Here is a 72,089-nt window from a genome sequence, read left to right on the forward strand (position 1 = left end):
TCCTGTTTCTCCAAGTGCGAGTGAATTTTATCTGTTCATGTCTAACTGCGTCTTTGATATCTTCAGATGGAAGGTGATAGTGACGCCCCGAGCTGTTTCATGCCAGCCATATATCACTGTTCTGGCACCAGTCCTCCTTTGACATCTGACCTGAGTACTATCAGTTGCAGTACATTCAATTGCCTACAAAAACCAGATTTTTGCTGTAGGGAATTCTATTTCCTGTAGCTCCTGGTAGACCCAACGGGCCAGAGAACTTGCTAGGCAGGGCTCTCCCTTTGATACTGCCTGAAATGCTTGTTCCTACTGAAAAAGAGGCCCTCTTCGCTTGTGTGTAGCTTGCACTTTTTAGGGCAGCTCAGCCTTACACATGGGACCGGATGGATAGCACACAGGGAATGCATGAACAGTTATTCAGTGTCTCACTTTATCATTCCACATTTTTTGTTAGATGTTCTGGGTCATATGTATTTCCAAAGTATCCTTTATATATAAAGATCTTTCTTTTTGTGGGCTTTTCCATAGTGTTGATCATGAAGTTATCTGAGATTCTCATACCACTGCATTGATTTTCAGTTTGCTTCTGAGGTGAGGTGAGGAAATGGTCCAAACCAGTGGTAGAGGGGATTAAGACTGCAACAGGTATGTTGAGAGTCTCCAATAATTTCAGCTGTTTTTGTGAAAGATTAGCACTCTAGACAAAACTGGTTCAGACTCTTACCCCAAGGGGAGATTTCTAGAACTGATGATAATCTGTGGGGACTTGGGAGTACCTGAACTGCCCAGAGCTACCTGAAAGCATAACCCATCTACAAGAGTAAACCTGAATTGCTGAGAGCAGCATGTGCTGGAGCCATGTAAGTGGCTCTCCTTGAACCCACTTTGCACCTTCCAGTCTTCCCAGCAATAAGGCAGAATGAAGAAGAAAGAGATGTAAAAACTTGTGAATGGTAAATAGGCAGTTCATCTCTGTGTTTTTTTTTTTAAATCTACCTCTATAGTGTCAATGTTCAATGGGTATTTTATTCAGTCCCACTGATGATAATGCAAGTTTCCCTTCAGTCTTCAGCTGGAACTTTATCAAATCTTCTGGCCAAATCCAGGTCATTTTGTGCAACAAAATAGTCTGAATCCTCTAGTTAAGAGCCTTAATGCTGTGTCTTTCCTTTTTTTTTTTAATGTATGCTCTTTTTAGTGTGATTCCTGAGGAGCTTTGCAGAAAACCCTTCTTCCTAAACATTCATGATACAGAGTGCCATGCGATCAGTCAGCAGGTCTGAACTGTTAGAGCCAAGCACAAGCCTGACTCATGTAAGACAATATGCTCTCAGGCTGAAGCAGCTACAGTCTTTCTGAAAACTTGGGAGAGACTCCCAAAAAGGATGGAATCGTAAGAAAAATCAGTACAGGAGATCCCGTCCTCACAACGCTGATGCTACCTGAAAAGTTCATTTTACCAATGGGCTTCCCAGTTAAAGGCAAACAGAGGAGGACTTATGTTTCCTCGCTGAGGTTTAATAGCGTACGAGAGTGGGACATTTCTTTCAATATGATCCTGATGATAACATTTGGCAAGCCTTGCAAAATAACCTTTTCTAGTTGATATTGCCTGGACCATTGGAATTTTTGGTCTATGTTTTAAAATTATCTATTCACTATCTTTTTTTTTTTTCTGTTTGAAAATAGCAGAATCATTATTTTTCATTCACACTGAGGAATATAAAGGCATAAGGAAAAAATACTTTTACTCCAGACTTCATTATTTAATTCAAAGAGTTTTGTCCACCTGAGAACAACATTTCCACTGAGGCTCCGTAACTTAGCTCTGACTTTGCTTTTAAACCATATTTCATGTAATGTTGGGAGGGAGTGTACTTCTCTCCTCCTCCTTAGCTAAAGGCTGTGAAAACTATAAATAAAGAAGAAAGACCAAGCTTTTCTTGCTGACAGAGTACTTTGGAAGTTTAGGTTTTGAGGTTTATATTTTTAATATTACCATCCCCTGAAAGTAAAGAGATAATAAGGGGTTTTTTTTAGGGTTTTTTTTTTTCTTTTTTTTTTTTTTACAGGGGAAGAAATGACAAGGCAGGATGAGAGAGAGATCCGGATTTCAGCCTGACAACAGCAGTCTCTTGAAAGCAGCGCTGTGGTGGGCAGTTTCAGTATGGTGATTTGTTTGATCTATTAAAAAATCCTCTATACCACTGTGGAGCTACCACCCACTTATATTTATTATGCAGTTTTATTTTTGCTTGGTAATATTTTTCTTGTGTTTATTTTAAAAGGTCTACATTTTGTGGTGACAGTCTCCCATTTTCCAAATTAACTACTAGCAGATGTTGCTGTGCGGTGTGAAGCACACACAGCAGCCTAAACTGCCAAAGTCTGGATACTGACTGAGGAAAAAAAAAAAATTGTGTTATTCAAGCAAGTTTCAGGAGCGTCTATAAAGTGCTTATGTAGAATCTTATTCAAAAAACAAATTACTGTTTTTTTAATATATTTTAGATGGCTTTAGTGCTTGGTATTACTGTTGAAAACTAACAAGTCCATACTATGATTTAAGAGATGAAGTATCTTTTGAGCAGTGTTATTTAGGAAAGGATTGGTTGCTGATATATTATCTAGAGGCAAACGCAGGTAAGTCATACTTGGAGCTACAACGGTCTAGTACTGTCCCATGTAAAATCCCTGCTACTGTTGCTCGTGTCTGCTAAGCCTTAGCTTTTGGAGCTAAAAGCTTCAGTGTGAGCAGAGCATTTTGAGTGGGCTGCTTTTAAAACTGTTACTGAAAACAAGGTTGAGAAATCAGGGTTTGCACTTTTCCCTTTGGAATTAGGTATTGCAAAATGACTGGGGCATTGTCCTGTTGCCAGGGATGCCTTTTTTTTTTTTTTTTTTTTTTTTTCTGCATCTGTGAAATTTCACCCAGTTTTGGACAAACCATGCATTTGTGAGAAGCTGAGGTTACACGTGTTGCAGAGCGACTTGCTAGGCAGGTGACTAACGTACCCGGACCATTACCCAGATAGGTGGTTAAGTTACAAGCACTCATAGCTCTCCATGCCTATCATGAGTAGGATGTAAAGGGGAAAGAAAGGATGTTAAAGTGCAGCAAATAATTAATTGCCTAACTTGTTGCTGGAGTGCTCAGGAGGAAGAATGGCTGGTGTAGCTGTGGCTCCATCAAAAGGTTTTTAAGATGTGTTTGTATGAGTGTTTGCTAGCAATGATGCTGGTATACTTCGTTCTGCATTAGAAAACGTTTGAAGTTTCATTTTAAATCTACCATTCTCTGTCCGAGCCTTGCTCTGTAGCTTCCCTCAAAGAAGTTGGAGTTACCCGGGTTTGTCCCATTGGATATATTACCATAGGAGAGCCGTCCACTAGATGTCACTGGTACTTCACTGAAATAATATTTAAAAAGTCTTTTCTGGTGGTCGTTAAAGACACAATGTACAGGTGAGCATCAACATTGTGCTTCCCCTCATCCCAGGGCTTGTGTGTAGTGGCCAATATCTTGCACGGTTTTAAGACCGAAAATAAGAGTATGTCATATGTTAAGGTTTTGAAGAGCCTGTGGATGTGTACAGTAGTGCTTTTGGGATTAGAACCGTGCAAGCACATTAGGACAAATACCTCTCTTATGAAAGTATTTCAGTAGTACTCTATTTACTAGGACTGCTAAGGATTTCAGTTTTTTTATCTTCCAAATGCAACATCTAATTCTGCATTTTATTCTAAGACAAAACTCCATGCAGAAGCTGCTCTTCAAGAGTGTTTTTGATGCATAAGTTGGACAAATTATATATGCTTTCTTTCACTTGACCTACTAGAGGTCCCTCCAGTTAAATCACCTGTAGTTGTCCCACAGTTGACCCTTTGTTGACTTATTTAATCATCTGACTAGTTTTCAGAATACGTTATGAGCGTTCAGACTTAAATCAGTCCTTGAAAAGGTCCTGTTGTTAGGCAGTAAGGCTCATACCTGGTAATCTGCCTGTCATATAATATGAACACAGATGACAATCACTTACCTCTTTTATGTCATGATATGAGGCCAAAATTGCCTAAAACGAGGAAGAAAGCCATTATTTAATCAATAGAATTGCGTCAATTGAGTAAAATTTGTCTCCAGTGTAAACAAATGGAATGTCTTTGCGCTTTGTGAAAACAAGACTAAATTACTTGCAGATCTTGCAGACAGAAAAACATAGGAAGTGGACTTGTAAACTGACACATTCAGGGTTTTTGGAGTATGCATTTAAAATAATAATCCAGATTACACTGGATTACTTAATATATTTTTTGCATCATGCATATGCAATTTTAGTTTTGAAACAATAAAAAGGGTGTTAGTCTTTTTTTCATTCATGTTTGATTATTTGAGAAATTCCTTAGAACAAGGTGGGATTGTTACCAATAAATGTACCAGTTAAATAAGAAAATGTCAAAAAACAGTTTTAACTTTTGAAGGTGAGTTGAAGAGCAGTCATCAGCATGTCCCAGGATAGAGAAGTTTTTGGTACATACACATATAAGAGACGTGGTCTGAAAAAAGTTATTTAATTTTAAAAAATCCTCCCTCTAGTCCCACATAAAGATTTCTAGATTCATGCATTTACCAGATTAGCCAGTTTTTGGTACTAGGAACTCTCAGTATTTAGTGGCTACCTCCTGAAGAACAATCTATCTGTGGAAAAAAAGAATCTGTGCGGGCTGTTGGGATATCAGCCTGCAGTTATTTTACATATCCTCAAGTTTTCCACAGATCAAATGGAAGAAAATGTGAGTATGTTAAAAATGTATGTTTCTAATCTACAAATACCATTATTTGCTAAGGTAAACTATGTTTGTACTTTAGTAACTGGCCTAAAGTGACCAGCTGGAGTAAGAACAGTCGTGTGCTTGAACTGATACCTCTAAAATGCAAGATATGCCTATCTAACTCCTCCTTACTGATTCAGAAATTAGGATTGCTCCACACAGAGTTTGTAGGAAGAAACTAGTCTGGGAACCAGGTATTTATTTTTTTTTTTTCCCAAAGGTTTCATTTTGGCCTTTCGGAGATAATGTTGGATGGTTGAAAGAAACACTGTGGGAAAGGCAATAAACCATGGGTTTAATATGTAGATCTTGATTCAAGAGGCTTCCAGGGCAGCCCCTTTACTCAATGAATGCCCAAAGAACTGCGCTGAAAGACATTTAATAATCTCAGCACTTCACAGGACTGGTCTTTAACTGTGAGACATGGTAGCTGACAAGTAAAATGTAGAGGGGTGGGCAAAATTTCCACACCAAAGATCACAGAAAATGTATAGTAAATATGCAATGCATTAGTCCTCTCCTTCCTCTTCCCTGAGCTGTGGTTATGCAGGGATTTTGAAGGGGTGAGGTCCACAGCAGAGGAGGAACTATCAGTTGCAAGAGTCCACACCTCCCCTGCTTTTATGCTAGCTGTGTGTAGAAGCTCCCGTCACTGTGAGGGTACGGGCATGACTGTCATCCGTGCAAAAGTGTGACTGACTGCCTACTGTCTTCATAATTTGTCAAGTTACCCCAAATGGAATAGAGCATTTGAAGGATGATGAACTACATCTTTTCTCTAGTCATGTTAGGGAACAGTGGTTGTGGTGGTGTTTTATTCTCAGATCTGTTTTCAGGAATATAAAAGAAGAAAGAAATGGCACCTCGGTGGAGCTGGAGATTTGGAGTCTCAGTTCTTGGTACTGTCCTTGACCCTGCCAGAACAGGAGCTGCAAATTATGAACCAAAGTTAAAGAAGTAATGGGGGTTCCTTGCTGCCCCAAAATGGTGGGCCTAGATTTCTGACAACACGCGAGGAGAGCAAGCTCGTCACCGTGTAATGCCTAGACATCTCCTCTTCCTGTGTGTTAGTAACTTTCATGCTCTCTCCCTGTGCCATGGAGTTTAATCCTCCTGAGAGGGATATGAACTTGAAATTCCTTTGTTTATATGAACGGAGGATATCTACAGCTCTCTCCCGCATCTCTCTTCACTGCTGGTCCTAAAGTCTCCATCTGGCTAAACACAAGTCAGTGAGTTTGTTGCCACTTGAGTTCCTGTGAAGCCATTTATTCACAGGAGCCAGGTTTCTGTATTTCCACAGTGGCAACTTGAACTGGATCAGCTTTCAGACTCCACTGGTGGCCTCTTGTAATGGGGTGGTGGTATAAACTAAGGGGTCCTTTCTGCAGGCAGATTTTATGGTTAGTCCAGCTGAAATGACAGTTTAAGGGTGTGAGTGGGGAGGCTTTGGGTAGGAGGGTCTGTAAATCCTGGGGGACAATTCTTATTCTGGATATTGAGAAATCAGCAGGAAGATGACTGCCAGCTCTGGTTTCATTAGGGTGATGTTCCCTGAAACACCCTTGGCAGATTGCTTCATTTACAAGTTAGAGGAATGATAAAGTTTACTTCCTTTCTTTAGAGGGGTTGCTTTGGATATCTCAATATGTTTATTCAGAAATGCCTGACATAGTATTGGATAAAGAAAACACTATCATAGAGTTTCATAAAACAAGTATATCTAATATCCAATAATCGGAATGACATCTCTGTTTTTTGTCTGAGAATCTGATTCCTACCACTTCTAATTTTGCACTCTAGGATCTTGTTTCTCTTCTATTGTCATTTAAGACAATTTGTGATCTTTTAATTGAATTAAAAAAAATGTTCTTTATTGTTATGCTCTGCATAGTAAAGCATACTTAAGCAGCAAGGTACAGAAATCTGTACCTTGAGAGAGTATCATGTTGTATTGAGACTTCTGAGAGATTAGCTTTTGAAGAACCTCTTTGTTTTTATTCTGAATATGATCCAGTCCTGGGGATTTAATTTTCTTCTCCAGATCATTATGTTTGCATGTTTTCTTATCAAAGGAGAAATAAGTTTAGGGCATGAGCCTGTAAATCTGTTTTCACGTAATTTATTAAGAGTCACATGGTACTGGTGCCATTGAAGGGAAAGATGTTGTTTATCTTTTAATTTTACAGTGACATCTATTCCTTTCAACACGGTTTTCATCTTAAGAGCTGCATTATTCTGGTTTCCCACACTATGATTGTCCAGGGATTGGCAGATCTGTGAGTAAAACTCACATAAATTTCATTCTCTTTCTGCTTAGTCACTCTCCTTTCTGCATGTCCTTACAGTGCCCACGATCCAATGAAGGCAAGTTACCTTTAATAATGCAAGATTGGCCCTTTGCTGCATAGCCTTTATCAGAGACAAGTTTAGCAGGATCTTGTAAGCTGCTTTGGTTTTCTCTGAAGTCAGCCAGCTTTCTATGTTCAGAGGCTGGATAATTGTCTTTTTGTTCAAAAGACTGTTTTCATTCTTTTTCTGCAAAGAAATCTGAAAAGTTTAATGTTTCTGTGCTGTGATCCTTTGATGATTGCTGAAACTTGTGAATGATAATATTTCTATAATTTATGAATATTCTGTGGAACACTTCGTGGGATTTGCAGAAGAAAGTTTCTGTTTTCCTCCTCCTTCCTTCCTTCCTTCCATTCCTCCCTCTGAATATCTGAGGGAGTGATCTCAACTGTGTTCAGAAACACAAGCCAACCTGGAACAAATGATAGCAGCCAGGCACAGTGTGGCCGTGGGGAATCGCCCCAAGTGTGCCACATATGAAGCAGACTCACAATGATGCCAGTGTGCTACAGCATGAAGAGCTCCTCAAGGACTGGAGCAATAGGGAGGTGCAGATTGACAATAGGGTGCCACCGCAATGGAGGGAGAAAAGTTTGGCTTTTAAAAAATAAATTCTCTCCTCTGAGAGACTAATCCCCTACAGGAAAACGGAAAAATGAACCTGACTTCTTACTTGAAGTAAGAGCTGCATCATGCACTGTGTAAGTAAAAGGTAGCACCTTTAAAATGTTTCGTAACAGGAAAGCTGACACCTCTGCTATCTTTGTGGGGATGAACAAGGAGCCCAATTCTGCATGCACAAGCTGGAGCCACTTTTGGCTTTGAAGAGGTGGGAAGCTGGATCAAAGACAGTTTTGAAAATTGATTGGAAAGCTGCCTCTAGTTATTATCTAGTTATGAGTATTAAGGGATGAGAAGTGGAGTAATCCCTAAAGATCATCAGCTTCCTTGTCTATCTCCTGTTGATGTTAATGGGGAATGGGCTTACAAGGCAAAAATCCAGTAGGGCCTCTGAGGGTGAGTATGGTTGTGACTTTGGATCCTAATGGGAAACTTTCAGGCAGAAAGGCAAAAAGCTTCCTATTGCCAACTGTTGAAATACTGTGTTTAAAGGGGTCTTCCTCCAGGTTTCTAAAGGCAGCTGATCAAATCATGGCTTTGTGCAGAGAGTACAACGTTCCTTCTCACACATCCAAATTAAGTTGCTTTCTGTAGCAGCAGTAGCATGGCTGAGTGCTAGCCTACGCTTCCCAACAAGCCTGTTTGCTGTGTTGCTCCTCTTCTCTGAGGCAGCAGCTCTCAGCAGGCAGCAGCACTCTAGTCAGGTTGTTTCTGGTTAAGCTTAATATAAAGACTGGAATTGCGTTATAAGTATGGGGAGGGAAGTACTAAGGCTTATTTATTTATTTATTTATTTATTTGTTGCTTGTAACTAACTTGAAGACTTTGCCCTGTCAGTTCAGGAGCTCGGACTCCTGTTTGATGTTATATGTTCAGCTCTGACATGAGCACGCAAATATCTTGCTTGGAGCAGAGGAGCGGTGCTCCAAAGACAACCTTTGGGCTGGGTTTGAGACGTTGATTTTGATACATCTGAAGGAGTACAGTTCCTGCTAGAATTAACAGGAGCTGCAGGTGCCAATGTTGGAGAACAGCAAAACTTGACACTCTTGATTTCAAGTTGGCAGTTGAAAATGCTTCTTCTGATGTCCATGTATTTCTCTTGAGGATGAGGGATGCTATCATGCCTGACTGGCAGACTGCTGCTTGCTGGTGTTTTTAAGACTCCTCAGGAGACTTAAAAACTGTACATTACTGTTGTTATTATATGTTAATCATAATGTATTTATTTTATTATAACTTGGACAATACTTTATTGATAGCAGCTCAACCCATCTTCTAACATCTATGAGTTATTGTTCAGAACTGCCAGTCATTTCTCCAAGAACTTGATGCTATATGTTTTGCAGTGCTCAGTGAAGCAGTCTGAACTCTTCTGGTCTCAGGAGCAGTGGAAGCAAACGTAATATTGCAACCCAGACATGTCATTGTATTTTGGGTGAAAGGGTCTGGTATATCTCTGTGTTTCCATTCATGTTGCCATAACCCCATTTATTTCAACAGCTAATCTGGAATAATATAGGTGATAGAGAAGTTGATGAAATACCCATACACCACTATAAACAGTTAAAAATAATACAGCCACCTGAATCAGCCTCTCAGATGGCAAAAGTTCCTCTGCTACATTAAAGTTAGGTGGCCAGTACACTGGGATTCATCTTCATTACTTTCATTTTTTATAGTGTTTAAAATGATCATCAAGGGAGAGTCTAAAATTAAGGTAGAAAAGACATAATCTTGAACTTGTGAAAAGCCAGAGGAAATTCATTGCAATGTGCTTTGCAACCCCACACTCATTCCTTACCCATTCTGTGACTTTAAAATTCACCACCAAGGGAACAAAATGTTGCTTGCTTTCACTTCTTCTCCCTCCCCTCCAAAACTTTAGCTCTCTGATAGTCCTGTTGTTTCTGTGTGAATAAACCTGGCTGCATGTCCATTCACAAACACTTTTGTGATGCGCCTCATTCAGCAAACAGGTGCTGTTTAATTTCTTCTGATCTCTTTTCCTGATGACCCTCTTCATTGTCTGTGTTGTAGCAGATACAATTCAAGATTCTTCAGCTTACATCCTGGTTTCTTTTTGAAATAGAATATGGATGATGATTTACTACTTGTATAATGTAAGGCCTAAACGCCTTTTCCTTGGCTCTTACTCAGTTGTTCTTGGAGCTGTATAAAACCAGAGCAAAACCAATGTGTGTGCATATTGTATATTTTCTTTAACAGGTTATTCCAGAAATGCAAAAATTCTTCTTAACCATGAGATAAATTCTCTTCTGTTCAACACCACTAGCTCTGTATACCAGGATTGAAAAATATGACCAATTTCATGTAAGAGTATATGATTTTTATTCTGTCCTTGATAACTTCAGTGCTGAGAATGAATTAAATGAGAGCTTGCCTGTTGCAAGAGGTTGCATTTCAGTGGATAACTTGATAATTAATTTTTCCTGAAAAGGACGCTATGTCTTAATTATTTTCCTTGCAGGAAATTCTGGTCCCTCAAATCTTCGTCTGTTGCTTGAGTAAGTTCAGGTTTCACAGGAGAACAAAAGATCAGACATTGGGATGTCACAAGATTTTGCAGGGTTTTAATGCACCATGAGCCAATTTAGCAAATATAATTTGTATTTATTTTTCACAACTAACTTTCTTGGGCAGAATTAATTTTTAGTTGAACCTATTTCTAGCAGTGCTTGCTTGTATAACACTTCCCAGTTATTTAGAAGCTTTTTCTATTGATAATCTTTATGCTGATAAATAAAAACAAATACTATAAGACGGCAGAAGTCCTAGAGAGCCATCTTGCTTTTATAGCTGTTCCTTCCCTGGGTATCTGCCACTGCCTCCAGGGAGGACGATGCAATGAAACCGTAGACACTCCTTTGAGGGATTCTCACTGAGCTGCTGACAAGTTCTTCATGGGCTGTGGACAATATACCACTATGCACTTGTGTCACACCACAGGGCCTCCCATTGACGCTTATCCTTTTTGTTTGGCCTTTGACCTCTGCTGCTTGCCACTTAGTAAAGCGGCAGTTCAGAAAAGAAAGCAAAAGTCAAGCCAAAGTAGCTTTCATCTACCTCATATAGCCTAGCTTGTACTCCTCTCTGCTGTTTTTCAAATTAATAGTAATTAATATAGATCCTATATATTTTTCTGATTTTGAAATAAAACTCATTCGTGAGTATAAATAGATGAAATATCATTGTTTCCCTGCTACATATGTGTGAATTTTCGCTCTGACGTAATCATTTTCCCCTTCTTTTTTTTTTTTTTTTTTTTTTTTTTAATCAGAGGTAATCCAGAATCAACCCTAGAGAGTTAAAAAATGTACAAATGCAAATTTATAGGTTTGGTCCCTCTGCAGTTTCTGACATTCACACGTGTTAGTGATCTGTACTTGGGCTAACTGAACTGAAGGCAAAATGTCATGTGTAAGTACAGTTTGAACAATCCATGCAGCAATGATTTTTAATGTAAGCATCTCATTCATTTGGGTAATTAAAACACTCCATTACAATTGTTCAGTATTAAAATGCTGACCTTTGAAATATGAAATGGAAATAATTCTATTATTCTGGATCTGTGACCAGAGGGCTACAACACCTCAAGTCTTTGCACAGTGATAGCAAAGGATAACTTCAATGACCTTTGAGTCCATTAATTGAATTACTAGATGACAAGAATGCTGAAAAGACTCTGTCCTTAACCAGGATTCTGTTGTGTCAAGGTGGTGTACAAAATCAGAATGAAAAATCACCTTTCTTGTCGTGGGGTTTGGAAAATTACCCAACAAGCCTCCTCCCACCGATTTTGGAACTGGTCAACAGATGAAAGGGCAGAGTTAGAGGAAAGGAAGATGGTGATTTAATTAGAGATCTAAAGGGTCATTTTTTTCCCACCAGTACTGCAGTATTGTAATTCAGCTCCTTTCCACTGACAGCTATTGATGTGTAGTGTTCACAGACAGCCAAGATATTGGTGCATAGATCCACTCTTCTAGACTTATAATGGCAGGGATTGAACCTTTTGCTTTTAAAAACTGTTTTGCCTACTTTGTTGACAGTTAAACTGATCTAGATAAAAGATTCCGTGAAAATGATATTAGATCAAATGTTTATAAAGGACAGATGGAAAGGCAAAGCAAATGCCAAAACTGGACAGTGGTCATTTACAAAGCACGCAAAACTTTAAAAATATACTCAAGAGATTTAGGAGCATATATTTTATTGAAAATCCGTGGGATTTGTATTCTAAACCCCACACAGTGTTTTGAGTGTTTTCTGTATTACTTGTACTTCAGTTTAACAGAAGGAAAATGTATTTTAAATGTTTAGTTTTGAAGATTAATATGCAGAACTTTGACTGGGAAATGACTAATTTAGCTTTAAAGATGTTTGCTTCCTAAATCTTTGGTTTTGATCAGAGCTTTCACAGTTTTAATAGTGCTGCTGAAGTTCAAATATTACTTGAGAAGTTATATTTTCTTTCATTTGTTCAAATGAGAAAATAAGATTTTGACTCAACTAGCTGGAAGAGCCCATGATTTAAAAAGCTGTCTTGTATGCAAGAGTGGAGAAATATCTGATCTGTGAGGTTTTAATCTTTTTTTAATACTTGCTTTTGGCAGGAACAATACAAAAATGACAATCAAACCAAAAAGTTTCTTAGTGTTGCTTAAACATCAAAGCACTAGTGGTGAAAGGAAGCTGCTGGATATTCTAACAATTTAAATTAATGCTGTAATCAAATTACCTTCATTTGCTCCTTTATTTCATTAAGATAGAAATAGCAGACCATGCTGAGCATATAATCATTTTGCCTGTCTCTCAATGAACTAAGAAGGTGGCCCTTGCTTAAAACAGATAAAAGATCATCAGACCATTAAGGCGCCCAGTTGTAGCTTCATTCACACTGGCACTCAATGGATGCCAAGAGTCTGTAGGATTGGGGCCAATATTTATAACTTCAGCCTACTGCATAGCTCTGTTTCAGTTCTTGATTCTTAACAGGTGCTCTCCCCCTGCCCAGTGCTCTGCAGACTGTGAAAGCAATCTGAAGATATTATGGTTAGACAAATACATCATGAAGATTAACTTGATAAATGATCAATTGTGGCCTCATGCTTAAAACTTAAGTCAATTGTCTGGATGAAATGTGTAAATCCCCGTATAACAGACATTCATCTCTTTCCAGACTTTTCAGTGCTTTGCACAAGTTGAAAGCAAGAGAGTGGATAATTTTTCTGGAGGTGATTCTTTAGTTTTTTCTTTCTCTGGAAATAATTTGCTGGGGCATGGTGTCCAGCTGTGTGCATACAATGTATGTCAACAATAAAAGACACAGGTACTTTGGTGGGTGTTTCCAGTGGTGAAACTCTGAATAACCTAGGATCTGATAGACATCCCAGGCAGAAAATAGGATCTTCCTTTCTGAGCATTCCTGCCAGGTTCTTACAGGTCACATCCCTGTGCTTGGGGCTTGACCCTGGCAAGAATGATGGAAGTATTCATTCTTCCTGATAGCCTGCAGGAATTATGCTACATATGCTTTAGTGGGAATATTCTCTTTTCACTTATTTCTTTCCCTTCCCCCCCTTTCTCCTGACCCTAGCTTCTCCCCATCTTTTGCCTTTTCTGGATGGATTGTACATTTTCAGAGTTTAATGCTTGCTTATTTTCCCATTATTCCTTAAGTGGCACGGCTGAAGTATTACAGGCTGGTCATCAAAGCACTTTTAATAAGGGAATTGTCAGGAATTCACATGTGTATGAACTTATGTCATTGCATAGCAATTTTTTGTGGGTTATCAGAGCAAAATATGACTTGCTTTGACAGTGGTCCCATCATAAGCTCTTATCTTCAGGAATTCAACCTCCTACTTTTACAACCTATTCATAGTCCCTTTGGAAATTTTAAACACAGCATGTTAGGATGTTGGTTAACAGCAAATAAACCTGTGTGCTGACCTGCCCATGTGCTAATAATAAGTCATGAGTCTGCTTTTTAAGAAACTCTGTCACAAATGGTGGTTGAAAAAATAAATGAAGAACTGAATTCCTACAGATAAGACCATCCAGATGGGACTGCCAGGGGGTAGGTTAATGAGTTGGCCCTGTGGCCTTGACAGTCCTGCTTCAAAAAAGGGGGCACGTGTTGTTCAAATGAGCCCATGGCCTCTATTTTCCAAAGGTGAAATTTACCATGGAGTGAAGGGCCAGTGAAAGGTCTCTGCCTCAGGCTCATGTGGCGTTTGACTGATAGATAAGCCTTGTGCTAGCGAACCTCATTTTTAGGGAGCAAACTAGCTCTTTTGATGAGTTCCTTAAGAGCAATCAAGCCTAGGTAGGTGCAAACATTTTGTACAGGCTTTTGATACATTTCTAGTCCCTAAGGACTTGCAGAGGCATACGTTTATGGGTTAGATAGGGGATGCACGATTATCTTGCTAATACCTTGTAACGAGTATGTATAAAGACTGTGTATGTAGGAAATATGCCATCATTTTTTTTGCAAGAATTGGATGGCTTTAATTTCTAGCTTTGTTTTTTTGTTATATCACTATAGTAATTAATTCCACTTTTCCATAATACTAATCAGTTCAGCATTTTCTGAAAGGACTTTCTGTACTGCCGAAATTACTTCCATTTGCATGGAATGTTGGATTTGCTTAAAATAAGAAATGACATTTTTGGCCAGTAGACACACCAGATAATAACTACCTTTTTTTTTTTTTTGGTGGGGGATGGGGTGGTATGAGGTGGCTAAAAGTAACACCAATAGAAAAACCAGCAATATGCAGCTATTCTGTTGCAACAGCATTTCAGTTTCTGGGGGTATGTGGTGACTCTGTTGTTTTATGCCTTGGACGAAAATATAGCATGGATAGCAATGACTAAATCCTTGGTCTTGGGAGTTGCTTCCCCTTTTGGCTGATGGACAAGTTACAGAGTTAGTTCCATGATTCCTAGTGTCTCAGGAGTGCATTAGAGTTTCACAGCAGGAGATTTGTAAAAGGGAAAGGAATGGTGTACAGGGAATTAAAAGGTCTGTAAAACTAGAGGCTTGCTCTCCTGTGAGGAGTGATCTTGTCTAAATCAATAAATGTCCATGGTCTGTGTTTTTCAGCTGTGATTATTAGGACTGTGTGTTCAGTCAGTGCATTCTGAGCAGGGCCAATATTGGCTTAGTAACACCAAAAAAAAAGTATTTGCAGCTATTTGTCCAAATTCTGAATAACTGTTCCATTCGTTCTCTCTCCTTTGCTGTTCCCAAACCATAATGCAAACAGGTTTTGGCTCCAGGTTGATTGAAGTATTTCTAAGCATGCTTACCTCCAGGCACATGACTACTTCAGTTAACGTTTGTAAGACTTTCTACAGGCTTAAAGGTAAACACGTGCTTAAATGGTTTGTTAACTCCAAGTCTCATTTTTCCTGACTATTTAGGAGAACATTATTTTTAATGTCTGTGCCATATAAGACGTTCTTGAATAAAGATCATTATTATTTGACATTATTTTTCCATTATTATATATTCATCATTACCTATGCTCCTGCTGAACTGTTCGTGTTGGATCAAAAACTGGAGTAAAGAAGCATCAGTAAAAAAGTTGCTCTTTGATATAAGAAGTAGTGAAAGCCAATGACTAGCAAAAATTTTAAAAGACCAAGATTTCTTTTGAAAAGATGCTGCAACATGACTGGTGCCTGCAAGGTCCTACAGGCGTTACAGGTTTCTGCTGCACAGTAGCTAAGTAGTCTTAACTCTCTTGCACTCAGCAGAGACTGACTTTGCCTACTCCAGTCTCTTAAAAAGATTATATTACTTAGCTTCTGTTTAGCGGGATAGGTAACATTTAATACTGTAAATTATGCAACTACCACAGCAAAACCAGAGTGATATTGGCAGTGAAGGCAAAACCTATTTTCAATTACAATAATTATTAAGTCAGTCCTAATTGTAGGGTAGCAGCTAGGGAAATGAAATTTACAGGTATCAGTCAATGATAGAGTCACAGCTGAGTTCTCAAAAGTAAGAACAGAAAAATCACTAGCTCGTTATGAGGAGGACATTTGGTATGAGCTGTTTGGTTATATTTTCTACTGATCCATCTGCCTGTGGAAACCCCTTGCCGTTCCCTGAAGACTAAAATATCATTCTGAAGATAGAAGCGGGATTCAAGCAGTACCATTCTCCCCAGATATCTTCTGATGAGGTGTCAGCTTCCTTTTGGCGGAGTCTGGAGGATAGATAAGGGTCTGTGGTTACAGGCACAAAGGGCTTTTATGACAAGGTGAGAAAGAGAAGGTTTCAGATTAGCAGGAATTTGTATCTTTATTGTGCTTTTAACTTCAGTTTCAAATGTTAAAACAGATTTTTGCTGGTACATGAACTCAGTGAACTAATGTCCTATTGCATTTTAATTTCATCACTCTGACTCTCTTGACTTCAAAGCTAGGGAAAAGTTCACAATCCACTTGATTTGGCTACAGAAATGTGGATTTGTTGTATGCAGTCACAAAACCAGGGAGAGCTCTTGAAATACATCAGCTAAGAATAATAAGGCTACCATGTGTTTTGAAAGATTCATTGTACTGTATTTATACATGGATAATGAATAGTCTTAACTAGCTCTTCACTGTTAAACTAAGGACTACTAATTTTTCAGGAAACAAATAGAAGAAACCTCAGAGGTAAGTGTTTAAACTAACTGAAATAAGATTAAGTAAACCAGTAAAACAAATATAAAAATACTGCACGAACTATTTCTATCTTTTACAGAACTCTTTCCCATAATTATCTTATTCTCTTGTTTTCTTCATCAAAAAAGTTTTTAGATTTGCAAATCTGTTCTGCAAATTCAAGTTTGGGGGCTTTAAAGTTGTGACCTGTCAAAGTTCACTCTAAGCCTGAGGGATATATCACATTCCATAGAATTGTTAAGGCTGTCCATCAGATCAGATGGAAATCTAATAAGTGCAGTAGTATCTCACCACTTAGGAATCGTGCTCAGCATTTGGTGTGGCCATCCTTTGAGATAAAAATCACTGGTGTGTGTATTCAATTATTTTATAAATATATAAATTTTTCAAATCACTCCTGAGTTCCCATGTTTTGGGCATACCCGCATCTGTTACCTTACTTCAGGGAGTGTCAACTGTACTTAGACTTTGTGGGAAATGAGATGAAAAAGAAATAAGGTTTGGTTCATTGGAAAAGGACAGTTAGAGAGAGTTGAGCTGGTGAAAATTCAGGAGGGTATATTTTAATTTCTTTTCCTCTAAATTGTTGAAAGAATCCATGTATACTGAGGAAATGGTATTATTACTACCATTGCACTGTATAGAAATTGCAGGACAGAAATGAGCAAAGAATATTAAGGAGAAAACCCCAGGTTTTGGCCTAAATATTTCTCAGAAGAGATAAGAAACTCAGATCTCTGTCTTCTTTACCAGAAACTTAAGCCAAGGTGCAAATATTGCTCTTGTGGTGGTCCATCAGATCTATCAGTCCATTGTCATTTACAGCAGGGTTCTCTGAACAGTAACAATAATTTGGCCCCGGTCCTTTGGGACAGCTCCTACGAGGCAAGTAGTGACCAATACTGAACATAACTGATCTCTGGTTCTGCATCTCCCTATCAGTCCACGCTTTCCCATCAGAATCTGCGAAGGTAGATCAGTTGTCCTGCGCTGAAAAATGCCACTTCTTTTTGTCGTCTGGGGGAACTGCTGGGTACTGAAATGTTTTTCAGAGCAGGACCTTTAGAAGCACAAAAATAGATGCAGTGCCTAACTTTAGGGCCTCGTTTCAAAAGTCTTGATTGTCATTATTTCAGCAAAAAGAATATCGAAGAATATATTAGGGTTTCCATAATGCGAAGACAGCTGAAAACAGATGTGGCTATTTCTTCTTTTTCTCAAAAGCAGTTTGTTTATTTCTGCTATATCTTAGTGCATAATATTATCATTCAGTGTTAGATGAATATATAACCAATCCTAGGCTGGTGTAAAACAGCAGCATCTATCAAGAGCCTGGCCTGGGGCACTCGCTTGTGTTATGTGAATTTCTCTAACTTTTCCTTTTTTCTATACTACACAAAGTCTCTACTCCTCTCATATCTGCGCAAGGAGATTTATTTGGCATTAAAAATGTCCACTTAAATTGAAATTTAACTTATTTACTTTATAGAAGTGAACAGCCTTTAATAAATCAGTCTTTCTTTCCCTTTTCTATTATTATTTATTGTTTACATTACTGTAACAGACATGTCTCCTGTAAAGCCTTTCAGCTTTAATTCACCAAAGGAGGAAAAAAATGAAGCAAAGGAGCAGCTGGACCTCTGAATTTTATTCTGTACTGATGGGTGAGGGGCTGCTCTCTGTGTTGTCATTCAGTATTAGTAAAAAGCATTTTTCACTTGTTTTTTGAGGCAAGAACTATTGCCTCTTTAAGGACACGCTGAGGGCCTTGAAAAAAAGACAAGAGTCTCTGACAGGGATGTGTGGCTGCTGCCATAGATGGAATGGCAGAAAGTAGGCAGTGTGCTGCAGTAAAAGTGCTATATAAACCTCCTAGACAGTTAGAAGTATCTCGTGTAAAAATCCAGATGCTCAACTCTAACAGTAGACACCTAAGTGTTTTAAAAACACGACTCTCAAAATGTCTTCTGAGAGGAGGACTTAGGTCCTTAGTCACAGCTAAATGCCCTGTCCCTCAATGCTCTGGCATGGTGCGAGGATGGTGAATCCCATGCACTCTGTAAGGAATTGTTGCTCTTGGGTAGAATGTAAATTACATTCATTATTTTATGCTTTCTGATTTATACTCTGGAGATGGTAACTCAGTGCCAATTCAGACATTTATTTTATGATTTAAGTGAGTTCTCATTTAACTACGTTGATGTCTTGGGCAACTTCATCCCTACTGTAGATGTTTCACCTCTTTGTCTACACTTATTTACAGCTCATACTGCTGAAAATCATCCACGTGCACCGGTGACTGAAAGAGCCTGACTAAACATTTTTCTAGGGAAAAACAGGATAAGTCTGTAAAATTGTCTGCAAAATGTACTTACCATTGTGTGCTGTGGTGTGGTATGGCATGTACTCCATGTCATGTGGCAAGGATCCCCAGTCTGTCCTTGCAGCTCTTCCTTATGTTGAAATTGCTTTCAACCCTGATGTTATTTCTGTCTTTATTTTTGGCAGCAGGGTTAGCAAGTTTAAATTTTGAAAGGTGGGGAATGAGAGAGATACAGAACTGCTTGGTGAAGGGGTCAGAAAGAACAGGCTAGCTGAAAGCAGTCGGGACTGCTAATGCATTCCTCTTCCATCTCCTCATGTGGCAGAGGAAAGCAAAATCCTACATGGAGCTCAGAGGTCCCTTCCCCCCACTTTCATCTCACCCACCCTATAAGCTTCATGTCAAAGCCAACCTCTTCCTGCTGGAGGATGACTGGATGCGATTCCTTTCAGAGGCTGTCAGCACTTCTCCTGTAACTGCCCTGTGGAGATGCTGTTGAGTGACATGAAACACTTTTTCTCCTGACAGGATTAGTGAGCCATCTCTCCACACTGCCCAGCTTCCTGCTCTGCCTCCTCCAGCTCTCTCTATGTGGCCAAAGAGGCACGTTTGGGTCTTTGGATAGAAAAATAGCATTGGGTACTTCTCTCATGTTTGCTCCTGACAGAAGAATGCTGTTATTAAGAGGAAACTTTCACTCTTCACACAGCAAATAAGCCCATTTTTTGAGCAAGAACAGGAATTGCTAGTCTATGTCTATTTATTTAGCGCCTCTCCATTTATATCTTGTGGAGGTGTAGAGATTGTCCAGTATTATGCCCAGTCCACAGTCCTTCCAGATAAGCTCCCGCTCTGACTGCAGTCTCATCACTTGTTCTGTAAGAGGGAGAAGGCAACTGTGGTGGTTGGCCTGTCCCAGTGGAAATTTTTGTTATCTTGGATGTTCCTTTTGACTCCTTGGATAACAGTGTATGATGGACAGAAAGATGTTATTTAGGAACTCCAGTGGGTGATCAGTCTGGCAATTTGCCAGAGGAAATCAAGAAGTCCGTACTAACTTGCGTGTCCCCTGTGCCATAGTTGATGCTTGGCTATCCTGCTCCTGTCTCCCTTGGCCCCTTGACCAGTTTGTACTCTCCATTATTATTTGGCTATATTGGTTTACCAAAGCAGGTCTCTTTCATTTAACTACTTTCCCTTCACACAAAAGTTGCTGTGCCTTTTTTTGAACGAATGCCTTGACTGTGCTTCTGCTAACTAAAGCATCATGCCTGCCAGGCCTTTGTCAAAGACCAATGATCTTGCCTTGCATTTAAATGTGTACTTTTCTCATTGCCAAAATATAGATGCAAATATGTATGAAAAATACATTTACTACATGACTACATAAAATAGCTAGAAAAAAGCAGCACAGACTTTTTTTTTCATTGTGTATATAGTGGGGTTAGGATGTATTCAGCCAAGTATGTATTCAGAGTATTCATTCAGCTTGCAGAAAGCATGTATATTGGAATCGATGTTGGGTCTGCTTATGCGTTGAATCTGGCTCTGCAAATTTACAATATTATGTTACTACATTACAATATGCTGTCATGTTCAAATCTTTGAATTTATTAAGCAGGATGTAATAAGCCAAATCTTTACAAATTGCTCATTGTTTTGGTACTGGATGTTGGCAGTATTATCACTAACATAGCAAGCCAAATGACCCTTGCACTAGATTTTTCATGGTATTTTCCAAGCAGATGTCAATGCAAGAAATAATCTCAGTTTATCTCAAATTATTGTATTTTCAGATGGTTATTCAATCTGTGAAGTATGAGACGGTCCATATCCACTTTATCCCAAGGGAAGCCTTTTAAAAAACAAGTTACGTCTGTTCTTGTAGGTTAGAGGGAAGTGTTTTCTTCCAACTCTGCTTCCATATGCTTCCAACTCTACTAATCTTTTTATCAAGGAAAAACAGCCCTTCCTTTCCTTTCTGTCCTATTCCACATTTAATTTGTCTTGTTCAGGTTTAATTCTGGAGAAGAGAACTTGTTTCTTCTCTAAAACAATCTTTTGTTGCAACAATCATTCAAGCATTATGCTTTTACCATGGCTTGACCCTTTTGGAAATGCTGAAATGTGAAAAAGGGCACTTGCATCCCATGGTGATGAGCAGGCTTAAAAACACTTAGGTAGATCAAAAAGGCTGAATTGCTGAGTTTTGTGGCTTCTGTTTGGATTTTTTGTTTCATTTAACTCGCAGTGTCAACAGAGTCAAAACTCTGAAAGGCATACCAGACAGGAAAAGCCAGTTGGGAAATGACCTGAAACTGTTGTTGGCATCATACTTTAAAAGCGAGTAATTTTATTGTCTGCAAAGCAATGGCAACAGATCACTATCCTTGTGTTGTTATTAGCTGATGCAATGCTGAGGATGCCTCTGAATAGTTGCATTTCATGTACATAAACAAAATCCAGGAAAACTCTAATTTCGGACATAAAGATTTGATTTCCCTGTGGTGGGAATTTTTCTTAGTCTGATTTTGAAGCCAAAGAATAATTGTGTCACAGGGCCTGACTTTTCATCAGACACTTGAAATCAATTATGTGGCATGCTGAAAGGACTTCAAGAATGCTTTAGACAATCTTGATTACTTTCCTGACACAAGCTTTGTATATTGTCTAACAGCATCACTAAGAAAGTCAAAATCGTTATCTACTGTGCAACAATTATGCCAAAAAAGGATAAAAAAGAATGGGAAAAGCAAAAGCATTATAAGCCTACAAAGGAAACTAAGTACAGAGTGACTTTTCTTGATCTTTACTATCTAGGCACTAAGTATGTGTTTCTTAATGTCTAATTCTAGCTAAACTTAATCTATGCACTGTCTACTATATTCCCTCTAGGGAATGAAATGCCAAACGAGCACACAGTGTTCTCACATTAAAATCTTCCATCAACATTGCTGTAGGCTGTGGGGGATATTAAGTCAGCCAGTCTCCTTGCTGCTCTTGCCTGAAGAAGAGGCCAAAGTTCAACAGTTTCATTAATTCATTCAGGAAAAGAGGAAAGTAAAAACAAACCAAGTATTTGTTTTCATTGATTGTCCAGGTTTCATTGATTGTCCAGACAGCCAGCTTGCTTGGTTATCTTTTTCCTTTTCCCCTTTCTCCTTTTTCCCCTTCTAAAAATCAAATGGCTATGGAATTTTAAGGTCAGCAATGAAGATACTGAAGGTACTTAAGCAAATCATTCTGTCATATTCAAGTTTTCACTGAAAATTTTGGTTTTACTTTAAACTTCTTTAGCTTCATTAGTTTAATTTTATCATACTGATAATAATTTTTAAGCATAAGCTCTTTATTTGATTATGTTTTTTCATCCAACAAAACTTTACTAATTTTCTTTTCCTAGTAGTCACTGAACAAAGACTGCATTTCACAAATGCTGGCTGGTTTGTAGAGCTCTGGCTGTATGAGATATATCCTTCTCTCTCTGAACATGCAGCCTCACGTAGCATAGAGCAATTAAACTGCTGGGAAATCTGAGAAATGCTGTAGTCACAGGAGATGCAATACTACATTGACTGTAAGACTCCCTGCCAGATGAAATAAAAATAGCTATTAATTTCACCATGTTAGGAGCTAAGAGCACATACAGGAGCCAGGCTCAAAAGCAATACCTTTGTACAGGCTTTGCCCAAAAATGTAAATGCAATCATGCTGTCAAATAAAAACAGAGGCAACAAATTTAATATGAGACACTGCTGCTGCACTTGTATAATTTGAAGAAATGCTTGGTCTGAGGCTGATGTGTACAAGTTGGAGAGCCACACTGGAAACTCAGAGATCATATTGACTGTGCTAATACATGGTTTATCCTTACAAATGTACAAAAGTTGCAGCAATGAAGCCAAAGAAATGAAAGAAAGGCTGGACTAGAAATGTGGAGGATAGCAATGGATTACCTTGGTTAATTTGGTAGTTCAGGAGTTCATGAGAAGTTTGTGACTGCTATTCTTTGTTTTTCTTCTGCGGAGCAATCTCCCCCATCCTCTTCCGTTGCTTTCATGTTATTTATTTTCTAGTAACACTGACTTTCTGCGCTGAAAATAAAAAGTTTCCTCCTCAAAGAAGGACCCTTCCGTGTGAAAAGATTTTTCTTGTTGATGAATTCACATTTCGTAAATATATTTTTTTGAGGAATTTTCTGGCTTGTGCATAAAACTGCATTTTAGGTAAATGCTTCAAAAGCGCATGACTTGGAAGCCTACGTTCCCTGGTTTTCATTAAGATCAGATTTAGTCTTTTAAGTCAGATTTGAAAATAAATCTAAGGCTCATAAATCACTTAGGTGATCTTCAAATTTACTGTTAGGGTGAATCTTCATGGCGCTTTCCTTCCTGTATGTTGTTTAGAATTATAAGCTATTGTTTAGCCAATGCTTGGCTGTGGAACAACAGAGAATTGTGAGATGACCAAACTCATTTCCTGAGTTGCATCTTCTTGTTTTCATAACAAGTCTTTTTTTAACGTTTCATTTACTGAGCCTTGTGGACTATTTCTTGATTAGATTCTGCATGTTTCCTCCCATTTGCATGAACTGAGAAATGTACCCTTAAGGCCAGAGCCAACATAAATATTTTTTCATAGAGTGATGTAACAACCAGCTTTTTGTTTCACAAAATTCAGACTTACGAAAAGCCCTGAAACTTCCCTCCATTTTCAGTCTGTCCTGAAAAATCATTTCAGATGATTGCTTAAATAAGTGAGGAAGGCAGGGATTTAGCGTTGTATGAAATTATTGCAGAATCACTATCAGAAAAAACGGTTAACTTTCAGAAGGAAGACTGAGATGTCAGTATTCTCAGGATTAAGTTAAAATCTGGCCTAGGATAACCTGCGTGCAGTATACTTGCATGTGTTTGTAAAGTGGAAGTCCCCTTGTATTATTTGCTCACTGTTTGTATAGTCATTGCCACGCAGACAAGTCATAAAAATCTTAATCTGATTTGTCTTGCAGTCAGAATCAACTAAAACTTTTTCCTCCTTGCATGATTCCTCAATTTAATTCCTGGATTTAATTGCTGATTTATGGAACTAACTTTGTAGGGCCCGTACTCTGCTCTTAGGTGGAATCCTGGAGTGACTTCAGCTGAATGAGGTTACTTTGCAAACGTGCTTGTGTGGAGACCAGCAGCTAGTCCAGAAGAAGAGAGTTATAGTGAATATTGCTGGAGAGTCAGAACAAGAAATTTTGGTTGGTGGTAATATCAAGACCAAGAGAAAATGGAGTTGGAGTTTAAGGGAGAAATTTGTGCTATAGGCATAGTTTTGGGGAAGAAGCCAGCTGAGATAGTCAAGGCCAAAGAATGTCACCATGGGATATGCCCCAGAGAGGTTCAGCCAAAGGACTTGAATGTTGAAAGTTTTTCAGTTTTTTTTTCCCCCTCAGCCACTGTAAGATTAATTTATAGTGTTTGGGCAGGGGGGAAGTTAGGGAATGGGGTCAAATTGATGGCAAGCTGCCAAAATCTGCTTAACTTCCTTATCAAAAGAAAAATAAACTTTCATCTGCTTTTCTGATGTCTTTGAGTGTGAAAATTGGTGTGTTGCAAACTTAATGCATAAGCTGCTCCGCAGCACTGAATTTCAAATTCTTAACGTTTATAGGACATTATTAAACCTGTAGTTGTGGTGGTATGTTAGCAATTGCTGAGTTTTACTAGCTTTACTAGAGTTCACTTTAAAAAAGAATGAAAAATCTCACCGAGTTGCTGCTCCTAGTTTCCAATGGTCAATGTTCAATTGCTGCTGAGATTTCTCTTGATGATTGTTTTGATTTGCTGCTCAAAGGCCAACATATAATTCACTCAGTCTGGTTCCTGAGCCCGATTACAATTTTATAGTGCCATCTCCCAATCTCAGTCTTTATAGGCTTTTTTGATTGGTGTAGGGTCATTGCAGCTTGGTTTTCTATTATGAACTTACAGCAAGATGTGCCAGGTCTGCTTTTTTTTTGCCTTTCTGTCTGATCATTGTGAAATTGCACTTCTTCAAGGATGTCAAAGCTCCCAAAATATTCTAATGTACTCTTTGGTATCCAAATTAATCATGGTCCTGATAAGTTATTGGATTTGCCAGACTCTTCTGTCCATTTTCATAAAACTATACTTGTAAGACCCGATGAAATAAAACCTGTTTTAAGTCACTTCAGCCTTGCCAGACTTAAACTGTTAGATTTAAACTTTCTCAGGTGTCTGCATGAAGCAGAATGTGTTTGCTTGGACAGAAAATGCAGTAACATCTTCTAGCATTTTTCAGAGTAATGCAAAGGAAAAAACCACACTGTTTCATTTATATTTTAACTGCAAAGTATTAAAAAGATGAATAAAGTACTTGTAGCTAAATGCTTTGTATCAGACACCTGCCAAAGCCAGAGATTTAAGTATTTGGGCCGGTAATATAGAAACATCCACCCTAAAAAAATCTTACATGACTTGATGAAATCATCTCCCCCTTTTTTTTTAGAAATCAGAATTCAAATATATATTTTTTGGAAATATTTTAGCTTATAGAATCTGAATTATATGAGGCATTGATGTTTCCGGGATGCTTAAAATTTTAGTTTTGCTCAGCTGATACCAAAGTCAATTTCTTCTTTGATACCATATGGTAAAATGCTTTTGGGTATTGTGTTTTGAAAGTACTTGGAGTGCCATTGAAATGCTAAGAAGTCAATTCCCAATTCTGATTTCTGCAAGAGGTTAAGTAAGTATGGTACAAAAGAAAAAAACTATCCACTGTTATGTGAAGACTCTTTCTTTTCACTCATGGGAGAATTGCTCCTGGTGGATGTGGCAGGGTTCGTTGTTGAAGGTGGCCTATAGGCATGCAGCTGAAGATCCTGTCATGTAATGAATACACTGGAAAGGCTGAGAATGAAAATACTGGAAAGGGACAGAGAAAGATTTTCCTGAATGTTGTTTGTCATGGATAAAATAGAGTTGGCTTGAGGAATTTTACTTAATTTATTTTATTGCCAATTAACATAAATTTTAATTACTGATTCAAATATTGAGAAAAAAAAAGACAATTAAATGAACACTTAGGGAAACAACTTTTCTCCCACTTCCTCGGGCTTGGCTTCAGTGAGACTCCTCTCCTGCTTATTGGTTCTAGCCTCCCCTGTGACCTCAGTGAGGTGACAGGTGTCCAGAAGGTTGGAGTCACTGGCTTAATGTCTTTCTGCTGCTTCTTGCTTGTTTTTCTTTGCAGCAGTGTGAGTGACCCATGGCTGCATTCCCTCAGGGGTGCCTCTGCTTGTGTATTATGTACATATGTATTATGTATTATGAGCCCATGCAGGTGAGGTGCAGCCACCCTGATGTGAGATGACCTCAGTCCTGTGGGGGTGTCCCTCCTCTGTCAGAGAACGCCTTTTCCCAGGAGCGTGCCTCTAGCCATCCTCCCAAGGATGACATCTTCCACACTACCCCTCTGTTTTGTTTCCTTTTCTTTCTCAAAGACAGATCTCTTCCTCGCATATCTCCCGCCCCAGTGGCTGCTTTCTTTAACTACAGCTGAGCAGAGGTGCAGTGGGCTCCCCTGACAGGCTGCAGTTTTGAGGTACTCACAGTGGAGTTGGAGTCAGCTGGACCCTGTGGTGATCAGCCCCAGACCTCCTCCACACAGGACCCCTGTCACCCCTGAATACCTATACCCTGCCATTCAGGCCCAGAAGACATTTAAGAAAATATTCTAATTTAGCAGTTCTTGACTTTACACCTTAAATGTATTTTTAGTAAATACAGGGCTTGTCATCAGTTTACTTTCAGAGCATCTGAATATGAAGTTTTACAGATGGGTGTGGGTTTTGGACCTGAATTATGCTGAACCAAAATTCTTTCATGCAGTAGCTCTGTGTATTATAAAGATGGGCCAAGACTTCCCTTAACTAGGTGAGTGCTAATGAAGCTTAACATGATTAAAAGTCCCTGAAAAATTTGAAGACCATCTGTTATAAAAGAAAATCTGAAGGCATTTTGTTACAGGAATCCACTTTATTATTTCCTAATGGGAATCTTTCTTGGTACCAATAATCTGTTGAATAACTTGAGCTGAGAGCGGTGCAGCTGAACGTACCCTGAAATGTGGGTCTTGGAGAAGACATTCATATTTGATGCGTTTTGTAGAGACCTGATTCATTAGTACCTTTTATATTTTGCTACTCCATGGAATTTTGCTTTACCAGATGTTTGATGCTTTTCTGGAAAAGTTGCAGGTGAAGTTTTGAGGAGAAAAGGAGACATCAAATATATTTTCCAATATTTTCTGGCTCTGGGACTGAAAAGCTCTAATTTATCCCTCATTTATCCCTCTAAACATTACATGCTGCTATTTGGAAAGACGATGAGAGAAGTGGGATGGCAGTGTCTGATAAAAGCACGGGTTTAGTGAAGATAGGAGAACACAGGATTGGTGGAAACAGGGGTGAATATTGTATTGTTTCCATCCTGCCGCTGTGTTATGTTGATTTTTAAACACAATTCTAATGAAAATAGTATTCCTGCTCAGAGCTGAACTGCAGTCAGCAGTGGTGCAAAACACCAGTTGATATGAATAAGTTATGCCAGCAAGAAATAAAGACAGAATATGTTATTTGAAAGCCATGCTTGTCAGATAAAAGGGGGAATAATTTATTAGGATTATATTTTACTGTACCTTTGAAAAAAAAACATTAAAAATACAAACAGTGAAGAGAAAAGCTTTGGGTGAAGAAATACAGTTAAAAGAGCACATCTGTTTCAAATTCTTATTTGGGGAAAAAAATCCCCACATATGTTTTTATTTTAAATTTGCCTGTATGTTGTTATCCTTGTGTTAACTATTAGGTAAATAAAAGTATTGAGAATCCATTTTTCAGTGAAGTTTGGTTGGGAATATTTGTATACATTGAGAGAGATAATTTGAAAGCTAGTTCAAACTTTGTGAGAAACCATTTCCCTGCAGGTCTCTTAATTTAAAATACCTGCCTGTTTTGTAACTAGTGTTGACCAAAGGCATTATTTATTTATTCAATGAAATAATTTTACTCTTCTGTTTGCATTTTTCACATGCCTGCTAGAATAAAGCATAATACAGAACCATGTCAACAGGTTTGCTCCAGCCCAGCAAATACAGCTGTAGCAAGAACTGAACTGTAGAGGAAAACACTTTTGGTTTGGGTTAATGAGGTAAATGTATTCAGCCATGATTGGTTTAGATAGCAATTTTAGATAGACTCTTGTAAAGTTAATAAGTTTTCTACTGAATAGATATGGGGATATCACGTTAGTTAACATAGCCATTTGGGCATAAGTAGGAGTGAAATTCCAGTGCCATGGAAATGTGTGGTAAAAACTTTTGTCAGTTCCATTCAGTGGAACTCGTACTTTATCTTACAGCCATTGTATGGGTCTTCTGATCTAGTCTGTGCTTCTGTAAAATTCTTTGGTGAAAATGCATTCACTTTATTTTATGTTTCAAGGTCCCTGACATTAGAAAAACTACTTGTGTGATGGCCTAGAACCATCCTGTTCTGCTTTTGTCATCAAATTAAAGTGCCTAAATTAGGATCCTTGACCCATTTCAAGGTCAGTGAAGAGAGATGGGGCAATTTAACCCACTGAATTCCCATTTATCCTCTGAAGGTGACTTTGGAGGGAGCTGCCTTGGCCTCAGCACAGATGAGGTAAGACAGGCTGGGGAGATTCCGTAACTTCTGCGCTTCCCTGAAGAGTGTGAGATCCTGAGGTGTTCAAGGGGTCATTGATCTGTTCTATCACACGCCCTGGAATATCACAAAACAGAAGTCAAGGTGGGACTTTGGAAACTAGCCCCAAAGTAGCTGGGCAGTGTGATCTCACCTCCTGATGTTAAACAGGAAAATGCACAGGTGAGAAGGGATTTTTATTCTTTGCTTTGTAGGAGCTATAAATGCATTGGATGCTGGACTTTGAATGGCAATAACTTCATGGACTCAATATGCTCCCTTCTTCACTGCAGAAAAATCAGTGACTCAATATTGTTGCCTCTGCCACTTTATTGCTCCAAGAAATAGTCATAAAAGTAGCAGTAGAGTCATTGGAGAACTCTATTAAAACCATCATTGTGCCTCTAACTGTTGCAGGAAAAGAAAAAGGCTTCTGGACTAAAGTTTTCTATCCAAGATTTTTGCCCTCTGTAGAGATGGAGGAGGCTAAAAAAGAAATCCCTGTCTGTAGTTCTTGCCAAACTGGCATGGCTTCAGTGTTTGGAGAGTCCCTCTTGGGAGATCAGGAATGGTTTGATGTAGAAAGATTTATGGGCACTTAAAACTTATAATGAAACTGTTATCTTTGCTCTCTGTCTTCTTTCTAAATCATATAAAGTCAGGTGGTATGTACTCACAGTAGTATTAATAACTGTCAAGTGAGATAGAAAGCAAAAAATATTCCTGACTTGGGTAGAAATTAGAGCTGAGGTCGAAAACTGTAGGTGAAAAAGTGATTTTTGTGTTGTGTCCTATAGGAAGGAAGGTGCTGCTCTTGCAAATCATTCTCTCTAAGAAGATCTTGTGCCAAGTCTCATTAACTTCAGCAGGAGCTTCATGAGAGCCTGGGGATCCTGCCTTTCCTAGCAATTTATGTGTCTGAGGCTGAGCTGGAGAAAGAGCATTGTGTGTTGGAGGGCAAGGTGGGGAGCTGCTGGCAGAGGGAACTAAGCAAGGAACGAGTGAAGGGGGAAAGGTAGTAAAGCCGTTATAATAAGAAGAGTTTTCCTGGATTAAAAATCCAGCTGAAATATGTTCTCTGTTCTATTTAAAAAATGCAGCATTAATAATTCTGGATTGCAAGGGATCAATCCTGCCTCCACTGAGGACGCTGAAGTGTGTTGATGGGTTTTACAAACCTGAGGTTTCAGCCCCTGGCAGATGATTCACAGATGGGTATTTCAGGCTTGCACAGTTACCAGAGTGTTGCAGGGTTGGTTTATACTCTCCCTTATATTCATACTAAGATGGAAACATTTTGAAACCCAACTCAGAAAAAGTGAAATTCTGAAAGAAAACACAGAAGTTCCTGTTAAATACTCCGGAGCTTGGGTGGGTTTGAGAAATGTGAGAAATTGAGGATACATCACTCTATCTGTTTTTAGACTTTCCCGATATTTAGCCATCAAAACTGGTTGCTGTGGTAATTGTTGCAACTGATGCTCTGAGGAGTGGAAACTGTCAGATGGAGGTATCTAGAGAGAGAAAGTGAGAGTATATATAGAAACCCACAGTTTGCCATTTCTCCACGTATTTTCTTGTCCAAGAAAATTTTTATTATTCTCTTTATTTTCTCCTGCCTTGTTTAAAACCTCAATTAAATATTTGGTTTGCTTATGTTGGGACTGGTCTTCTAATCTCATCCTCAGCCCATTCATATGTAATGTTTCACAGAGGCCAGCACCATCCATACCAGAGGTTTCACGAGTCACTGAGATAGGTGTTGATGAAAAACCTGTCTTTAGGGTAAGTTTCTTCCTTCCTGTCACCCTCTTTAATACGAGTTTTGGTGATGTGGTGAAGCCTGAGTCCTTGTCATTCACAATAATTAGAAAAATCTGTCTACAAGTTTGAGAAGCCTGATGGAAAACAGGGGTTTTGTGCATTTAAAGTTGTTAAAGTTACTGTACTAAACCCATTTGTGTTTTAGTACAGTATAGTATAAATTTATTTTAAATAACATTTTGTTACTTTTAGATACTGTTTAAACTATCTTCTCTCTTTTTTTTTTTTTCTCAATGACTAAACATTTTTAGTCTCCCTTCCCCGAGTCCTGTTCTGTGCTGCATATGTACAAGATCTCATTTTGAACACTTATTGTTAATTTTTATGATTGGCTTATAAGAGAAGCATGGAATCTAGGTCAGTCGGATTGAATCCATGGGAAAATGCCACTAAAAATTAATTTATGATGGATGAGAATGATGCTGAAAAGGCTGACTTAATTTGTTTCATTACGTTTGGAGAATGAAGCTGAAGGCTTGACAGCACCAAACTGAGGTGGGCACAGCAAAGCCCAGTTCTTGGCAATCTTCACTGACAACTTTATCCATGCATCTCTTTAATGATAGGTAATACTGTTCTTTGGCAACTCCTGAACAAAATCCTTACTTAATTTTGCACCCAGGAGAGTGTACAAATGATCAGTGTGATGCCGTTGATAGTGTTTATTTTTCAGAAACTTTAGTAGTGCAAAGAAATGATTCTGAAACACGGGCTGGGGGAGGGAGAACAGGAGAAATGGGGTAGCTGGAGTAGGAAAAGAAGATACTTCTGACCACTGTGTCCAAGGTAGAAATGACATCAAGACCTGAAGACTGTGTACTGCTTAGCCTGTGGGAAGCGTGTGTCCTTAGAAAGGATTTGTCCTTCCGCACACACTGTAACTGCTTAGTGTACAATGGCCTGCTGATAACAAAAGGATGTCAGCAAATTCATTTCATTTTGGGATCTGAATAATCTTTAAGCTTCCAAGATGGTGTAATTTCTCTTTTAATGCCATAGCTGAGTCACATCAAGTTCAAAGTACAATTAAAAAACAAATAACGTTAGAATAGCTCCCAAATATGTTATTGCAAGAACTTCTTTCATGAGCAGGAGCATTAAGTGCTGCTCCTTCTCATCTGACTAATGAAGAGAATGACTAATGAAGTGAGAGTGCAAGAGTTCACACATAATTTCATTCTGTTTGAATTTGAAAATGCTGAGACACAAGTGCTAAGAATTTCCATTTGTGGAAGAAAGAGGAAGATGACTATCAAAACAGAGCTCCTACTTCAAACTTGCAGCAGTGATTTTCTTTAGCATTGCTTCTTTTGCTTTTAGAAAATGTAGAGCTTCTCAAAATATTTTGCCATTTTAAACAAAGGGAAATGTGTTTCCGGGTTAGCAAATGCTGTTGCTGTTTGTGTTGTCTAACGTGATCTTGACACTCTGGATCTATCACAAGAAACCCGAGGGTTTGGCATCTAATTAATGGGGTTTGGCATCTAATTAATGATGATGGGAATCTACTTTCTTTGACATAAAAATTCAGTTTTGGGAAAAAGAAATTTTCTTTAAAAAATAACACGTATAAGGCTATTTGTAGATTCAGCCAAATTTCAGTTAAAGGCACGAGTAACTGCTAGCATGTTGTGGTATATCAGACAGCAATGTTATAAACTGCAATTGCCCATGCAAATGGTGTTTCTATATGCAAACATGGAGAAGTCTATGGCCACTAAGGTGTTTACAAGCTCACAGTGTGTGTGTGTTTATGACGATGCAACAGTACATGGACTTTGGCCACAGAAATATTGTCAGTAAAGTGCAAAACCATAGATGTGTACATAAGTATATTCCCTGCTTATTAGCAACCTGCTATCAACCTCTGTTGACACAGCTATTGGTTGTGCATAATCATCACGCACATTTTTTGATTATCACATTAAGATTCCCAGTTTCTTGTAAAATCAGTCATTACAGTCTTTTCTTTTTTTATTAATACTTGTGTGTATGAGGTGTCTGACAGAGTTATTATCCACTTCGGTGACGAAAAACTCCTGCTGAGGTCCAAGAGAACAGGATTGCAAAGATCAGAATGATCTCTGTCTTATAAAGCCCTCATTCTTCTGACTGACCATCTGTGTGTGAAAAAGGACTGCTATTACGCAGCAGTAGTTTTGTTGAGTTTGGCCTTGGTTTCTTTTTTCCAGATTCTGCCTAGCGAAGAGGGAGGGAGAGAAGGGAAAAAGAGAATTTCATTGGGGATCAGAGGAGGTGGGGGTGGAGGGGAGGAGGGCTGACGTTTTAAAAAATGAGTGACTGGTAGAAGAGTACAGTAAAGTCAGTGAATAATTTTACTGTCCTGGTCTAGCAGCTTGGGAATGTGCCATGTTAAACAATAACATCTTCCAAGTGAGAAAGGCAGAGAAGGGTGGGAATGTTGGGGCAAAGTATGGGGAGGGGACTGGAGGCAAGAGACGGATTGGATCCTTGACTTCTTGGATCAGCTACTTCTTATTTTCTTTTTTTTTTCATTAAATATTTGACACTGAGTCAATGCCCAGGCTATAAAAATCTGTACTGGTCCGTTACCGTTGCTTGACAAATAAAATTACAGGTAGAACGTTGGCTTCAGATTTTAACCACATAAATTAAGTCAGTTATGCTTCTTTGGAATCCCATGGACCCCACTTCTCTAAAATTGTCATAGGGAGCTGAAGGGGATCTAGAGGTAGAACTCCAGGAAAGATGTAGGGCTGCCATGCAACTTGGCCTGGGTCTTTTTCATTTTATGCCTTATTCATTTCATGCCTACTGTACATGTTATCTGGGGGCTTTTGAAGGCTTCATAGATTGTATTCCAAAAGTCTAGCTGGCTTACTGATTTAGCCTCCTTCTGCCAATTTGCTCTTAGCCAGGACTACTGTGCGTGTGTGGGATTTCAACACAGAGGGTATCTGGGTCAGCATGCTGAGCTACTGGGAAAAATTAAGGTAACTATGCATAAGCTGCACAGTTACTGAATGCCTTGGCAAGAATTATGCAGCTTTGGGAAGATTTAGGTAAACTCTACAGAGTGTTTTCTACCAGGTTGTTTTCTATGCCTGGTTAGGAACAGCAACACCTTGCAGGAGTGTTGGTTTCACAGATGCTGTGCAGGATAGAGAAGGCTTTCAGGGCATGGTCACCCAGAATAAAAAGGCTACCAGTTCAGTGCTGAAGAAGACTTCTTGTCCTGACAGAGATGATAAATGAGGTTTGGACAGTGGTCACCCACAGCTGAATTTGGACTCACGTGAATACAATTTTTGCGGTGTCTTGCAGACATCTGGTTTGGAGGAAACCGATTCTGTGTCAGAATGTGGCCTTTAGTTTAATTAAAAGTTAAACTCCACCAGGTCTGATGCACTGTCCGGTAAGAAGATGAACTGTGTGTGCCTGCCTATACATGTGTGGTGTGCCCCTCCTCTTCCCCCAGCATCAACGCACCGGGGACAGCAACGCAGAACTGCTGCTGGAGCTGCAGTGAATGTCATGCTTAAGCCTGCCTTTCATCAGCAGCTGAACAGACCCCATGGGACACATCTCTCTGAGAAGGTGCAGCAAACACGAGTTTCAAATGATAGTTTGACTGGTAGGTTTTTCTGGAAGGAGTGAAATTGTAGCAGGCCCTGCGCTTGCAGTGCAGGAGGAGGGGCAGGGCTAAAAACGCAAGAACATTGCTGGGGATATTGGATAATTTGAGTCAATGGTGGTAGGAGGCAAGCCCTAGATCAGCACTGAGGTAGTCTAAAGAAAAATGCTCAAAACTTAAAGCCAAACAGGAAAATAAATAAAAGAAAAAAGAAATATAAGAAGCTAAACTTCCTATTTAATATTTTTTTTTTGAAGAACTGATATGTATCATGGCATTGATGGAGACACAGCAAGGAGGTAAGAAAGAGAATCATGTTGCTTTATTAACTTATAACCCATGTCACTTAAGAGGTATTTCATCCTTTTATGAGGATGGATGTGGCAAGGCTCTAAGAAATAGGTGGAAATCCTATAGAAAACACTTCTCCAATTAGCTAGAACATTGCAATGATGTAATAGAAGGAATGGCGATCAAAGGAGGAGGACGTTACTGACAAAAATCTGTTCCAGCTTATTCAAATTATTCCTGATATAAGGGGATAAGCAGTAAAGGGACACGATATGCTAATGACACAGGAAAATCTAAAATCAACCCTGGGGATTTGTAGATGCTATTAGGATAATGAATGAGTGAATCTCTTTTCTTGGGTTATTTTCTAATCTTAGTAAATGAAGAGTGAAGAAATGAACTCAAATGATATGTATGCCATGACTAGCAGGAAATAGCTATTGCACCTTGGAGAAAAGCACCTCAGGGACTTTTATGGCTAGCTCTACGATGTCACCTCAAAGCAGTGGCAGAGTCAGGTAGAATGCTAGGAGTTGGTAGGAAGGGAATAGAAATCAATATATAGCGCATCATGCCACAGAGCATTCACATGTGGTCTTCTATATCAAACTCTGGAAACACTGTAATTTAAAAATACTTAGGATTTTAAGAAAAAATGGAGGGATGGATCATGAGGATGCTACGGAATGACCTCTACAAGACGAAGAGCTTGATGGACTTCATAGGCTGCAAAAGGGTGACTGTAGGGGAGAGATGATCACTATCTTTAAAAATAGTGAGAGTGAATGGAGAAGGATAGAGAAGGTGAATGAAGAGCTGTTTCTCTGTTTGTTGTTTCTCACTAGAAAAGAATTATAACAGTCAGTTAAGGCAGCCAATTTTAAACAAGAAGAAGAAGCGCGATAAAGTTGTAGACCACATTGTGGACCACAGGATGTTGTCCTGGACAAAAGCATGAGCAGGTTTAGAAAATGATTAGGCAAATTAAAGGAGGATGGGTTTGTCACTACCTATGATACACGGTGGTGCATAGAACTTTGATTGGCTCACCATGGCAATGCTAGACTATGGAATATATTTTTTCTCCACTTGGTAGCATGAGAAGTGACTCCTTGTTGGCCTGGTACAAATGGCACAACACATCACTGAGTGAACAGGGAGAGTGTTTCTGGAGGGTGTTTTGTGACAAGCTTTGCTCCACGTGCCAGGAGAACTGTGTTCATGGCAAGGGTACCCACATTCCTCTCTGGCTTTACAAGTGGAGGGGGTGATAGAAAGTACTACAAGGCAACGTGCTCTTCATTTAATACAGATCATCTGTCTTAGTCCCAAAGGTGATTGAAACCACATTTTTACAACAGAGAAAATGAATGGTCAGAGTTAATTTGATAGACAGGAATCTGTTCTGGGAAAGTGAACAACGACTGATCAGAGGGTCACGTTCTTGCTGATAGTGCGGCTGCTGATGGTTTTTCCATATCAGTGTCAAGGAGGGAAACCAGCAGCTCCTATGCTAATGAGAGAGCTATCTGTTATGAATGTCAGCACTTTGTAAACTACTTCACTATACTCCCTGTCTCTTCCCTTCACCTCTTCACCTCTGCTTTAATAAAGATTTTAGATGGAGAGATATTCTCTGCAAGATCTAAATGTACTGTGTAGATGTACTGTAAATGTGTAGAATGGAGCTTTCTTTTACCGCTTGTTCTGGGTTCCACTTACAAAAATCTGATGGTAAAAATAAGTAGGACAGGCTGAAAAGTCAGGTGAAAATTTAAATACTCTTTGATTCAGACATAAAAGCTGGTATTTAAAAAAAAAAATCACCAAAAAACTTGATAAGAAATCATGGAAGTAGACTCTGGCTTTTGGAGTAAAACTTAAACAAGTTGTGCTGAGGTTCTGCAATATGTAATTAATGTTAAGTGGTTTTTTTTTTCCTTTTTTTTCCTCCTTCTCCCCCTTCTGCCCTGCTTCTGATTTTTATCCAAAAGCGGAGGTGCAGGAAATCCCCCAAGAAAGGCAGTTCTGGAGATTTCCAGCTCATTTTGAGGCTCTAGAGGTTCAGATAGTTTGGGTAAACCAGTGAACTTTTGGATGTTTATCTGAACTGAACCTGAACTCTAAATCTTCTAGGGTTCACCCAGCTAACTGAAAGGGAGGAAGGCCTGTAACGATAATTTTAATGTTCTTTTCTGATTCAGCCATGGATATGACCCTCTCTAGCCTCCTGAGATTTTCTGTGTGCTACATTAAACAAAGAAAAAGCTAAATAGTGTGTATCACCTATGCACAATTAAACATTGTACGCACCATTACAGCTTCAGCTGCTATACATCCCAGTTGCTAGATGCTGTCTTTGTAGGAGGATTTAGCTAGAAAACAGATGACTCTTTCCAACCTGACGTTGCTTCTAATGGTATCTTTCATGTCAGATGAAGATAACTTACAAAAAAACCACTGTAAACAAAATTACTGAGCTATAGTAAACAAAGCAATAAAAAGAAAAGAAGCCCATTAAATAAAGACATACATGAATATGTAGTGTTCATTCTGTCAAGTTTTTAAAGGTGAATACAGTAACTTTTTCCTTGGCTGACCTTATAATCACAGCATCTGAGTTCTTGATATTTATCTATGGAGACCTCTGGGAAACAGGGAAGCAGTTTATAATCTCTGTTGTACAGAAAAGATTTTTTTATAGTATCAAAGATAACATCATAGCTTTCTTGATGTCAAGGGCAAGGTACTAGCTGAATTTTCTTACTGCAAGATTTCACTAGTAGAAGTTATTGTGAGAAATCCACAACAGAGTGAGGAATAGAGATGAGATTTCCATCGACTTTGTGAAACTATCCACACATGCTCCACCATCCACTACAGTAATCACAGGCTCAAATTTATTATTACATATAAGGAAGCCATGATATGTTCCCTGAGGGTTCTGTGGACTGAAAACACCCGTAAGTGCTACCCTGGCCTGGCTTTCATATCTTCTGTCCTTTTTAGGAACATATCAGGAATGACAGTGATCTTACACTCATTAACAAATAGATGTGATGAAAACATAGGTCCTGTTATTCTAGTGTCCTTCCAAATGCAAGGAAATTAATTGCGAGAGAAACGCATAACCAAATTTCCTTCGGTCAACTTGCAGATTAGTGGTTTGGCACCAAGTCTGGAGAGGCAGTGTGCTTCATTGCTGAGGTCTGGAAACACCATGTCCTCTGTTCCTGTCACCTGCTTTCAGGCACCTAGGTGAGTATCACTGTAAGGAGCCTTCAGTGCTTCCTCCAGTCTGTGGAGAGTGGGTTAGCGACTGCATTATAAAATCTGGCTCACATTCTGGTGATTCCTGGAGTTATGAGGGATAAATATAAAGTTTACCTCCCAAATGCTTTCCCAAGTCTTACTTTTGATGTTTATGAAGTCACTGTGATTGTGTTGCCCCAGCAGCAATCCTTATGGTTCCGGAGCTGCTGCCACTGCAGGGGAAATTGAGAAGAGCTCATTTTATTTTCAAAGGAATTTGGAAACCGTCAACGCTCAGTTTGAGCTCCTAGGTTTTCCGCAGAGCTTGGCGTTCAGCATGGGGATCAGTTTCTCTTCATAGGAGCAGCTGCATCTTGAGACCTCTTTAAAACTTTCAGGACTGCTCTTAGGTCCTTCAGTCCCATGAAGTGTCTGTTCCAAAGTTCAGACTGGCTCATTCACGGATTTTAGACAGGAGACTCAAACAAATCACAGTTAATTTATAATTTCAAACAGCAACTATCTGGGATTTAGTAGTTTTGTGGGATTTCCAGATTTTTGAAATTTGACTGGCTCTTTCTTTTCTTCTGTGTGTGGATCCATGAAGGTATGAAGTTTATGGATATGAAGCTATGAATGCTGTAACTTCAGGAGTGATTTTCATCAGTTCCTGTGAGTGCAAACTTCCAGTCTGGCATACCTGCACACCTTACTCCTCATTGCACTCAGTTTTTCTAAAATACCACCTCTTGGAGAGTAAGCTTGAATAAAACCACTCTCCAGAGTAATTTGATTCTAGGGACATTCTATTGGGAAAAGGTTTTTTTCCCCTCCTAATAAAAACCATGAAGCAATGAGTGGGAGAAAGGTATTAATGAACAAATCCTCTAGAGGTAACAGCTTAGGGTAAATGTCCATGCCAGCAGGATGCAGGAATGCTTCCTAGATATACTTAACTTGGTATGTACAACTGTGTTTACACAGCAAATCAAAGAAGATTAGCTTCTATACACAAGGTCCAAGGAGATCTGAACCAGGGGACTTAAGCTTGCTCGAAGGATACAGGAGAGCGATCTTTTTGTGATCAAAGAGTGGTTTTGGGGCCTTTCCTACAGATAAAACTCGGCCTCAGCTTTAGGTGTTGGTATAAAATTGATTCAAATGTTCACTATCTGAAACCTTTTTAATTTATCTAACTATGCATTGTTCCTCTGCTTTCATCCTGATATCAATAATTTATTTTGCCATCCAAAGAATAGTTATGACTTTCTTTTGAAGCCAGAGTATTGGATTCAAGTTTACAAAATTGAAAACTTGCAACAAATACTGAGATGTGAATCTTGCAATATCTTTTATTCTGAAAATGTTTTACAGAGAAATCCTGCTGAAAGCAGGTCATCACCAGCAGTAAGATTGTAGCGCTGATGCAGTTTTATCTCAGAGACGGAGAAAAGCCAGGCAATAAAATGGGATTATCAGTGGAAATGAAAACATTCAAAGGAGTGAAGCATAAGAATAAACAGTCTCTCTCGTATGCTCTCCAAAGAGTATCTTTCAGCTGGGGCTTCAGATAAGGAAGCATTTTGACTGGAGGTGCAATTAGGAGAAATAATTGGGTCAGTTGAACTCTGGGTCAGTTGACCCTGGACCTCATTGTGGCTTAGATCTGATTCTACCCTGAGCAGGAGCAGACCAGGGAACGTGACTGTACTCAATCTTTGTGGAGCCCAGATTCATCGCTTTTTGAGTCTGAATGCCACGGGCCGAAGCACTGACCAGGTCTGGATGGTGATCTACGCAGCATAGTTTGCATCTCCTTTGTCCCTAGGGCTCTGTAGCATGCTATCGCACTTTTTCTTTCCCTTATTGCATTTATTTGTGAGTCACACAGTTCTGTCAACTCGCAGCCTGGTTTCTTCTCTCCTAATGAAATCTGAGAATGATGATTAATGTCTTATGTGTTGTTGTGCCATGAGTTGTCATGGGAACGAGCTCAAGGCTGCAAATCTAATGAAGTATCCTGTCTTGTGAAACACAGAAGAGCAAGAATTGGTGACACTATGGACGAGAAGTCTTATGTGAAACTGTGTTGTCTGAGACCAGTTTAGGTCAACGTTGCTGGACTGGTACTTCTTATTTTGTTTTTCAGCAGATCAGGAGATCTTATTAGAACTTGCTCTGATTAGGAATTACTGGCTACTTAAATATGGAGATTAGAGCCTGATTTACTTTGTGGTTTTTAAAATAATATCTGTGAAATCCTTGTTATTGAAAGTTATTTACTTGCAGAAAAAGGAAGTAAATATACATGAAAGCAAAACTACATGGGGCAAAAATTCGAGAACTGCTGAGAAAATGCTAACACCCTCTTTTCTAGCCCAGGATGCAGTGCTCTGTAGTGGATGTACTGAGAGAAGTGTAAAAACAGAGCAGTATTAGAACAGTGCTTATGTTGTTAAACTGTCAAAACAGCCGGCGATCTGCAGTGTAGGGAGTTCCTGGGGCAGGGGTTGTATCTTGACCTTTGTGTTTTATAGCCAATGGTCCTCCCTTCCTTCACCTCTAATATGCTTCAAAATGCTACAGGACTTTGCAAACTGGAAGAAACATCTCATTCTGCACAAAGTTATTAGAAAGGATGGTGCAATCTCTGAACAGCTAGTAGTATTATTGTTTCCCAGTCAGTGATACTGCCAAGTGTGTAGGAAGCTGAATTCTTCCTGTACAAGTATTTCCCATAATTTGTACCTTAATTTCCACTATGCGAAATATAATCGCTTCCTGTGCTGGGGTGGGCTTATATTTTTTTTTTTTTTACCCTCTCCTAGGGCATATGAAAAGGCTGGAAAACTATATGGATAGTGCTGCTACTCACTGTTGTCCTTTTCCAGAACTCCAGTCCGTGTGACGTGCAGGATTGTACTGGGAATTTCCCGCCTCTTGCTTGAGCCCTGCCTACGATTTATAGGAGAAGGATGGAAGTCCTGACATTTGGAACACAGCAATGCCTATTGCTTATTTCCCAGTAGAACGTTCAACTTAAGATTTAGATGCTTCTCTTTATTAAATGGAGTGAATATGTCTGTGTTTTCAACTCAAAGCCTATCAACATATCTCCATATTTTGTCAAGGGGCCCAGCTGCCAATTCTCAGTGGAAGTGCTCTTAGCAGTGGTGGTAATCCAGCATGGTGGTCTAAGAAAAGGATGGGAGCCAGATATTTGTGTTCAGGCTCCAGTTTTCTCTCTTGTATTTGGCTACAGTCACTGAAACCAAAGCTTTAAAAAAAAAAGTCTCTGGTTTGTGATAAATAAGATGCTCAACCAAGGATCAAGACCCTGTTTGTTGATCTGTCAACTCTCAATACGCTATAAGTCTTAAAACAGACCTGGCTGTTTGGTAAATGCTTACGGTGCAATGGTTAAATCTAAGAAAGTAAATGTGCAGATGGTAGACTATGTTCTTAATTTTGGTCTGTAGTTGCAAACTGAGAACAGAGTAGGAAAAGTCATACAAAACTGGATTATATATTTGAGACTTTAAGCTCTGCCACTGAGTCTCCATCTGTCTCTTTCTCTCTCTCTTTTATGCACACACAAACCTCATACTCTCTGCTGTGGCTCCCAGCTCATCCCTGCTGACACCACAGCGGCATTTGCCAATCCCTGAGGTAAGAGAGGGCGCTGAAGTGTACTGTGTGATGTCCTGCAGCTCTGCCCTGATACAAAACACTTTCCCCACCACCAGGATTCTTTTTTATGTCTCCCCTTTCTGAGTGCTCTCTCTTCCCCTATCCTGGCAGAAGAGCATTCCCTTTTGTTTAAGAAAAGTTTTGTTTTCTGATTACTAATTTTAACCTGATTATTGTTTGTGAAACCAATAATTGGAATAAGTCAGTTACTGGTTAACAGCTTTAGTGGTAAATCAGTTCCAGCAGTTCGCTGTGCTGCTGCTAGCATGAATCCACGTGCTTCTCAGCTAGAAGCTCTCGTCTCTCTCTCCTCCCCTCTCTCTGAAATCCTTTGCTGGGTCCATATGGTGTTAGGGATGTAAGCACTTCAGAGGAGTCTTTCAATACACAGTTATGACTCTAATTTTTGGCATCAATTTTTTATTACAAGTTGTTGCCTGGCTGGAGGCATGAGAGAGTGAGAGCAGAGAGGGTTCTCGACCATGTGTGAAGCAAGGAGATGGAAAGCAGCAGTAGAAATAATACAATATCTTTTCTCTGGAGCATGAAAACGGGTTTGGAGCAACCCCCTTGGCCCTTCAACTCTTGCTTATTGATATCAGTTGCTAGCTCTGCTGTTTATATCATGGACCATGACAGTTTTGCTGGGATGAAGGGTCAGGATTTCAGCCACAACAGAAGTTGCAGCTCAAGTTTGTAGCATGTAAAGTGTTTTGGTCTGTCACAAAAAAAAGAGTGCATAAAATAGAAAATCCAAACCTCTGTTTTAAGATAAGAACTATTCTAGGTACTGGTGCTCATTTTCTATTTTGTCCTGAGTTTGATTTTTGTGTAGATCTAAAAATGCAATGAAAATGTAAGCAATTGTGTTTCTATGATAATACAGAATAAGCTCCTGCCATGCAGCAGTTTAGTTTGTATTTTATATTAAGCAGAAGTTGATACTTATTTATAAGATCAGTAAATACAACCATTATGTATATATTTTGTCTGTACAATACCACACACAGCTCTCCCTAACAAAGTGCTGATGTACCATGGTTGATGAGAGAACCAGAATAATAGGGATTCCCTAGCGTGCAAAGGGAGCAAAAGCATTAGACTGACTTAGCATGGAGCCATGTCTGATCCAGCTGAAATTGTTAATTTTAGTCCAAAACCAGCCCTAATAAGTGTAACCTGGTGACTATGTGAGTTCCTGTGCACTGAGTTCCCCTCCACTCTGATTTGTGCTGGGCTTATAAAATAACCATTATGAACCAGAGCAGCCCTGTTGAGCAGGCTGAGGGAAAGAGCACAAGTATGCACTGAGAAGGTGGCCAAGGGCTGAATTTGCTGGGCTGTAGCATGCTGAAGCAGACAGATGGAGACTCCTGAGGGGCAATACTGGAGATCAGAGGTTCCCAGCATACTGTAGGTGCTAGGTGTGCCTGTGGCTTTTGTGTGTTACTCTCAGGTTCTTGTACCTTCTCATAAACTACTCAAGACAAGGTGCCTTAGTAAGGGTTAGAGACCCCACTTAGGAGTCAGAAGTGAGGTGGACTGCATGATCTCCCGTATTGTGCTTGCCCATAACTGATAGCTTCGTGATCTGTTAAATTTCAGAAGAGTTTTGGGCCTTCCTGAAAGTAGTTAAGGAACAAATGAATGCACAGAGTCCTTCTGAATGAGAAAAGAATGAGAGTATTCCAGGGAGGCATATTGAAGTCAATCCAAAATGACTTTATAACCATCAAGTAAAGTACCCCAGATCATTTATTTTCTGCAACAACGTCATGTATGAAATATGAAAACGTGTACATGACCTTCTTTTAAACTGCTGTGATTTATTGCTGCCAGAACCATGAGGGAGTCAAGATGAGCTTATCATATCAGTGTTATGTGGGATTGCAAAGTGATGCTAGGTCTGATGAATCCTTTCTGAAACACTTTAACCACAAGAAATTCGATGCTTTACTCAGATGTTGTGGAGTGGATATCTCATCTATTCTGTTTTCAAAAAGCCTTAGGTCTCTAAATGATTTTCAGGAAGGTGATGTTTGCCTTTTTTAGCATTAATGTTTGTGCTTCATGCAATCTTCTGCATACATTTAGGTTTTGTTATCATGATGTATTTTAGTTGCTGAGAAACCTGAATGATGCTGGGTTTATAAAGTTTTTCTTTAGCAGCATAAATTAACCACATTTACCTTCTTCAGATTGTTCAGCAACCTTTGTTTGCCTTGCTCTGCTAAATAGGCTTTAATTGAAAAAATGCTATGTTCTTCCATATTTCTAAACTGATGTGTACTTCTCCCATTTTCCCCCAGCCTTCTCAATACCTTTGCTCTGCAGCTGCTGTCTTCAGGCTGTAGTTTTGAAGAAAGCAGAGGAACAGTGGGGAGAAGCAAAAATTTTTGTTTTCTTCAGAAGACATTGTTAATCTGCTGAAGCAAAAATATTCTTTGAGCTGAAAAGTCAGCTAGCACAGCCTTCAAATCATAGCACAATTATTCCTGTTTGGGAAGGTACCATAACATGACTTCTGTTTTTCATTGCCTATTGGTGTTAACTATGGTGTGGAAGTAAGTCTTTCTGATATTTACAGCTAGGTTTTCTTCTCCATTTCTCTATGTGCTTTTGTGAACAACTAGTGCATGAAGCAGCTTGCCTGAAAGATTGAGATACCTCAAGCAGGCATTGTTTTCCAAAAATACTGACATTTCAATCTCAAGTCTGCTTGTTTATTCAAAGCAGGGGTCCAAAATCACAAATTGCTTTCAAAAATCTAACAGGAGTTAGACCTCCTGACCTAACATGAGTTTTGACCTCCAAGAGCTATCTTGTACAGGTATTGCAGTGCACAAGCTGACAAATGTCTTTGACTTCTTGGTAAAGCTATAAAGTGGTCTGCTTTGTACTGTGCAGAGCTAACATTTGCGGAGGTTAACTATACAAGCTTTGGGAATGCTAGCAGGTAGGCAGTCCTCATTAGATAGGCATGATGGAAAAAGTCCCCAGCAGACAGGTGTAACACACATCATGGGTGTCTTATAGAGTGCAGCAACATGACATGTACACACCCAGGGGAACAGGTTGCATCGTCAGCGCAGCAGTGTATTACTGTAGAGCTGCCTGGGATCAGACCTCTTTCTTACCTGTTGAGCCACAGTCATGCTCCATCGCCATGCCCCACCCATCCTCAAAACCTAACGTCATTTGGGGTCGGTTGTTGGTAGTAATCTACATGATCCTATGCCAAACTCAACTCTCACTTTCTTCTTTCCAGGGCCGTCAAAACATGATGAGGCTTTATTAGACTTGACTAGGAAGTTTCACTGATTTCTTCTCAGCTCTCCGTCATCCATCGTGGCAAACTCCTCTGTTGCTACAGTGTCGTCCACTATAGGGCTATGAGTGTATGACAGTGCTCCTCTACAGCCCAAATGATGTCTGGTTATGATAATATTCCTATCGGAGATCCTGTTTGAAAGCCTTTGCCAATTAAATTGTCTTTAGTAGCATGTTTTCCTTTCTTGCCAGGTGGGGAGAAGAATGATGACATTTCTTTCCCTGAAGCTTCTGGCCATAGGGCTTAGAATAGGCAGAATTTCCTTTGCTTCTGGTAAGCAATAGTCAAGATTATGTATGACTTGGCTGTGTCCTATATGGATCATGTTAATTGTATATGCATCTCAGCTTGAGGTAAGTCTGACTCACCATTGAGGCCTGACTCACCATTACTTTGTGGTTCTATATGACAGACAGAGATTTCTATTTCTCAAAAAAAATCTTTTAATTAGAAAAATTTTGTACTCAGACAAGAGCAATCATTTTAGTTAAAGTTTCCAAAGTTTTGATGAAAAATCAGATCCTTTAGTGCTTATTTTAATATTATCACCAGGTGTTATTTTTGTGGCCATTGTTTTCAGTCAGACCTGTTGGTTTGTTTCAGGTTTTGCCTTTGGAACTTAATTTGAAAGTAATGTTTTATCTTTGGTTCTGGTTTGGCAACATACTATTCTTCAATATGGATGAAATCAGCTCAGGAGGTGCTTGGTTCAAGTGTCGGGATTTTTGGGACTGGCTTTAGAGTAGAGGAGTTACTTGGTGGCTCACACTCTTTTTCCTCTCCCTCTGCTCCCACATTCTGCTTGTGTGAAGAGAGCAATTGGTGCTGAGGAGCCACGTCCACATGAAGCACATTTCAGGCGCTCTACCTTGAACTATTTCTAACCTGATCTTGTAAGCTGCATACCTGTAACTGATTGGAGTGCAGTAGCTATGCTGCTGGAGTGGATCTTCCAATTTAGTTTGATAATCCAGTTTGTGAGCCTAAGGCTGTTTGAAATACAAACCAAAGCACGGTAAGTGAGATGGTAAGGAAATTTTCTTAAAGAGCTTGCTCATGATTTGAAACAGAAAGCTAGTTTCACACATTTCCTTTATTTCTTGTGCTCAGCAATTCCTGACACCTTACCCTCTATGTTAATATTCCTCCCATGGTTAAATCTGCAGAAATGCAGCTGTGCCTTCATGCAAACATAAGCATTATGGGCTTTTACAGAGTAAAAAAAGAAAAAAGCATCTATTATTGTAAGAAGACCTGTGCAATGTGTGTTAAAACTATGTGAATGGTTATCCTCTCTGTGCTATAAGTCTATGCTTTATAAGTCATCTGGAGCAAGTATCTTGTGCATAATTTTTATCAGTTCAAAACGTGGACTGATTTTCACATATTCAGTGGCCTTCAGCAGTAAGTTTTTCAAAGTCTCACGCTATCTACCATGTCAGCTACTTTTTTTAGCTGGCCTGGATTCTTGTCCACTCACATTATATTCTCTTTTCTGCATAAGAACTGCTTTACCGTGTTTTGGCTTATCACCTCTAAAATAGTCACCTGAACTTCTGAGATAAAAGCACAGATGATAACAGTGTGATGTGTCAATCCACCCCTGTCCATCTTAAATGTGGCCTATTAAATATAGCCTATTAAATTCAGATTATCTTCATCTGTCGGTCAGCAGCGGAATTAGGGCTACATATCCAAAGAATATAGTGCTATATTAGCTGCATTTTTCTGTGTCTCTGTGTTTGTAAGAAAACTATGCTCTAGCATGCTTGGATGTTTCGAGTATGTTAAATATATACAACAAACAACCATTAATGAGTTTTAAAACTGTGATGCTTATTCAGTCTACTCAGTGCTCTTGAATGTGAGCCAACACTAATTCAAGCCCAGTTGATCCTAATAAGTAACTAAGACCCCATTTCATAAACATGCAATTCTAGCTTGTTTTTTCTGGCACTACCATTAAGCAAAAGTCTCTACCCTCAGAACGACAGAATTAAGGGATTAGGGATAAACTGAAAATTGTGAGTAATTCACAGTTTCTTCCCTCCTCTTCTCTACACCAAAGACGACTCTAGAGGGGGTCAGTAACTGCTTCAGTCATTCAGTTATGCATAGGACTGTGACCTGCCAGGTGGAGTTTGTGGGATCAGATGTAATATCTGATACTTTTCTTTATCATCATTGGATCACCAGGACAAAGCACCAATGCCTGCACTAAAGCTACTCCGTACACTTAGCCATCCTGAACAGGGATTTTTAGTGCCTCTCTAATGTGTGCTATCTCAATACATATTTATTTTCAAAAGAAATTAATGATATTTCAAAAGAATCTGTTATGTTTTTTACTAAGACGCAATCAGTGTCATTTCTTATCCTGGTCCTTAAATAGGTTTTCTCTTCTACTTCTCCCATTTTGCAAAAAGATATTTTATGAAGTTCTTGTGGAAAAGGAGAAAGTTTGCAACAAATTGTCAGGAGGTGCATTTTATTACATAAAATCCAGTGATGTAGGAGCTCAGATTAAAGCAACAAGACTGAAATCAATGTATTTCTCAATACAGACTCAATTTTTGTCTTTACCATCTAACTGGGTTTCTCACGTAGGTGTTGCAGTCTTAGAGCTGCAGAATTAGATTTAGGACTGTCCTTTTATGTTTCTACAGTGCCTACCCACTTGTGTCTTTGACTCTGAGATTCTAGGAATTATGGTGACATGGAGAAGAGTAAGAGGTAAGGATACACTTTGTCTCTCTTGCAATGAGAATTGCTTGCTTGTGTTCATAAACTGTGTTGCTGACACACCCCTTTGCTCAGATTCTGAGCCTTCTTGCTAATGCTGCACTGTTCATGTAATGCTGTGTTATTCTTGCAGCATTGTGCCAAAAATTAAAAAAAGAACTCTAGTTCAATAAAAAATTGGGGCACTAGTGGCCTTATAGACTTGCTGTCTTGTTTACTCATTGTCAATGAATGGCTGCGCCACTTGCAGCGCTCATTAATTTTCCTCAAGTAGTTGCTGATGTTGTTATTGTTCTGGGCTTTCTTTTTTCTTCATGTGCAATTTTTATTTTTATTGAAGCGTGTGGAGAGAATGCTGTGCACACAGCTGTGTGAGGAAGGAATTCAGAAAAGGCCAAGACAGTTTGTAAGAGAAATCAGGTGTATTGCCATCAAGTTTTGGGTCAGTAGCAGGGCACCAAGTGGCTTAGCTTTCTTAAAAAACAGACTAAGGCTTTTAACTTCTGAACGGTGCAGGGGAATGCATGCAACCCACAGAGACTGGAGTCTCTCCAGGCCTATCTAACATAATGAGAGAATTCTTTGTGAAATGCATAAAACGATGATATTTTAGTGGTGAGTGAAATATTTGATTACTTTTTCCATAACCTAAAATAATTGGAATGTTCTTTTGCAATCCCATTCCCGGTGAGGACTAGGAATGTGTAACCTCACCATATATCTACCTCAGAGACATCTTCAGGGTAGCATGTGAAAAAATGGGTTGAAATGTACTTTTTTAAGCCCTGAGGAAAAGTTGCAGGCACGTTCATCTGAGAAAATATACAGAAGATGAATTCAGAGTGATGACCGCAAGTCTGAGGAGAGGATAGATGGTCTGTGCAAAGTTTGTTGAGCACTGTGGTGGCCAGTGAGGCCACCAGATGAGCATCCAGTACAGTCTGATGTGTTCATGCAGCTGTTTGCAGAAGAGGAGGGGCACACTGCTGGTTGGCACCCAGTGACAGTGCAGTACAACCTTGGTCTGGAGCATGAGATCTGGTCCAGCTGGACTGACTGGCAAAAAGACAGCTGAGTCCTGAGCTGCCACTTTGTCCCCTTTCAGTGCACCATGCTCCCTGTCAGTATCCTAAGGGCGTACACATATGTCCTGAGCTCTCCTGGGGCTGGTGTGGTTTCTCCTCAAGTTTGGACATAGAGATCTTGGCCCTGTGGGTGACAGGCAAAGCCTACCTGTGTGAGCTCAGCCCAGGGCCCCTGGCTGGCTTGACCCTTAGACGGTTGATGCTAAAAGGATGGTGTATTCCCAAGGAGTTTTATAGTGAAGGGCAGACACTCAGAAAGGAATAAAATTGTACTTACTCCTGGCTGAGGGCTTAAATGGCTACAAGATATTGAGGTCTGTCTTAGTTCTGACAATCATTAGTATTGTATTCATCGGTGTGTGAGGAGTAAGTGAATAATACAGAATGGATTTTGGCACTATGCAACACAGAGGATATTTTTAACATCATGTAGTATCCCTAGCTAGCATGTGTGGTGGGTTAACATGGTCTTTCACAGCAAAGCTTATTTCATACACTGAGAGGCGTGATTTAGCATTTCTGAAGTGGTAAAGAACAATTGAAAACTATTTAATTGGTCCTTGGACACGTATGCTCCAGCAGCGATAGGAGAACTCCTAGGTACTATGTTTGGGGGTTGAATTTGATGTATGGAGATACTGAGCAGTGCTGACACAAGCCATTGCCAATCACAGAAGAAGATAGTCTCTGCTCCGTGGAAACGTCAACTGGACATTCAAGAGGAATCTCATGGGTTGAGATTCTCAATATACCAAGAGCTGCATTGGTGTATGAAATGGGATTAGACAAGCATTTGGTGATACTTGTTTGAGCAGCTTGGGATTGCTTTAAAGGTAGACCTAGTCTTTTTACCTCTGGTAACATCATACCCCTGCTAGCAGAGAACTTTGTGTACATAGTCACTGAGGACAGAATATGTATTGCCCAGCATGGCTATTTTATCACAGTGTTTGTGGAGAGTTGTTTCATATTTTATATCGTGTAAACACAGAAAAGCAGTTTCTTAAGAAGTAGTTTGCAACTGGACTGTGTTGACACAGAATTCATGAGGACCCAGAACACCCTGGTTGGCTCTTTCTAATGTAAAAACATCAAAATGTTTGAAGCTGAACCAGTTTCATTGATTAGTTGGAATGAGAATATTCTGATGCAAAATAGCTAATATTTGTGAGAAGCTGAAAGACTAGAAGGGACTGGTAGGAGTTACATATTGACAGAAGATGAGCTGGGATACATCATACCTATTTGCCAAATTAATTATTTGTTTCAATATTCATAAAAGTGAATAGGAAACATGGTAGAGATGGAGATGTCTGTCGGGTTTTTGTAATGGAGAAATGAAAAATGGCAAGAGGAAATCAGAATCCCACCATAAAAGGGGAACAGGAAATTAAAATGTCAGACAACTGACAAAACTACAGGACCACACACAAAGATAGCGAGGTTTCTCATAGGATCTCCAGAGTATTTTAAATTTACATCTTCTCTCTTTTGCCACTCAGAAATCAGAATAAAGGTTCTTTTTTAAAAAAAAAATAAAAGGAAAAAAAAGGAAAAGGAAAGTCAAAACACATACCATGAACCCACTCTGTTAGAATACAGTGTATTAAACACTTCTTTGGAAACATGTCTGAGAAGTTTGGAAAGGTACTACTGTAATATCTAGTACGAAGATACAGAGGTGAGGAGATGGGGAGTTCTTGACTCACGTTTCAGGTTTGGTGGTATCCACAGCCTTGTCCTTGGCAGTAAGAAATCATAGTCTTTACTCTGCAAAGACTGGTCCTATGGCAGGCAAAGATCTTGCAGACTAGGGTAAATAGGGGACTCTGGGTTATGTTTGTTTTCTGCAGCTGTTCTGTGCACTGGCCTTTTGTGGTTTGTCCTTACATTTGGCTATGCTTATGCTTATATTTTCACCTGAGGTGCAAGATGTGAGAGATGGGGGCAAGAGAGTACTGCTGGATAGAGGTAGCCTTATGGTAAAATGTTACATCTAGAATACTGGAGGGGAGAAGGAGGAAAATAGGTGAAGGACGTAAAAAGGATAGGAAACTTTCCTGTTGAACAGATTTGGCGGAAAATGTGTCAGTTACATTAACGGAGGGGCAAGGATCCTGATTCCATGTGGGATTCTGATAGTCCCCCTGCAGCCAGGACACAGCAATGTATTCTCCATGCCTGCCAGTAGAAGACAGTCCTGAAATGCCAAGTGGTCTTTGCAGAAATCTGTTTGTGCTGCTTCATTATCTGAACTAGCTGAATTTGGAACAAGGTTGAGAATCCAGATAGGGTTTCTGCTCTCTCCCCCTTTTAGAATTGCTTCTGGTTTTTAGTACCCATGAGAGCCCAGAGACATATATGCTTTGTCCTGCACTCTTCCCATCTGGGGAGTTTGCAGCTGCTCTAATAATCTCTGCTTCTTTAGCTGCCCCTTGCTTACGTCTCTTCATATTCAACAGTCATCAGTGAATGAGGACAGTCTGCTGACCTTTCCTAACAGTAAATTCTGAGCCAACTGTGCTGCCCTGCTAAGATATGGATGTTTTTCTTTTCTTCTTTGTGCCTGTCTTGTGGTAGGGTTTTGTATTTCTCACTTTGACTTTGGCCAAGTGCCTCACAAGCTATGGACTATGAATGCCTGCCTTATTTGGAGAAAAATGTAGGCTTTTCAGTTGGCTTGACCTCCCAGTAAATTTTCTGCTCGCCTTTGACCGTGTTCCTGCTTTGCCAGTCTTTGTATTAAGCTTTTATTCTCCTTAACGTATACAAGATCACCGGTATCTCTTCTTTCCCCAATAAAATGAAGAAAATTTTAGTAGCTGCTGCTAATTGTGCCCCCATTATCGTGCTGGTGTTTGATGTTCATCTCAGGAATAAGATATTTGCAAGTTCACATTCATATCAAGTCAGCAGATGCTGCTTCTGAGGATTGAATCGAAACTTGTAAAATGGCCTCCTTTAATCGTGAGTATGGAAAAGATTACCATATAGGAATATTGACCAATGCATTTTAGTGTAGACTGGCAATTTCAGCCCTTTGTAAGCAAGGTCTATAGACATTGCTTGAGAAATAGTCTATTGAGTCCTCATGTTGCAAGAGTAGGCTTTTCAGGATGATATTGATGAATATAACTATAATTTTGGAGGCAAATGCTGGTCCCTCAGCTGATTCAATGAGATCAAGATTAAGCACTTTAGATCAAAACCAGATGACAGTCCACCAAAAAGAACACTTTGTATGCAAGCAGTGCTTTCTCCAGTTCACAGCTGGTAAACGCACAAAAACAAAGCAAGGAGCAAAACTTGGCATGGTGGAATCCTTGGTCAATGACAATAAGATGCCTGCCAAAAAGAAGAGTTTTGTGATTTGCTCTATATTGTCTTTCAAAAGGAGAAATGTTTCAAGGAGAGTTAAAATAAGAGTACAAATCAATTGTGCAGCAGTTCAGGGGCAAGCAGTGTGTCAGATGGATGTATTCTTTACTTTTCTGATGGTCTGAAATGGGAGATTTTCATAAATGCATGACTTTATATGGCATTTAATGTAAGCATGTAAAGTGGGAGAAGCAAATAGATTTTATTTTTTTTTTTATAGTTGGATGTCAAAAGGAGAAGTTGATAATTGTTTTTCCTTTTGCTTTTAGCCCTTCCTTCAAACACCTGAAACTTTAACAGGTTCCTCCTTTGCCGGACAGATATCTCAAGAACCTGATATTTTGAAAGAAGTGAACTGAAATTTTCCGAACTAGTCAACTTGTCTGAAGTTGTTGTTTACTGACCAAGTGAAGAAAAAAAGGATGTTCAGGTGAGGGACATAAGGAGTCAAATGTCTTTGCTGATCACTGAGTAAGATGAGACTCACTCTTGAACCTGGGTATGAAGGAATTTTTTGCAGTTTTCATCTGCTTTTCATTTGATGCTACTGCCATTAAAGCTAGATCTAAATTCATCCTAGGGGCTGCTCCAGAGATGAGTTGTATTTGGTCAATTGAATTTGTGACTTAAAGGCTAAAAAGATGTACTCACAGAAATGATGCCTACAATTGACTGGAGAGGAAAAAGACTCCAGTCCTTTGTCCCAACACGTTCGCCTCGGTAGGATTTTTCCCTTAGAGTTTATGTTTTCAAGGATCTGACTGCAGCTGATTTGCCCTTGGTAATGGCCAGTCTGGAATGAATCTTAAAGGTATTTTCTTCTTTTCCTCTCCACTTAGCTGAAATGTGAAATGTGTTATCCTGCCATTCTTCCTGCCAATTGCCCCACCATTGCTCTCTCACAGAACTGCTGTTACTCAGAGAGTCGTCACGCTGGTGGATACGAGTAATGTGAGTAAGGCTCAGTCCTGTGGAGAAGAAACGCACTGGTAGACAGGGAAGCAGAAGTATCAGCATTAGCTGGTGTCTTTTTCAGAGTTACACGTACCTGTACTATTAAAGCGTGCCTTTCACAATATTTCCTTCACCTACAAGCTTTGCAAACCCTAGCCCCTGGTGTGCTGCCTCCCTTTGCATCTGTCCCCACCTTACCACACAGCCAGTGCTGTCTGTGTGGTCTCTGAAATTCACACGGCTTGGTGGCAACCAGTAGGGAGGGAAAATAACGGTGTTTTATTTATTTAGAGTCAAGCACAGTTTAAACTCCATTCTAAATAAATAAAAACTCTTAGCCAGATTTATATAAATAAAAAAGCAGATTTCCCCCTCTTTTTTGGCTGCCGTTGAACAGCATCAATTTCAAGACCACACAAGGAGCTGTGTCGACAGCTCTGAAATGTGCAAAGGAGGCAAAGGTAGGAGGGGTAGGAAGGACCTTGATAGCTTGCTTTGGGCTTCCAGTGCATGGAGGTTCCCTGTGTACACAAAGGAGTGACCTTAGACTAGGTTACATTGTTAAAAGAAAAGTGGGAGCATCTTATGTATTTAATGGATGGATATTTCTATAAATTACAAGTTTTTCTTCAAATTGTTCACCCACTACCAACTAATCTGTGTGAATGGTAGAACTAGTTGGCACAGCTGAGCGCTGTTATTTCTGTCTTTTAATATAGCCTAGAGGTGATACAGCACCCTTAAAAAGCACTGATTTGAGGAAGGAATGTTTTATTCTTAGGAGGCTAATCACATTTGGCTGATTATACTCCTTTGGGGATAGAGTCTGCACTACACAGAGGTTCCCAGTTTCCATAGAATGGTGCTCCACACAAGTGCTGACAGTGCTGTGTCTCCTGTTAAAACTACCACTTAGGAAGACTCCAAGTATGGTTTCATTTTCTTGGGAATAAAATGTATTATGTCTGCACAAGGTTTCAGATCTCTCTTCACTTTCAGACCTGCCAAGCTATCAGGAAGGGTGACAAGCATCTGCTATGTGGAGCACCTGGGTTTTGTTACACCAGATGAGGATTATAACAAGCTCTAAGTAGATATCTGCTTTAAGTGGATTGTCCCAGAGGCAGCATTTACTCTTATGCCTGTGGATGAGCATAGGCTAGAGGGCATGGCTTTGCAGGTCGCATGATGAGACTGAGAACAAAAAGAGTCCAATTAATGACTGTTGTTTTGTGACTAGTCAGAGGCCACTACAATTATGACAGAAAAAAAAAATCAGAGACAGTCTTGCAATGCAAAACCTTGCTCACAGTTCATTACCTCTTTCGTATCCTGAACCTCTTTGGGCTGGCGAACAAAATGATCAACAGATGTTAGTCACATCAAGGGAAAATGTCAAGGAATAGTTTTTTTAAACATGTCCTTTTATAGCTTACTTTACATATTAATTTAATGTTATGTATAGTTATATATCCCACAATACTTTCATGTTGTCTTGTTCTGTTATTAAAACATAAATTCACATTTTCTTCCACTTAATGACACAGCCAGAGCCACAGCTTGTCACAGGCAACAGTATCAGCACACCACAAACTCCTAAACATCTTCACAAAATCCTTGTCCTTGAGGAACTTAGTAGATCTCAACGCTGTATTGCTCCAATTAACAGTAAAATGACATTTTAATTTCTACAGATGAAGTCACCATCCTACTTCTGCTGTGCCAACCTGCAGATGATTGCTTCAGCTGCCAAAAACCTTTGACAGCAAATGGTTTCTATCCCAGCCTGCTCAACCCAGAGATGTGAAGAGTTTCCCTCTTGGCTGCAGCTTGTGGTGGCTTAGTGAGTCTTCTTCCATGAAAACACTGCACTGCTTGTCTTAGTAGAAGGAGCAAGCATTTTGGAAATGCTACTTGATGCATAAACACAGATAATGTGGCATAAGCTCACACTGACTGCCTCATGAATTTCAAGGCCTCCCAGACTGTTCATGCATATGGGAATGGATTCAATTTTTATGTCTGCATATTACGATTTTAGAAAGCGATGCTGCATTTTGAAAATCTGAACGTAGGAGAGCTAGGAAAGATGATAGAAAATACTTTCAAACCTGAATTGTATTTTAAATTTTAATTCTTAACCCCCCTACTTTTTTAATGCTTTCTTCCATGAAAATATAGTGTCAGTGGCAATGAACTATATGTGCAATAAGCAGCTTTTAATGCTTATTAAACACCTTAGACTTGCCTTACAACTTCACTAGCTATAAAGCAATTTATTGTGTTGTATGCTGAGGTGCATGAAGGGTATCGCTTCTTTATTGCAGTATTCTAAGGAACTACACCAAAGAGACTGTTCATTTTCACGACAGAGAAAAAAATTATTTAGCTGATTTTAACTGTCCATAATAATATGAGATATTTCAGTTCTTGAAGATAATTTAATGAGTTTTAATTATTTTTCTAAAAATGATAGCTGAGCTATTACTGCTGTGCCAGAGAGGAGGTGGCTCGACAACTCTTGTAGACTATGAAATATCATACTGTCTGGCCAGAATGGACTCCTGGAGAAAATGTGTAAATTTACAGAAAACAGCCATAAAATTACAAATACTAGCAAATCTTGGTCTTGGGATTCTGAGTGAGAAAGGTCTGCTATTCAATTTTAATTATTTTACTGGAATTTAGTGTAAATGTTAGCTCTGTGACATCTAAGAATTTCCAAGGGATAAAACCCAAAAGCCTATGGGAGGCTATGTTTAAGAAGAAGAATTACTATATTCTATGTAACTGTGGGTAGGCTAATCTGACACTGATTCTCAGAATCACTAGGTTGGAAAAGACCTCCAGGATCATTGAGTCCAACCATTCCTATCAACCATTCAACAATTCAATGATCATCAATTCAATGATCATCAATGATCAAACAATTCAGGATCATCGAGTCCAACCATTCCTATCAACCATTCAACAACCTATCAAAAATTCTGAACAAAAATCATTAAAATCTTTTTAGGACATATAATTATCTAAAGTTTGCAAAGTGATCGTTGCCAATGAAGACAGTTTTCTTTAAATTTGCTCTTGTCAAATAACTGGATTAAATTTCAAATATTGTCAGTAAAGTTAAATGTGATGACAAGCTGCTCACTTAATGGATTAGATTAAGATAATTAGTCAGTGATAAAATCACTCACTCTATATTGCAGGGATTAAAATTATTTTGTAAAAAGTAGTTATAAAAAGATTATGCTCACAACAAGGACAGCAAGGGCTTTTTTTATTCAGGGAGTCAGCCAGCCTGATTGCCAGCCCAGTGCTGTTAAATTGATTATTTTTTTTCCCCAATAGTTTGGAAATAAGTATGATGTTACTGTTAGAAAAATATCCTGATGTAATCACACGTTGCTCTTGTAGGACCTTTTGCTAACCAGGGAGAATGGCTTGATAGGGTATATTTGGAAGAACAGGCATTTTATTATGGGAAAGTGCGAGCACAGGGGTCTGTGTTTAAGAGGAAGAAGGCCCTGCATGTAAGATTTCTGCATGCTAGAAATCAGTGATCCTGAAAGTTTTGAAGTTCACAGTGATCCCCTAAGTTAACATGAAATTTTAGGGTACTTTTATGATCATGACTACATTACTGTATGAGTAGGTGGGAGAATATTGTATGTGATTAGAGAGGTGATTAGTCTCATAGGTAAGACTGATGAGCTATTTGTTACAAAAGCAGGTTAATTTCTGGTTCCACACAGGAAAAGGGATCATAAATCAAGGAAGTATGGGGAAAAAGAAATGGGGATGCTCTGAGGGTCTGTTGATACTATAGATCTTTAAGACTCTCAAGTACACCATCTATAAATTACATGTATAGCACATAATATATACCAGTATTTCCAGTGTTATAATTTTATCTATTAATATATATACACACACGTATGTGCGTGTGTGTGTGTGTTTGGGCGGTTTGTAGTAACATACCTTGTTCTTGATTCCAATAGCATCTGTATAAAAATCTTAGCCATTTAAAAGAACAAATTAATTCTTTTATCAAGCTGCTGTAATTCATGATGCTTTACCTCATTTCTGTGCTTAAAATGCAGCAGTATCTGGTGTGATAGGTATTGTGTGTACAACTATACCTCCAGACTAGCTTCATTGATCTCAGTAGTATAGCAGATAGTAGAACTTGGCCCTCTAAAATTTAATACATCAGTCCTGAAATAATTTTAAAAGGTATTTATATATCTCCTCCTCCACACTGCATGTAACCCAAGAGCGTCCATGTGGCTAAGAATACAGACTTGTCTTTTCTAAATTGAAGACCTTCTGCTCATACCATTGGAGAAACAAACTGAAAAATAAGGCAACCAGATGTTTAAAAATGTTGAAAGTTCCTTTTTTTTTGGAAAGGTAGCTACGTTAAATAAACATTAAAATGCTATTTTTTCTATATAACTATTCATTTTAATGGCACCCCAAGAGTTCATCCAAGGGTCTCTGGGTCACTTGGGAGAAAGTACAGTATATTTTGGCTTCACAGTCTTTGACTTGCTACAAAGAGCTAATTCTTCCAATTAATGAAATAGATGTTGCTGATGTAGGTGGATTGACAAATTATTTTAAAGGCTAGTTTATTCAATCAGATAGCAAATCTGATATGACTAGACTGCTTTAACAGGCCTCCCCTGGCAGGAAAAGAAGCCAGTGGAAGAACAAGTTTTAGTGACTATTCACCTGGTAGCATTTGCTTCTTTGGCTGTCTTCTGTTCACAATGACACTGCATCAAAGCTAGAAAGTATGAAGACTTTTTGTCCTATGGGGCTTTCAATAGGGCCTTATGTCTAGGGCAAACCCAACCTGTTTGGACAGAATACTGGTGATGAACTTCAACAGCTGAGGTAGATATATGTCTGAGAGGCCCTGCTGGGCATACTGAAGTTTGATGAGCTATGTAATAGAGAAACAGGTTAATTTCTGGTGCTAGATAGGAAAGGTGATCATAAACCAAGGAAATATTGGAAAAGAATTCTAGGGTTGCTTTGAAGTGTATCAGTATTTGCCTTATGATCCGATGCTGAAAAGATAAATAGAGCAAGGAAACTAAACGCTGCAAGTCTGTTTTTGTGGGCAAAATAATTTTGGAAACAGAAGGTTTTCCTTTCAAAAAGATTCCTCTCTTTTGGACAACATCCCGTAATAGCTGCATTTTAATTCAGTTTGCAAGAATTTCTGACAGCAGTTGTATTGCAGCGTTGATGTTCCAGGAGAGGATCATCTCCATGAGTTAACGCATTTACGAGTGTCAGTAATGGTGAAGGTAAGTTACTACATAGCTGAGAACTTCTGTAGGGCATATCGATGTCTGGCTGCAGTTTCTGAGCTTTACAACTTTAGCTAACTGATGTGATAGCCTCTGTGTTTCCAGACAGGAAATAACACTCACTGTCAGCCTTACTGTAGATGGTTCCTGACTTGGTACCTAAAGATATAAAAGGTGTTACAGAGAAAGGCTTCTCATCTCTCAGCAACCACATCTACCTCTAGTTAAGGCTTGAAAAAAAAAAAAAAAAAAACCGAGTTGAAGAAATGAAATGCAGCATTTGTTTTGCCTTTTTTTTTTTTTTGGAAGCAAGGCTTGAGGCTTTCAGCTGGTGCCTATCAGTGTAACATTAGATGGCTGTAGTATGATATGGGATGTCGCACTCTGTAGTAGTCTGGATATACCAGAACTGGCTTTAAATGCTCTGCCTGATGTAGAACAGCCACACGTCCTACACCACAGCGCTCTGCTATGTCTTTGGCAGAGCATGAGGCTGTGTATATCATACGCAGGGCTCCATGCTGCTGTAGCTAAACTGCTTTTCTTCCCTAGGCGTTAGCTTATTTGGAGCCTGGTCAGCTCTGTGCTGTGCTGTACTATATACAAAAGGCAAATGTCACAACTGGGCAGAAAACGACTATCCCTGTAGTGGAGTTAACATCCCCGGTCTCTGGGTCTAGCTCAGTGAGAATAATAACTTCAAGATGTGGAATTAAATTGCTTTGCTACTGTATGAGCATTAATGTTAATTAGCTGCATAAGTGGACATCTGTGCAGGACTAGTTAAACCTCCAAATCTTGACTGAACATTACTCTATTGGGAAATGCTGGACCTTGGTCTGTGGAGATAGGTGGAGTTTTTCTTTCTTCCTGTTTATGGCAGGGGAGATTTTGGAGGCTGTTTTATTTTCACTCACTTGGAGCTCAAATATAGACTGTCAACCCACAGAGCAGTGTAATATTACAGATGTTGTTCACTGAGCCCCAAAGGCTAAATCACCTCTGGTTAAAATATCAGTTTTCATTGTTAGTAAAATTTGATTTTTCTGAAGAGAAATGTCAGGTATACATGGAAGAAACTGGTTTATCATTTGTGTTCTGGTAGTAACATAGTTGTAAAAACAGGTTATATTTGCAGTACATGTGGATGACCTCTTATAATATATTGTTTACAGAGCCCAGGAGAGAAATCTCAGCATCATGCCAGTGCAAGAATTTTGTTATCCCTTCTCTTGGGAGAAAGGTATGCAATGAAAATAATTCATGTGTTGTTTTAAAAGGAATGTATTTACCTTCCAAGAATTATGCATTGTGGATTGTTGTGATTACTACCATTAACCTATCTGCTGCTGCAGATCATTTGCTTTGTTTCTTATAGAACCAACAAAATGTAGTGGCACAGCTCAAACACAGGGGATATGAAGAGTACGAATAACTTGCATTAAAAAGACCTCTTGCTTTTTTTGGCTGCTTCCATAGATGTTGAAAAAGCAGCCAACGAGGCAGTTTCAGCAGAGAAATTTGTGTGTGCTTAAAAATATATTTTTAAAGTTTGTAGACTGAATAAAATACAATTCTCAATTTCTCCAGCTGTGATCTGTTTACAGATTGCTCCAGAATTTCTGCGCTTTCAACATTTTTAAAATTTTTTTTCCCCCTCCACACACTTCTAAGAGCCAAGAGGAAAGTCACTGGTACACAATGAAAGGTCTGAAAGAAAGAGAATAAATTAACATCAAATGGGCTTCTCCTCCTCCCACGCTGCATACAGAATGTCTTAAGGAGACCATAGCACAATACCAGTACTGCCTCCCAACATGCCCTGTAATCCCTGGAGCCCCTTCTACTCCTTTGCAACCCCCAATAACCTCACTGAAAATAAAACTCCTACTTTGGTCTTTTGTGAAATTATTGGTGGTATCTTTTGAAAGGTGCAAATTAATAATTCCCTCCAGTTCCTCTTAATGTCTGAAAGAACCAGAAAGATAAGGTCCTTTTTGGGGGCTATTAAGGATAGCATCCTTAATTAATATCCAGCTGGATTCAGCTACGAATATCTGCTTTCCACACTGTTAAAGAAACTAGTAGTGCTTGATGTCACTGGTCTTTTCAAGGGTACCCTACTTCTGTTGTTTCTATCTAGCCTAAATATTAAAGGAGTGTCAGTAAAATGTCAGCACTTACTGTGTTATATGAGTAAATACTCTTCAGCAAATTATAGGCTTATGGTTATCTTACATCTCTTAGTTCAGGCGAGGACTGAGATGTGGAAGCACACTTTCCTGGGCAGGGCAGCACCCCTAGTTGTGGTTCTTCTGTGGTTCTCCTCCCAGCTTCACTGGAGATCTCTGACACACCAATCCAGCTGACAAGAAAGTACGTGTAAAATTTAGTGTGCAAAGGTGGAATTTACTTCTGAACTTTGAAATGCCAGCTTGTGACAATGTTGCACTGTGATAATGTTTGTGGTTTTCCCTTGTCTTCTATGACATAAAATAATCATATTTAAACCTCAGTGAAAGCAGCCAGAAAGCCCTTGTCACTGCATTGTGACAGTTTTAATGTCTTGTCCTTGATTATGTTTTTTTTTTTTGTTACAATCTCCAAATTTTCTTTCTTTGCTCTAAAAACTATGCTCAGAGTATTGGATCACTTTTCTCCATATCAGTGAATCTTTTTATTGACATCCTGTTGGAGGCCTGTGCAAATAGTCTTCAAAAAGAATAAATGAAAGACACTAGTGAAAAGCGAAGTTTGACCAGAGGGCAAAGTTCTGTCAAAAACACTTTATCTTTCTTTGTTACCGAGACACGACCAGATGTTTGTTTATAACAAAATGCCTGTGCTGGGATTTTTGAAGACCCAGATGAGGAAAAATGTATCTAATTGCTGCTAGGAGCACATCCATGTCCTAGCTGCAACCTGGGTTGATGTGTCCTAAAGTACTATATTTGGAGATTCTGGGAGTGGAATAAAAGTGTATATGGTTTTGCTGAAAGGAGATAGGGCTGTCAGTACAGAAACACACTGAACATCTGCTCTGCCTGAGCCCTGTGGTTTGACTAGATTAAAGCCCCACGTTAAAATGAATATCAGTCAATCAGAACGCTTCCTCAGTCTGACAAACATAACATCACGCTCAGTGCTGCAGTTTCCAAAGAAGCCCATGTGGCATAGTAAGAAAAAGAACCAAAGCAGAACAGTGAAATATTTCACAACTGTGGCTTGTTTGGTTTGTGTGACATCACAGACTGGTGTTTAGCCTAGAATCAAACAACTTGGAATTTGTTGCCTTAAATTATTTAAAATCTACATAATTATTTAGAGCACATCTTGAATATTAACTCCAGTGTAGAAAAATGAAATGTAATTCACGTTCTTCTAGCTTTGGGAGAGTTTCCAATCAATAAAGCTGTAATGCAGACCACAAATTTGTGTTGTTTCAGTGGCACAGAGATAATTTTCCTTTTATTTAACCCCCTAGATAGCTATTTAAGACTACCAGACTGCAGGTCTTACAAATTATAGGAATATGAATTGCCAGAAAAGCTCTGCTTTAGTAATGAAAATAAAACCACCACTACAAAAGAAAACCTAATCCTGCCAGACAAATCATGGTAACCCTCTTCAGTTGGTATTTGGCTGTGAACCAGTTTTATCATGAGCATACAAATAATCCTTTGTTGTAGACAAGTTGCTAACAATTGATTAAATGTTGGTCTGAAGTATCTTACATGATGATTTGGAAGGTTTTTTGCTGCAGAAATTTTGAATTACTTAGAATTAAATGCCTTGTTGCATTTATTAAAATGTTTAACTGCTTTGGTTTTGGTTTTGCTGAAGAGAAACAGAGAAGATTCTAGAAATATGTATTTTCTTTTGCACAGTGCATGTAACAACATGATTTTTGAAGTCTATTTAAATTAGAACAGCCAGAAAATGTCTTCAGCATTGTGGAAACACAATGTTAATGAAAAAAATTCTACAAATTAATGTACAGCAAATTGATACCCCCTTTCAGAAACACCCAGTGAATGTCGAGGAAGCATCTGGTGCAACTTGAAGGGTTTTTTTTGTCACTGATTTTAATAGTCAAGTGTGTAAAAGAGCTTACTGCAAATATCTCAAGATTTTTGCTAATGGAAGTTACAGATATGAATTGAAAGACAGGAATCAAGGGACAGATTATGGCTATTTGGAGCCTGAAGCACTTGATAACATACGAACCCTGTGTGCTTCTGCTGCCCCCATTCTCATTCCTTCCCTCACACACTCTTGGAACTGTGGGAGAAAGGCTTTGCTCTTGGGAACCATAAGTGATCCTTCTCCTTTGCAGACAAGGAATTTCATGGAAGACAGACAGCTATGTTCCCTCATGCTTAGAAGGCTTGGCTTGGCCTGCTACTCTTTTCTTTAAGTAATATTTAACCAGTCCTTTACTGGAGTCAGCCTGGAAGAGACCCTGCAGCAACAGATCTCACTGAGGTGGATGCGTTCACATTGCAGAGCTTAAAAAGATCAAAATGCGCCAGAGAAGTGTTATGTTGTCAATCTTTTTTTTTTTTTTAAACTATGGGTTAGTATAATTTGAAGAATGTGAAAAGAAACTGTGTATCAAATATTATCAGATGACCCTACGATCTGGGCTGGTGAGGAACAACATTAAGGTGTTTGTATGTTAACCTCTCCTTCTTGAAGCAGCTCTGAAAATTTAAATTGACAGGTAACAGAACAGTTCTATTAAAGTTTAGAGAAAGAAAAATCTGCTTCTTAATGGAGGAAGATGATGGGTGAATGAAACTATGAAACATCAAAATGAGACACTTGGGTTTTTTTCTTTTCTCGTTTTGGATATTTTGTTTCTATAGTTTACTGACAATCTCAGGTTACTGATGTCATGTCTGTATACCCCAGCTCCTTTATCTTTGTAACTTTTACTGTCTTGGAAAGGGAAAAACACTGTGGGAGCAATGAGTGACTTCTTGACAAAACAAGTAAGGTTCTCATTATTGAAGGAAGCATTCTCTGTCATTTAGAGTGAAATTTTAGTCTTCCACATGTCTTTAAAGCCACTCTGTGTGCATGGTGACTGCTTTACTGTGAGGCATGGTATTTGTCTGGTCAAGGGCTGAGCTTCTTGGTCGTGAGATGGGGGTTACATCATGGACATTTGAGTTTCTGATAATACTCTTCAGATGCCTTAGAGATTTGGTGTAGTTGGTCTATATTTACACTAAATGTTATGTGTTACAAAGTGGCTTCATCCTCAGAGAAAAGCAAAGGGTAAACTGCTGAAATGATGCACCAGTTCAATTGTAAGAAAAAATAAAAAAAATGGCATGTAGAAAGTTGATTTTGCTGAAGCTTCTATTGAGAGTGTAGACATTTCTCAGATAAAAGGAGATACGCTATATGTAGAGAGTTACCAAGAAATAAATACCACTTGCCGTGCAAAGCATTGCACTGTCATCTAATATAAAAAAATAATATAAAAAAAATTATGAAACTGGTGAATGACCAGCATTACTCAAGGTCCAGAAACTAAAGCTTAAATGAATCATATGCCATAATTTCTTCAAGAAGCATGAAGTACAAAGAAAAAGATTAAAAAGTCAGAGGGGCAATAGAGTACGAAATTAGAGTATTTAATGGTTACAGATATGGGAGCTTTACAGAAGGCAAATAAATTATGAAAAGACAGGTAGAAGCCTATTAGAGCAAGTAACAAAGTGTGGTCCCATTTGAAGAATGGCCATTTTCTATGGAAATATGATCAGGCTGAGCAGAGTGAAAGAACGATATCAGGATCTGAACAAACAATGACTCTGCATTGTTCCTGGCATTTGCAAATCTGCTTCAGATGAAAAGAAAAACAGGATTGTTGGCATGAAGACTAACAGAAGAATATTTAATACCTTGATTTTCTAATTAGAACTCATTTGCAATTACATTTCTCATTTCCGTAGTATTTTCAGCTGGTAAAATGGCCACTTATCTAGCAATGCCTGTAACTCAGACACTGCATCGGTCTCCAGCAGTGGATTCTGCCAATACCAGAGCCTGGAACCTTCAAACAATTCAGCCATGCATCGAAACTACAGGAACAAGGTAACATGTGACTAGCTGAGATGGAGATGTTCTGGGTTAGTTTCCCAGGTTACCACCACATTTGATAGCTAGAGGAAGCAGAGGCCAACCCTCTTGCAAGGATCTGCCCTGAGTCACTCAGGCTGGTGGCTGCAGATTGCTGTGGTCACCATGTGTCACAAGGTGAGCGTGCCTAGCTCAGGATGACAGCACACAGCCAGTCAGCTCTTCTCCTCAACCTGCCCCATTACATGCTCCCACTCAACGTTTCTCATCAAGGGCAAACCTGACATGGCTCTGCACAATGCTGAGTACACAGGCACTTATTATGAGAGCAGTTGATGGACTGAAATGTTACTCTTAAACTTGCCTTTCAGTATCTTCTCTGTGCTGTCACACCTTGTTCAGTGTATTACTGACACTTGAGGATTTTGGAAAAGCATGGAGTAATTACAGTGTATTATTATTATCTGCATTTGTGGTGCATAACTTATTATAAAATGCCTTTTAAACAATTTCTTGTTTTTTCTTGAAATGTTGCTGCAAATGACATCATTTGTATGTGAACTTCAGTTGGATATGGTAACACCTTGTAAAGAACTTTAACAAGACCAAAATGCTTAAATAAAGTTTGGGACTGGTTTCAAAGTTCTTCCCTTTAGGAGAGAGCAGTAAATTCAACCCCCAGATTGACACCCAGGTTTTTGTATAAATTTAGTTTTCCAGGTTTAACAATTCTTCATGGTCTTATTTAATTGCTTTACAAGGAAAGACTACAATAGTGTTATATATCTATAGTGGCTTTCCTTAGCTTTTGGAAAGTACATGGTTTTACAATTAAGCAACGGTGATGCTCTAGTCTGTCACGTACTTGGGTTTGTTAAACCCATTAGCAAGCTGTAAAATCTGGCATTCAATATTTCTCACTATTTATATCTTATTTTTATCCCACCCTTTCACCATTGGCTTTGATTTTCTTTCACTTTTGCCAGTTTGTTTACAACTGCTAAATAAAACTGATGCCACTCCCGCTTCACAGCTCAGCAGACGGGTAATGGTGAATCACCATGATGGGCTATGCCTACTCAGCCTAGGATGCCTGCATAGTTTTTTATAACTGAGCCTGGCTTTCTCCCACAAAACTCCAAAACCCATCTGAATGAGGTCTATCTAGTAAGGCTAGGCTCTGGCAATGGATATAAGTGCTACAAGTGCCCTGTAGTTCTTTGTTTTCAGAGATCTAAGATCGATCTAAACATCTGTTTTTCACGGCATCCTTCTTTAGCCCAATATATTCCTGTGCTTTCCAGCTTAATGTAATCCTGTAGGTGCTGGGCAAGGCCAAGGGATCCGGAGTAATCACTGAAATGTCAGTGTATTTTCAAGCCCCAAACTGAGTTTTCATTTAAGGAAATTTGAAATAATAAAGAAAAGTCTATGACGGAGTTGATTCTGTGTATGTGGTCCAAATGTAGATGTATGGAAAGCACCACTCCTTAACTAAAAATCTTCATAATCCCTTCTCCCCAGGTTCTGACTAATCCTGGATGAGATTACACAACAAGAGGATGTCTCACTTGTGGGATTTAGTCTTATGAGACCAAGGCATGTTCATTGTCAAAAGCTAAGGCAGGGAAAGGGCCTCACCCTGTTAGTCACTGCTGTGGTTAGAACATTTGCTAGTTGTGGCTGGGAAGGTCTGATGCACGAAGCCTGCTTACCGTGAACGTGTTAGCCACTGGAGTGGTTGTGGTGAATGGTGTCCTTTCCCACAGCCTATTGTGTAATAGGAAAACTTGTTTTGCCATCAGTTAGAAGCTCCTCTCTGGAATGAAGCTGACCTCTAACAAAATCTTCTTTGCCCTGAGAAATTGCAAATTACATCCACATTGATACTGAGGAGAAGAAGCTGAAAGAGAACTCAAAGTCTGAAAGATGTCCTACGGAAGCATTCAGAATTTGCTGGGCAGGCTTCAGAATGAAATTAATGTATGAAAGAAAGATGCCAGTGTGGATATTTTGGTGACTCTAAAATCTAACAAAGAAAAGGTAGAAAATCACAAGGCAGGTGAAGCTCAAAGCCTGTAATTTGTTTTTGTGGCAATCTTGAGTCCCGTTGATGCCTGGCATTTGGAAGTAGATGTAAGAAAGAGTTTGGAAGCGTTCACAGAGAGTGCACAGCATGCAGAAGGGGGAGTGATGGAAGTGCTACTAAACAAGAGAAATTCTTTGGAGCACTGAACACAAGCACAGCAGATAAATTGATCTGGAAACAATTTGCTACCTGTTGGCTTGGGGTATAACTGAGGCAAGGCTTGAATACAGAGGCAAGAACTTCTATTCAGCCAGATTATGTAGCTGCATAAAATGTGATGTAGGTGCCTCCTCTGACTCTGAAATAGATATAGAGCTTCTACGCAAAGCAAAATACAGACTGAAAAACATCACTCTGTGTTTAACTCAGGTACATTTGTCTGTGGGGCAGTTTTAGAGGACTGGAACACCTAAGCTAAATTTTTAGTTCAGACGTAGACAGTGTGGTGATAGGATCAACATACTGGGGTTTCAGGAAAGGCTACAGGAAAGAACAGGTGAAATGGGAACATAATTTTGCAACTGAGGGTTTCCAAGCATATGTGGGTAAAAAAGTTGATGAGGATAACGTCTGCAGTTGTATTTGGGGAAAAAGTGACTTTTACTGGACCAAAACATGTCAACCACATGAAGAGAGCATGCTTACCAGAAAGACAGGGGACTCAACCTACTAAAGGCTTTGAACTCATCTTTCAGGTAATAGGGATACTCCCAGCAGAATCTGAAGTGGTCTGAGGAATGGGGTTGTCGCCAGAAGACTTCTTTTCTAAGCAGGTGGAATTCATAAAAAGCCTGGTAGTTGCCTTTCTCAGAGCTTATAGACCAAGTAGCCAAACCATGGTGTCAGGGTGACAAACTTGGTCTCCACCGGCTATGGAATTTGGAGTAATTTGGTCATTAGCATGGGATGGGTTATTTATGGTCTAGCCTTGCTCCAAGGAATGCTCCTGAGAGCTGAGCTGGGTCTCTTAGGCCTTCCCCATGAGCTTGCCTTCACCTGCTGAGCTTCTGCTGGCATCACAGTGCTTGCACACAGAAACACCACCTGAGACCCCCTCCCTTGTGCATTCCGTGGGAGTTGCAGCCTGATCCATACGAGACGTGATCCAGCATTTCATACTGCAGCGGAGCAACTTGCCTCCCTCCCACAGTGCACGGCGTGCAATGCGTGCTGGGCTCAACTCAGCTGTGGAGCAACCTCAGCCTTTGTCTCTGTTACTTTTCAGGTTACAGTAAGGTCAATTAGAGTGAAAATGACTGTTTTACTCCAAGCTGCTGATGAACTGCCAACTGCTATCTTGATGATCTGTTTGTGAATATCTTACTGAGAGTTTAATTTTACTTTATTTTTTCCTGTTGATACTTGCTGTCCCAGGAGCAGGGCATTACATTGCATGCCTTCTATATAACATTATGGTTACTTTTAAATATGAAAGTAGAGATACATTATTTCTCTCAAATCTCTAGCTATTAGGACTTATTTATAATGCTACATACATTTACTACACATCCCTTGTTTTTTGAAGCCCCTATTTCTGTTCTCAAATCTTGTTCTTTATTTTAAAATAATATTAAAATTAATTAACTGTAAAAAGAAATGTTTTTCCTGACTAAAACAATGTTTCTAAACATGGCAGGCAGATTGTTTTCGATGATGAATTCAAACACCTTCAAGATCTACTTGGTCTTTCTATTTATTATTGTCAATGAAGTAATTTTGTTATTAAGACTAATAGTTTCTTTTCATGGAAAAACTTCATTACAAGGCTGACCCACCTAGCACCTCCCTATTAGTAACAGAAACAAATAAGAGTTGATTGTTCAGCTGTTGTCATTTAAAAAGACTAAATCAACCTGCCACAAAAGAATAATTCCCTCTGGTAACTTTATCCATTTGCCCTTGGTGGTGACACTGTGGCTACCACCCTGGTTGAACTATACATTGGTTCATAGAGAAGCACTTTGAGTAATATAGCTCTGTACGGTGTTGTAATTGAAAAATATTGAATAGCCATACATAGTTCAGTAACCTGAAAAGAATGCAAAGGTTCACTTCTAATTACTTTGCACAATTTGATACCATTTTGCTGCATTTTCCAAATGGATTTATTCTGCTACTTTACATATATCTATTGCACAATTTGACATCACCAGCTATGTACAGACAGCATCGCTTTTTAAAAGGGTGTGTTAGTATTTTAGTTGCATGTTCTGGCTGCATTTTTAAAAGACTTACCTCAAAAATTAACCCGTTCCATGTGATTGTTACTCCTGCTCCTCTGGAGCCCTAAGAAGGGTTCAGTAACCTGTGAGATGAGTTAAGGGACTGACTTTAAGCTTATCCATTAAAGCAGTATTTATTCTATTGGGTTTTGGATTCAATTCTCTTTGGATTGGGTGAGTTTTAAAAACTGCCATGAAATACGTGTTTTTTCAAATTTACTTCATAACAATCACTCAGACTGGTTTCTATTTATTTTACATACAATTCTTCTAGGTGTTTCTTGATATTAAACCCTGCATACTGCCTATCTGTAATAAGAAGCTGTTCTGAAGTCTAAGGAAGAATGGATTGTTTTTTAAATGCTTGACATTATTTTAATGTCACATTTTGCTCTGAGTGAATTCCTCACATAAATCCTATGTGTAGTATGAGCATGCTTGAGACTACTTCAGGTTTCCTTAAAAAAAAGTTTATCTAAAAAACTGATGATCATATTAGCATCTATAAGAACTGCAGACACTAAATTGCCATGCTTCTTTTCGAAACAAATTATTTTACTGATGATAGGGATGGTAAAAAAGGTTAGTTGAGATGCAGTTCAAAATATATGTGTTTCAAGCCTTTGCTTCAAACTAAGTAGAGGATTATTTCAGTTGTGAGGTTTTGCATCTGCTTGTTTTAGGGTTTCTGTGTTGTTTTCATAATGAAAAGAGTCATATTTGAATTTAAAGCAGGTGACACCAACAGGGTCAAATTGTTAAAAAGCTTAGGAAAAACATTTGCAATATTTTCAAGGTCTGTATAGATGCAAAAGGCATGAATACAAATATAATCACACATTTCATGCGTGCCAAAATGTGTGCTAGTAAATATTACAGTGCTTTTGGGAGGCTTATTGGAAACACAATCCTGTATGAGGAAAGTATATGGGAGTAAGTATATTGTTAGACTATAAGGATGTGAACTGTACAGCGGAAATGAATGAGTGGTTAAGTGAATCAACGTTCTTTTAAAAATGAAACTTAAAACAAAGTGCAACTTCTCTATTTGTGTTGGGAAAACCAAAGACAAATGGAGGGCAAGGAAAAGACAAGATAAAGAGAAATTAATAACTGGATATATGCTGAAGCAAAAACAACTGATGTTTGAGAGGGAGTGGCCAAAGTCACTTGGTCTGTTCAGCCTGGGGAAGAGGAGACTGAGGGGAGACCTCATCACAGTCTATAGCTTCCTCACAAGGGAAGGAGGAGAAGCAGGCACTGATATCTTCTCTCTGGCAACCAATGCTAAGACCCAAGGGAATGGCAGGAAGATGTACCAAGGGAGGTTTAGGTTGAATATTAGGAAAAGCTTCTTTCCTCAGAGGCAGGTGGAGCACTGGAACAGGCTGCCCAGGGAAGCAGTAGTGGCACCAAGCCTGATAATGTTCAAGAAGCATTTGGACAATGCCTTCAGACACATTGTGTGAATTTTGGGGTTGGCCTGTGGAGGGGCAGGAGATGGACTCGACGATCCTTGCCAGTCTCTTCCAACTCAGGACATTCTATAATTCTACTTTTGGATGTATCTTAATGGCATAGCACAATATTCTTTGTTCTAGAGCAATAAGGCTCTAGAAGGCCTGTAAGAGTTATGAAGTTAGTTCCAGAGTTTCTAGGGGTTGGAGTCTATTTTGTATGCATGTCAGATTCCAGGTAGTTCTAGATGCAAAGTATTGAAGCGTCCTAACTTTCAGCATCTTTGTATCCCTATGACACTGCTTTATATTGTTCAAGAATTAGAGTTTAATACACAAGCTAAATTATGATTACCTATCAGTACATTCATTATAGGACATAGCATTGTTTTTAAGAGAGGTATTTTTAAAAATTAAATTAGCCAATAGTAATTTTCTCCCTATAGTCTATTTTGATTAGCCCTGCAAACAGTTTGGAACTGATTACTCAAATCTTGGCTAAGCAGAGGTCAAGTCCAGACTCCATCTGTGGAGGCAGGTACAGAGTCCACTAAGCGTTATTTTACTACAGCTGAAAATAGGCATTGAATTGGTAATCAATAATAAGTTATAGAATGAAAGAGTTAACTTTACTACCACTCTTCTGTTGCAAGGACATATTAACAAAAGCTTAGTTGTTTTGGCTGTGAGTGTTAAGTACAAAAGAACTTTACGAAGGTCACAGGTGCAGACCAGCATTTATGCTGACCATCATTTTCTAAAGCAGCTTTTCTATTAAATGAGTCCTTTATTAAAATATAGTAGCTTTAATTAAACCGCTATAATCTCCCATCAGGAAAATAGCATTAGCTTGCCAGCCAGGAAAATATGGTAAGTCCAAACAGTATCCCTGTTATTAGCACATGATTGTCTGCTGGCGTGTTTGATCAAGGGCATGGAGATTTTGATGTTTTAGAGTAAGGCCAGTGCAATGTACTCAGGAGTGTGTGTGTCACGGGGGTTTATAATAATTATGACTCTAAATACTGGACCTAAAATCCTAAAGGCTACACAAAAGCACTGCTCTTGTACTGGTCTAGCTACTCCTCATACAGTGAGGTTGAGTTGCTACAGAAGTGCTTTAACTAGCACAATTTAATGGCACATGAGAAAACAAGTGTGTAATATGAGCTTGTTGGAAGCTATAGGTATATACACAGATAAAATTTTTACTTTTCATTTAAGTTTTGGTTAGATTATACTAAAGAACTTGTTTTAAAATCATACCTTTAATGCTTCACATGTGAGATCAGAAGCATCTCTGAAGGGTTTCATTCACCTCTCTAGATAAAAGGACTAGGGACACAGAACTGGTAAACATCAATCATTGATGTGGTTGTTTAATGAGTGAATTTGTTTGCGTGTTTTGGTCCAACTTGCTTTAAGATTTACATTTAAACCTTGTCTACTAACCACTTTTGAGTAAGAGATGCAGACCAGATTGAGAAGGGAAGTAGTGCACAGGTTTACTTGCGTAGCTTCTGAGTCCACACTAGCATGGAGAAGTGTTCAGGTGGTCTGTGTCATCAGATGGGCTAATTATTTCTTCTAGGAAAAGGCAATAAAATAAAAGATCATTAAGCTGTTTCTGCTGGAAATCTACTTGTCACTTGTCCATCATCACTCCCTTCCCATTACCACTGAAATCACTGACAACTGATATTGACTTTAGGGGAATGACTGTGAAGTTGCATGTGAGAAATATGAAAATTATGGTAGTCCTAGACTTCTGAGTTTTGTGGGAATGTGATTAGCTTAAATATGGACTGTTACTACCAACACAAAAGAAGGGGAGGGATGTAATTACCCAGACAGAATGTGGCCCACTTTTCATTGATTAGACTGTCCTGTTTGATTAAATTCCTCGGTATTTTTAATAGCTGTAATTGCTGCCTTACATCTTTCTTGGGTCCCTTTGTTCTAACTCATCTGCTTTCAGGTCCAGATTTATTTTTTCAATGAATTCAGGTACTCCACAAATGCATCCTGTCATTATGTGTTTTCTCTGTCTCTGCAGATGGTTATTTGACAGAAAATTTCCATCGATTCCAGTGAAGGCGTACCCTTTGTGGTTCTCAGGCAGACTATTTGCAAAATGGAAATGATTAAAAGGTCAGAAAACATT

The sequence above is a fragment of the Cuculus canorus genome, chromosome 3 (genome assembly GCF_017976375.1).
Source record: "Cuculus canorus isolate bCucCan1 chromosome 3, bCucCan1.pri, whole genome shotgun sequence".
NCBI lineage: Eukaryota > Metazoa > Chordata > Aves > Cuculiformes > Cuculidae > Cuculus > Cuculus canorus.